Source organism: Pezoporus occidentalis, unplaced genomic scaffold (assembly GCF_034315485.1).
Source record: "Pezoporus occidentalis ecotype Australia unplaced genomic scaffold, CSIRO_AGI_Poc_V1 ctg227, whole genome shotgun sequence".
In the NCBI taxonomy this organism is placed as follows: Eukaryota; Metazoa; Chordata; class Aves; order Psittaciformes; family Psittacidae; genus Pezoporus; species Pezoporus occidentalis.
In genome coordinates this window covers 167,814-239,902 of record NW_026914148.1, presented here as the reverse complement: position 1 = coordinate 239,902, position 72,089 = coordinate 167,814, and the positions used below count along the sequence as shown (strand labels likewise).

Here is a 72,089-nt window from a genome sequence, read left to right as displayed (position 1 = left end):
CCTTAGTGAAGTGGTTTAATTGTTGGAGTGAGATTTTATTGAGCAACATTCAAAGCTGATACAGACATCAAATCAATAAGATTAAATATTTTTAAATTTACATGCTTCATTCCGAGTGAGGTTTTACTGTGAAATGTCAGAATTGCTATTTGACTGAATATACAAGATACCTCATATGGAGATTTCTAAAGGCAGATGATTTTTAAATTCTTCATTCTCAGCAATTCCTCATTACTGCAAGCCCTGTTGAAAAAGTCACTTTTTTTTTTTTTTCCCACAGGATGTAAAAATGTGTCTAGTTTTTCCTCAGAAATGATCTGTGGGATAAGCTGTTCAGCTCTGTGGCTGCACTGGCTTGCCCCAATACTGTTAAATTCTGGGAAGCTGGCAGTTCTGGGGAAGCCAATAATTAGGGTTTTTTTCTGATCCTTTACTTCCATCTTCCACTGAAAGAAATAAGAGAATAACAAATTCCATATTTCTTTAGACTCCAGTGCCTTGGCTGCAGCAGGTATTACCTGAAGGTATTACCTTCTCGCGCTTTAATTTAACAGCTACTCCATTTGATTTACATAATAGTTAAAATGACAACCAGAGCTTTGTATTATTGCCTGCAGCTTTGCAGCTGATGCTGTCCCAAGTCCTGCCCTCCAAGACCAGCCATTCACAAGCGCCTCTGCAGTGACACCCAGGGCTGCAGACCCTGGCTGCTGCTGCCCTGAGCACGTCATCTCCTGCCTGCCAAAGCCACGTGCACTCCAGGCAGGACCCACATGGCACTGCCCTGGTGATGGGGCAAACAAGCTGCCAAGTGACTGGGTGAGGCAAGTACGTGTGGTTCTTTTAGCCTCAGTCTCTCTGTATGAAAATCTCCCTGATTGGCTTTGCTCAGGTGTCACCAGGGGCAGCAGCAGCCCCTGTGAGCGTTCTGCAAACAGCACAGAGAAAGTCCTGGGCTGCTGTGCACGCTGTGTAGATGCACACTGCAGCAGGGAGCCTGTTCTGCAAGAACCCTGCTACCTGCTTCTAGCCATGGCCCCTGACACAAGCAGTGCAGGGACCACTGCAGCTGCTCCCATGTGCAGCTTGCTGTGTCCCCGCTGGTGTGTGTCTGCATGGGAAACTATCATTTGACACTAAAAAGATGTCATCATCTCGTCTACTTAAGGCTGGTATAGGCATACAGCCTAGGTGCAGGTCACAGTGGCAGAAATTAGGAGCACAAATTTGCTGCTTACTCAGAGAAGCAGCAGAGAAGATGAAGGTATACACAGAAAGGCAATTAAGAGCACTTAAACTTGAGGGCTAAAGCCTTGTAACTCCTTACCCCTGGTCTTTTCAGGCCCTGCAGTGTTTATACTGGAGTGCAGGATACTTTAAAAAATAAATGCTGGATTGAAAAGGTGATATTACATTATGGTCTTTTAAGCTTATAATCAGTGTTAGATAGTTGCAGAAGCCTGGACCAAGAGTACACAAATTTGTTTTCTAAGCATCATTACACTTTAAATCTTTTAAGAATATTTTCACCATGCCACTCAATTTTATTTTTAATCAACAACCGTACTCCACTAGGAGAAGTAAATGATGAGGTCCCAAAGCAACATTTAAGCAATTTAGAAATTAATTTTTATTTAAGAATCATGGCATTTAGAATACTATTGAGGGGCTGTTCTCATTTCACACTATTTCAGCATCACAGCTCAGTTAAAAGATCTAGTCAGTTCAGTAGAAATTGGTATAATGATTCCAATATTAAGAAAAAGCAAATGAAGAGCAGGGAATATGATTTAGAGATAGTACATGTAAATTTTAAAATACAGTCTTTTGACTTATGTGCATTCCTGCTGTGTGTGTGTGAGAAAGAGCTGCTTTCATGTATTTCTAGATCAGTTAGAAATAGCTACCAATACAGCTCAAGATAACGAGCCTGGGTCTGCTCTGGCTGCTGTATCACAGGCAGAACATCACTCTGCTCACCATGGATGACTTGCTGGAGAATCCTCAGCTCTCAGGGGATAAAGAGAAAAGCACTCACTGCAAATAGCTTTACCTATAGGACCAGAGCTAAGGCTGTAGTATATTAATGGTTCCCACAGAAAATATGAAACCGATTATTTGCCATGAAATGAGAGGACTGATTCTTCCCACCTGTACACACTTCTGGCAGCGCAAAGAATCTGCCTCTTGCCTTAGCTCTCCGATGACATGAGACAGATCTACCTTATTTCTCTCTCCATCCTCTTCTTCACAACCATGTCCGAGATAGGATATATGATCAAGAAAAAAAGGTACAAGCAGATTTATCCCCGACGGGCCTTGGCCATAGTATCAGATTCAGATAGTAATATGACTGCATGAACAAGAGACTACCGTACTTGCTTCTTCAATTAACAGATCACTTCTAGCACTTGAAATTCCGCCAGTACTGCTGGCAGGTAAACTTTCATCTAGAGCAACTATACAGTTGACACACGACTGTCTAAATCAGTAAGATTTTATAAGAATTACTTGATAATCTGCTCATTTTAGTGGCTGTAATGGGAGATGTTTGGAGTTTCTTGGAACTATCGTCTTGCATCCTACATTAGGAACAAAGGTTTTTTTAAATTCCCTGCAGATTTTCCATAGGATTTGGAATACAGTAACCGAGTCAAAAATGTTGCCATCTGTCTCAAACTTAACACTGCACCACACCATGCCCCATTTGGTATGCTTTTAATGAATATGTCTATCAGTATCTGACATTTGGTCCAGTGTATACAGCACCACTGAGATTCTGACACAGGCTGCAAATTAAAGATGCTACACAAATGCACAAGTAGCTAGCAATGACAACAGACACAAGTGGGAAATATGTGTTACATGCAACTTTTAAAAACTCTAAAACTTCTACCTATTTTCAAAAGCATTGCCTGACCAACCCTATTTCAGCCCTCCTGTCCAAATTGCATGCTAACAAAGGGATTCAGATCACCTGCAGTTTTTAATCAGGAGTTTGGAAGTGTAGAAAGCATAGCAAAAAAACCCTCTACATCCTGCCTTATTACGGGGAATGAGTGCTCCCTACTTAAAGACAACTTTCATTAGGCATAACACTTGGAGTTTATCGGAGACAAGTAATATTAAATAGTTAAACATTAGACTCTGATTGGTTTATTTGTAAATGTTCATAAAGGGCAGAGGAAGAAAAAATGGCAGTTGAATATAATTCTGCCATTGGTTATATGAATGCAAAACTGAAGTAGCTCAAGCAAAGTCAGCAGAGATCTCCAGATATACTGCCATGGCTGACAACAGGATTTGGCTCAGCTGCTTGCAAAGCTCAGCAGCAGCTATCATCCTTACTCAGTCACACCAGCACAGCAAGCAGTACTTTGGGAAGAAGAAGATAACTCCTTAGTGGCACATCTGTTAGGTACAGATGGCATTCACTGGAATAGCTTTGCCAATGGATGATATGCCAAGTCCTTTATACTAAAAGGCTTGTGCTTGATGTTAATCATTCACTCTCTGCCAGTTAACATGTTTATCCTTCTAGGAAATACTTTGATCTATACTGGCACTTGAAATATAGCAACCAATGTTACTAGACTGGAAATGAACAAACAAGATCCTGTGTGAGTTGCCAAATGGCACAGTAAAATGCAGGATGCACGTTACAAAGTGTTGCTTAGCAACTGGAAAAGGCCATGCACTCCATTTGACTATTTTGGTTTGAAATCGAAAATAAATGGCCTTATAGTTACTTGAAATACATGGAGATCTGGAACATAATACTGCTCTGGAGAAATCTATCTGTGAGGAGTGTGTGTCGGGGGAGACAGAGAGACTCTGAACTCAAACTTGATAGGTAAGTGAAGGAGAAACTGCCTTTCAGATATTTTGCCTTAAAGTGTAAATGTAACAGTAGTTTAGTGCATGTGTTCTATTCAACCAGGATTTAAAATAATTGTTTATTTTTACCTTTCATCTTCAAATGTTAAAAGGTTAAGGTTTTTTGCAAACAAGACTATAAGCTCATCCCCCGTTTGCATGCAAGGAAATGGAAGTTTAGAGCAGCTGTTAATTTACCCATGCAAGTTGCCAAGCTGTGAATAGATCACATGCATCCTGAATCTAAGCCATATAAAAAAACCTTCTGCACAACATGGCCTCCTTCTTCCCTCTTCCACAGCCCCTCCTATGCCTGGCAGCTGGTTTTTAATACACAGATATAAATAATTGTCTTGCAATACTCCATATTCATACAGGCAAAATAAAGCTCACTGAAAACTCTCATTAAGTCTCCCATACCTCAAAGAAGTTACTGTCTTTATTTGCAAATATGGGAAACTGAGGCAGGGATTAAAGTGATTCTTTAAAATCACATGGGAAGTCTACTGAAGTTTGAGAGTGGAACAAGGACATCTGGCATTTATTTTAGTGGTACAGCCTTCTCCTCTTCCACAGGTATTCTTACTAGACAAGCATCTAAAGCAGTCTGAGTACACCTCAGCTATCGTTCAGCCAATAAAATTCACTAGGAAACACCACCTCCGTTCTTGCTCTCTCCCGAAGCTATCACAGCACTGAAGCCTGTACTGCAGCCCTCAGTACATGTATAGGATCCCTGCCTAACATGGTGGGAGTTGAGCAAGAATTGCTCAGGCTCCAGTAGGGCTCGGACCTTTGCAGCAGCATGGTACAGCAGGGTGAGCTGAGCACAAAGGGGCAACTGCTGTCAGGAGGTGTCAGGTCCTTAATCTATGTAACATTGTGTAAGCTTCAGCCAACAGCCTTCCACACAATACTGCATGTGTCTGCTGAAAATGGTGTTTCCCATAATTGCATTGTTTGCTTAGAAGGGACCTGAGATCCGGATCAAGTTCAACAAGATCTATGTCATTCTAGTTAGTGCTGTTTTTCAAGCACACCCCTTCAGTGAACAGAAAGCCCTCTGAATCCATGACCAGACTTTCAGGGCCAGATAACTGACTGTTTCGGTTTCTTTCAAGTTGTATCACAGTAGACACACACAGTATCCTGGATACTGGACAGATTTAAAAGTGGGAAGAAAAGGTTCCAGCACACTGGCTTTAAAAGAGAGAACAAAGTAAGTGAGGATCAGAGGGAGGAAGGCGATCGCTATGACACTAAGACAATTAATCACTGCCAGATGTTAAGGGTCACACAGCACTGCATGCTGGGAAGATCAGCAGGGGTTCTTGGACAGGGAATAGAGGGAAAAAATAACCTGTCATGTCAGTGAACTAGTCAGGGGTTTAGGGTTCCTGTCATTTAACTATTAGTGTGCTCTTAATAATAAAATGACAATGCATTGCAGAAGAAGGGGAGGAAGACAGGGTAGTCGTCAGAAAAGAGGGACTGACAGCTTAATAATCCCTGTCTGTCAAAAGCCCTAAAAATACCATCCCAAATTCAATGTCCTTACTTTTGTAATGAACGCACCAGGGTTCCTGTTTGATTAATAGAACAGTTGTTGACTGACAAGGACAAATGTGCACATGGTCTGAACACAGTGCTGTGCATAAATAATTTAAATTGTACTATGGCCAGAGCTCAGCTTGCACCGGGGGTTCTATGATAAACCCCTGTGTTTCAGCAGTTCATAACTTGGCCTGAAAAGAAAAGCTCGGAAGTCTTGAGCCTCAAGTTGGACAGAGAAGTCTAGTTGGTTTCTTTGAAGTATTAAAAAGAAATCAATACCCTTTAGAAATCACAGACCTTTGTAAGGGCAATGGTGGTGGTGTCTCTATTTGCTCTGATTGTACATCTCTTACATTACAGCAAAAAGCAGATGACTTTATGCTGAATAATGCAAACAAATTCCTATTCAAGGTTCTTCCCACTCTTCCCCATTAATGGTAACACTAATGACAGCAATATACACTCACCCCAAAAATGGGAGACTTCCTTTGAACTTCAGAAGTCATTTTCAAAGAGAAGAGTTAACAAAATTTTGTAAATGGACACTTAGTTGAGAATATTTCCTGCATTCCTCTGGGAGATGATTTTAGTTTAGTTAAGCTGTTATCTCTTCAGAATGAATCTTTTCCATAGGAAAAAAACCCAGACTTTTACCTAAAAAGGAACATTTTCCACTGAAGCTAACCCATCTTTTTGTTCTTAAGGCAAAGTCTAAGTGCTCAAATATTTATCACTTAACTATCTGACACCCCTGGGGCCCACACACTAGCCTGATGGAAGGAACAAACAATTAGGACATTTGTTGACATGCTGAGCATCTCAGATAAGACGACCTATCTTCAAAACTTCTGTCAATTCTGTACAGATATGGTAAGTGTGGATTCACTCATACCAGTCAGAATTTACTTTTCCAGATATTTTACCCATCTGTGAACACACAAACACTCGAAACAATGTCTATAGTGCTGTCTGTTTCAGCATATTTTTTTTCTGCTGCATCAGAATACTTCTTTAAGTAATTACCCAGGGAGTAAAATAGCTTGCAAATTTAAACATTTCATCACAATATGGTCAGAATGGAACAATAGCCAAGCTGAATATATCATCAGATTAAATGCTAAACAGAATTTCCCCAAACAGTCTACACACTTTCTCTAAGATCTCCTCTTTCCTTTCAATTTGTTGGATTTTTTAATCTATCATATTATTTTTGGTGGCCTAAATTCCAATCCAGAGAAGTGCTGCTGAGCACAATCAACTTCCTTAGCAGTCACAAAAGCTGAGATCCTTTGGTACCTCTGAGGAGGGCTTGGCTTTTAGTGTAAAGGCTTAAGCAAATAAGCATTAGTTTGTTGAATTTTTCTAAATATTTCTTTTTCAGATTTTTTTTTTTAATTGATAATGTGAATATCTGGATAGCAAATTTACATACATTGCACTTCATCTTATATTAGATAATATTAAGAACTATATAGGTAGTCCTCAAATGTGAGTAACCATTTTCAACTGTATCATGCCTCCTTCAATCACTGTAAGAAGCTCTTGTTTATTCATTTCCTTGATTCACTAATTGGAGTCTCAAATTGTTCTTGCAAATCTCCATAGATTGGGTAATATCTTATACTATTCTTTGCAGTTATATAAGGAAAAGGGATGAACATTAGCTACTTTTGCAATTTATTGAAATAAACACAGTCAAGACTCATCATTCCTCTTCCTAGCATTGCCACTAAATAACTTCAGGCAAGATTTGACATATGCTTCAGCTGACTCCTTTGTAAAAACAGAAGTCTCCCCCAGTGCTGCTGATCACAGATTTGCTAGTGGCCTTCACAGTATTGAGCAGAACTATTATGGAATGTTTCAGGAGAAAGGAGAGATAACAGAGAAATTGTGTGTAAACAGCAGCTAACATCACATGACACCAGCAAACAAATCCCTCCTTATATAAAGCTGCCAAGGTAACACTCTACAGAAGCAGATATTTTTTTACATGTCCATCTTTACAGCAATAACATCTAGGTATCCAACCTCCACTGATGTTAATGTAAAACTTTGAGTGATGCAACACATTAAGAATTAACTTATCAATACTACTTCATAGCATTAGTGTCTCCTTTATATTTATGTAAATATACCAGATAGGGAATGTATCTGCTGCACTTTCTATTTACATAGCACAGAAACAAGTCTGGGGACTCACTGCTTAACTCTCTGTCCCACAGTTTAGTCTCCTCTTACCTTTTCTTGTCACAGTTCACTATGTCAGAAACATAACAGATGGGTGCTGCTGCTTTCTAATGCTTCTGTTTCCAGATGACCGAGGACACTGTGTATCATCATGCTTTAAGGGTGCTTTAAGGTGCACTGAGGTTTGAGGTACTTGAGGCATGAACAAACAGCCTGAAGTACTGATGCACTGTCTGAAAAAAAATAAAGAAACAAAACTGGTTACACAAGTACAAGGCATATCTTTGCAGTATCTTCAACAGGTAGTTTTACTTTGTGGAACTCTTTAATGAAGTTACATTAAAGGCTAGAAAAATAAAACCAAAATAAATGCTGTATGTATGCCAAACACCTTTGGGTATTTAATTTATCCCAAGGATTTCCAGTTTATAAGGAAAGTGAGAATAACTGAAGGCTACTACACACAGAGTATATCACATTGCTACTGCCTTAGGTGGCCCAGTTGTAATGTTCCATCTACTTGGACTGTATGAGCCTCTTCACCACCTTAAGACATCTGGAAAATGACTAATATAAGTTTTTGTATTTATGTACTCATGGCTATAGCAGATTGGACTAGATTAAACATAAAATGTGAGCATTATAGAGATACATGCAATAATTTGCACAATTACCCACAGGCTCTGTTAGCAGGGCATTTTCATACATAAAGCTGCTTCTGCTCCACAGAACTTTCACACATACTTGAGTTTGTTTCATACTTCAGATTGTTCCCCAAAAAGGCACACCATGATATTACAGCTAAACAATCTGCTGGATCAGCCATACAATCACGTTTGTTCCACATGTGCCTATCAAAAATGTCAGAGCTTCCATGTAGCTTTTCATCTTTAAAGCAAATAGCAAGGAAATGACTGTTTTATTCCTCTCCAAAACTTCAGGCCCAGCAGGCAAAAAACAGCCTTAGCGTATGTGAATATTATGGGCAAGAAGAAAGCACAAAACATGCCACTTAAGCTATTAAACAAACAAAACCAGATTGGCTAGCACCCAATTTGAGTTGTAGTTAAATAAATTTCTATTACATTTATTCGCTTTGGACAATACAAAGTAATTGATCAAAAGCAAAAAGCTCCCAGAAATAATTTTAAAGTTGCATCTTATATTTGGAAATACGTTAACAATCATATGCCAATGTGGGCAGAAAAAGTCATGATTTTAATTTGTGATGATAAATAAAGTGAGCCTGTATTAATTTAAAAACCTTGCTGCTTGTTACTAAAGGAAAAGTCACTTGTAATATGACACATTGCATATAAAATGTAAGCTTCTTTCCAGTGGTTGGAAAAGTTTAAAAATTGCTGTTATCAAAACACTACTTTTCTTTCAAACGCATTAAAGAGTATTTTTTAATTATGTAAATCAGCAGATATAATTTTACCTACAATTATTGTCAACTCTGCTCACTTATTTGCAGGCTATATTCTCAAAACAATATCATTATGTTGATTAGTCAGCTAGTAAATACACCAGTGAGCTGTTATTTTTAAGAACATTTCATTAACCTAATGTCTCAAACTGAATGAAATGGCTTAGTTTTTCTTGTGCGTTGTAGTAGTATATGAACTTAAAATATCAGCAGAATTTAACCTCCAGTTTCCACTAGAGTAATGCTTTTGACGGGATCAGTGCTAACTTTTAAGCCTAGCCAGATAAACTGTTTTCTGACAGAGTTTCAACTGAAAAAGTCACATGTAGACAATTAGCCCTGTTTTAGAAGTTGGCCAAACCCAGAGAAGAGCTGAAAACATGTTCCTTAGTGTTCCTCATTAGATTGACTCACTGAAAGGATTTGATGGAAGAATGGCTAGTTCATGCCTGGCCTTTCATCTCAGAGACCTGTGCATAATGTGCCCCAGGTTCTGCAAGCACAAGCTAGGTGGTGTAAGCACAGTCTTAATGGGAAGTTGATTCTCCTGGTGCATAAACAGCACATAACTCATGGGACAGTACAGCGGGCGGCCTGTGTGTTGGTGTTGAGCAAGGGCAGGCTCAGCAGGGGCTGGCGGCAAGAGCACAGGCACTGGTGCTGCTCTTCCACACAGCTTTGCCCACTGTTTCCCATACAGCTCCTGTGGTGCTGCTTTGCCCCTTCTGCACACTTTCCATACAAATGAGGTTACAGCGCTTGGGAATCTGAGTCAGACTTATTGGGCCAACTTCTAAACTGCCTGAAAATAAATGTAGATTTGCTCTCCTCACAAATTAAAAAGCATCTGATCTCCAGCCCAGTCTGATAACACTGCTTTAATTCACTACAATTCTGTTGATTTTCGTACCTTAACATCCTCAAGTACAGCTATACCTGCATGTTAGTGAACGCAAATGTCATCCTCAGTATTGGGAGGGATTTGCATTTGAATTTACTTCAGCAGTTTGCATGGAATTAATTGATATCCTGCTATTTTTCAAAATGCTCTAACAAGAGTTCAATATGTGGTACTCTCTGCATGCTCTTGAACATCAGTGAGGTAATCAGATAAAACCCAGCCATATTGAAAAGATAGTCCAAATGGAAGCATTGAAAGCATAAATACAGTGTGTCTACCTTGATCTGATATGTTGCTTTCCTTATACTTTTCACATACTGTCTTGAATTTTGCTATTAAGCCAGGATTTCTCACAGTCAAGGAAGCAAACCCAGTTCTAATATCCAACTTCCCTACAGTTCTTCTAAACCACAAACTAGCACAATATATTGAGGAGAATATATACTATGGCATATTTTCTCCAATGGATTATTTGCTGGAGAATACATCACTCTAATGACATCTTTTTTTAAGCTCTATGCTTTAAACATTTCACTGCAAGTATGTTTATTCACATGCATTAGCAGAATCTGCATTAGTCATTGCAAGACCAGGAACATGTGGCTTCGTACAGATAAAACACCTCAGATCTCACATAAAGAGCATGCAAAGTTTGAATCTACTTTATATATATGCAAATTATTCTAGAGACAATTTTCTGCTTCCTGCAGTAAAATTCGGCCTCTAAAAGATGCATTCTGTAAATGCTCCCTTAAAGCATCTCTGTACATGGTGTTGAAGAAGAAAACAAGTGAGATGATACTTATTTTCCTTTTACTCTTGTTTAATCTGATGACCCTCCTGTAGCTGGTCGCAGAGGAACCCCAAACTATCTTTCATTACTCTCCATGGCCACATTTTATTTCTCAAATATTTATCTTCTCAGCTGCACCTACTTGCCTTCCATGTTGCCTCTTGGAGGAATGATTATCAGCCTCTTCAGCTCGCTCTTCCCAATGCTGTTACATGAGTGACATAGTTTACAACCCTCCCAGTACTTATCTTCTTAGAGTTACAACATCTGGAGCCAATTAAAAACATAAGAATCACAAAAGAAGGAAAGTTTCTAGCCTTTGTGGTTTCTGAGAACAGTCACTATAATATACCCTACAAGCCCATAAAACAGAAAATAAAGTTCTTTTATTTATTTAAAGCATCATTAATTTTAAGTACTTAGGCATGACAATACTGAACAGCTGATCCTTCACTCAGTGCAACCCTGGTGCATGGAATCACATAGTGGACAGACAGTGGGGTGCTTGGGAGGAGCATTTCCCTGTGCTAGGGAGGATGCTCAGGGATGGGATGGTCATCTCTGATAAGCTTGTGGCCTGCAACAGCATGGCTTTGCTGCTGCTCTCCTTGCGTGTGCTGCAGTGTGTCAACCTCTTGAGCTCAAACAGTGCCATGCTGGAGCAGGAAAGAGCAAGGCAACACTGCACACAAGCAAATATGACTTGAAAAGTTTGTATTTCTCTATTTCCCTCTGTGCTATGCCTGCAGTTCCTACTCTCTAAGGCACTCATCAAAACATTACATATATAAGAGTAACAAATAAATATCCATCCAAGATACCTGATGTGGTAGTACATAAACATTCATTCTGCTCTTCAAGATTCACATGGTTTTGGAGTTTACTCAAAACCAAATCAATTACTAGTTTACAGCACATGGAAAGTTCCAAGTAGTACACAGCTATTTATTCATGAAACAATTTATCAATTTTATACTGTAAAGTTACACATTTACACTTTGGAGTTAAATATTTCTAGAAAGATATGTTACAGAAAACTTTCCAGAGACTACAAGCCATTTGATTTATGTGTGGGAATGTAACTGGTAGAAGAGGAGCTGCTGGAAAGCTTCAGAAACCTTTAATGTGTATCCCTTCATTATTTTTCCCATTTTTGAAATCTTACTTACTAGAGTAAAATAGCGGCCAATTGTTTCCATCAATCTGACAGGCTGTAACTTTCTGAGCCTGCCTTGGTCACAGAGGGTTAGGAAAAACTGCCTTACATTGTCCTTCCCTTCTTGTTCCTCTGTTTCTCTCTTTTTTTATCTTTCTTTTGAATTTAGATAGCTTCACAATTCTAAACTCTCAAGCTTTCAAAGCATTTCACATGAGTTTAGCACATCTTGTTAGCTTAATATCTCACAGAGAAAACTTTCTTTTGGAAATATTCTAGGTCAGCCTTACCACTACTACAAGAAGTAATTTTTCTAAGGTCTTGGTTCATTTAAGCACCAAGTATCCTCAAATACTGATATCAGAATGAGGTCCTTTGTGGTTTCCCACTGGAAGCTGATAAAAAGAAAAAAAAAAAAAAGAATTTTGGTCCATTCCCATCAACAGGAATGCTGCCAGAAGCTTCCCCTGTGTCCAATGGAGCCAACGCCAGGGGGCTTCAAGGAGGAGCTCAGAGGAGGCTGTGACCTTTCTCCTGTGGGAAGCCTGCACTGGAGCAGGCTCCTGGCAGGACCGGTGACCCCATGGAGAGAAGAGCCCACGCTGCAGCAGGTTTGCTATAGGACTTGTGACCCCACCAGGGACTCACACTGAAGCAGTCTGCTCCTGAAGGATTGCACCCTGTGGAAGGGACCCACGTTGGAGCAGTTTGTGAAGAACTGCAGCCTGTGGGAAGGACTCGCATTGGAGAGGTTCATTGAGGGCTGTCTCCCCTGGGAAGGGACACCACACTGGAGCAGGGGAAGAGTGTGGGGAATCCTCCTCCTGAGGAGGAAGGAGCAGCAGAGACAACGTGTGATGAGCTGACCACAACCCTTGTTCCCCATGTTTTGTATTATTTTTACACTTACACATTACGAAGACAGAACAACTCACTAAAACCAGCTGGGGAGAAAACCAGAAATTGCAAACATGAAGCAATCTGAAGATGTTCAGAATAGAATGTCAAAATAAACAAAAAAAAAGCAGGTTTTCCAAAAGAATGCTTCCTCTCCCCTTCCCTGTCCCCCAATTCCTCTGTCTCCTACAGAGCCAGCAGCAGATGTTTCAGAAACCACACACTGGGGAGATACGCAGTATTATCTGTCCCTTCTTCCATAAAGGTCTCATCCAAAGGGAACAATCTAGTTCAAAGAGCACTCTGGTAGCAGCAAGTAGCAAACCTTCTATTCTAAATAGGTCTTACCTTTGAAAATAATTTTTCATGGATTAGTTTGAAAATTTCAAATCCAGAAAATTGTATCACAACAGTAGAAGAAGCTAAAGAATATTCTTGTCATAAGAACATTCATCTTAAACCATTCACAAGCATGTAACCTGTGAACATGATTAATTTAGGTAAAATATTATTTCTTCATTAAGATCACAACAAAATGACCACAGAATAAAATCCTTGTGGAGAAGTAATATTTTTATAAATTTAAGAAACAAGTGAAATATTTCACTCCAAAAGATAAGTGTTTCACTCCAATCCAGGAAACATATGTTTTTCCAGTATGCAAATGCTTTCCAAAAATGCAAATTTCATTTCCTCAAATACCTGTACTGATAAACACTTAATGGTAAATAGAATTTTTTAAGAAAAAAAAAAATTATGCATGATTAACAGTAACACTCAAGAGAATGGATTCAGACATTGAAATCAGTATGAATAATTACATATGGGTTTGTTTCAAAATAAAATTATAGGTGAAAGAGGTCCTTCCTTCTATGTGTAAATGTAACAGGCAATACTTTTGTCTCTGAGTTTGGCTGCTTTTTTGTTTCTAAAAGCAGTAACGTTAAAGATGGAGTTCGGATTCCTGGTGACAAGTGATCGGGTCACAAGCTAGGCTGGGGAGAAGAAGAGAGCAATGCCCCAGATAGATAGCACTGAAGCAGGGCTGGGATAACAATCTGGGTTAGCAACCCCTACCTTGTCATTATAACTGCAGAGTTTAAAACACCTCTTAGGTTGCTTTAAAGTACGCAGACAGACAGCTCTGCCCCTGGCTGGCCCAGGATCAAAGGACTGGAAAGGTGGCTCAGTGCCACTGCTCTCTCTGGCTCTGCTCAGCCTCACGAAGGCCAAATTCAGCACAGCTGAGAATCCATCCCAGCACGTTAATCATACAGCTTGGGTGGAATTGCTGTCATACTGGAGTTTTCATTTCCTCCATCTCTTGGAGCCTGACTTTTTTGAAAGGACACAAGGGATGCTTTCTCAATTAGCAGACAACTTAATTTTGAAATGAAGCATTTTGGATTGGAAACGTCCTGTTGCCTGTAATTCTAGAAAGCAACTGAAGCTTGTGGAAGTTGAAGCATGTATTACATACAGAATATTCATGAGAGGAAGAAGAGATCATGAACTTGTTTCAGATATCACATGACAGTGATGTGAACACACCACTGGGAAAGAGAGTCCTAACCAAGCTGCTAAAAGTGTATTCATATCAAGAAAAATATACTGCAGTTAATATAGATTAGATCTGCCAAAAGTGCAAGAAGCTCATTTAAGCACTCACTGTGGCTGGTGCCAGAGGGGCTTCTACCAGTACACCCTGGCACCAAGGCCAGGTGGGTTTCTCTGTCTTTTCTTTCCTTCACACAAAGGGAGACAAAGGAGAAAAAAAAATTACAGCCATTTCAGTGTGATGAAATAAAGTCACAAGATGACTTGTACATTCACAATGAACAAGTGTAGACATGATACTGGCAAAATTTCTTAGCAGAACCAAACACATTTCACCATAGCAGAGAGATAATTCAAATCTTTACTGTAGTCCAGCTGCAGTGTTGAGTTCAAGATAATTAGGTGTTCTTTATTATACTTATTTTTTAAAGGACTAAAGAACAGAGACATACCACAGCTCTGTTGCTCCACAGCTCCATTTATTCTGGAAAATGCGACTCAATATTTAGCTGGAAACTGCTGTATAGCATTTATAATTAATATCAACATAATGTTATTTAATTCCAGAAGTTGGTCATGGGAGTTACTACAGACAGGGGCTACTGTCTTCCAGCCATGGGGTGGATTACAGTTACTGTGTACACCATATTGTGAGGGGACCAAAGCCATATCTGAGGTCACAGAGATCAAGGAGACAAAAGAAAACTCCCTGTAAAATGATAAAATATTTCAAGCTAGAAAAAGTTAGCTGGATTATGGAAATACAATCTTTCTGAATACTTTTTTTCCCCCTCAAATCCTAGCCATCTTTAAAAGCAAGGTGACAGCTCTCACAAGAGAAATTTTTCTTCTTCTCTGCTGTGAATTGATTTAGCTCTCCTTTCCAGTGACAGAGAGACTGCCAGATTGTGTAAAGCCCAGAGATCTTTTCAGCAGGCAGTCCACTAATGACTCAAAAGTTTGCATAAGATACAGAGAGAGGCATATACAGAGAGAAAAGGGGAGAGAGAGAGAATAGAGGAAGAGAGCATTAAGCGTACGCTTCATTCACCCATCATACAGGGCTCCCAAACCCAGAGGCCTGAGCCTGCTGACACGGCAGGCAGCAGCATTACTCCAGCTGGGCTTCAGGTCTCCCCAGCTGGTCATCTATCCATATGTCCCACTGCCACTCCATTGATAAGCCAGTACAAACCACATCTATTCAAAAAGTACAACATATGGAAACTAGGAGTGTTTTCAGTGATTTGTTTGAATGGCTTATAGTTTTGGTCTGCAAAGTTTGAAAACTTTTTCTTTTAATAGAATGTGTCTCTTTTTCTTTTTTCTTTTCAGTATCAGTTGTAAAACTACCTAAAGTCATAGTCACGTGTCAAAATCCTGACACCTACATTTAATGATTTCCATTTCCATGCCCACAGTCTCATCCACTTAACTTCCTTACTGCTGGGGTACTACTGCTCCAGCTTTCACATGTCTACATTTTATCAGTATTCCATGGCTTTCAGTGGAATAACTGCATGGTCATACACATACTCTCATGCAACTGCCATCTTCATTATACTAAATGGACTTCACTCCTTTGGCAGCATTAGAAGCAAAGAAGCAGTTAAGTAATTGCATATAAAATTATACTCAAGAAAAAAAAGGATAAGCAAAAACAGAATTAAGAGAAATTGTTTCTTAGAGTTTTTTATAAGTTTTAAAATACAGACTATGGAGCAAGAAAATGAGATAATGACAGTCATAAAAGCAAATAATTGTCAGGACAGCAGAAAGAAATTATTTTCTTGTGAAAAGAAAGAAATTTTCTTGTGAAAATATACCTAAAACAACCTTACTCTATGGAAACAGAGTGCTGTAACCATACTCCACTAGGAAAATGAATCCTCACACCATTAAGATAAAGAGATTTACATACCATACTTTGACATACTTAGAAATATGGCCCCAGGAATCAGAAATGTAGAACAGGTGGGTACAGAGCAGAGCCAGGGGAAGAATCAAATTAAGTCTGCACATAAATCTCTTGATTTCACAAGTTCAGAAATATTTTAACACAAAAAATGTGAGCGTTCACAAGATTATGAAACTATGGAAGGTTGTAGAAGTCTTAATTAGCTTGGGCTCGTCTCATAGGTCACCCAAAGAGACAAAACTAATGCAAAAAATCAGCCACAGCAAAGAGCCTGAAGTCTTTGTCTCCACTTGAAAGTTCCCATCGCAAGGGTACAGTGAAACATGTCTTATCTCATAAAGTATCTCAAAGAGGCCACAGGTAGGAAAACATGGAACAACCTAAAAAGCAAGGAGGAGACACAAATGAAACCAGCTGAAGAGAGAAGAAAGGAGAGATTAAATTCTCTATATACTTTTGTGGGTCTGCAAAAAGGCATTTCTTCACAGCAAGAGTTTTAAAGAATTCTTTCAAAAATTCCACATAGTCCTAAGGAGGGTGCTCCCTTTAAAGCTCTCAAAGGTTGGCTATTTTTCATTTTCCTTCAGCTATTTCCATTTTTATCATTCTGCCTTCTGGCTAGAAACATGTACTTGGAAGGATTTGTCAGTTCTTACAGTGAACATGGGGACCACCTTGTCCTCTACTATGGACACATTCACCAAGGGCTACTGAACATTCACCAGCAGAGGATGGTATGAGATATAAAATGAAACCTCAAGTTAAGTACTAATTCAAGCTAACTACAAACTACTACCATGTATACCACCAGTTAAGGAAGTATTGTTGTCATATATCCCCCAGTGTCCAGTGATAACAAAGGATGTGTAAGAGACTTGCATATAAATGTTATGATACCTTTACAACTTTCTCTTTTCTGCCCTAGGGAGACATAATCCTGAAGGCTAAAGGAAGACAGGAGGGAAAACACTGAGGCATAGACTCCTAACTGGAAGGTCCCTGCCAGGTTATGTTCCCTTTGTTTGATTCCATGACATCATTCTGGCCACGGAATTCAACCAAGGAAACCCAAAAACAAAAAAAAAAGGAAAGAAAAAATAAAGGATTAGCCATCTTTTCCTTCTGTTCAAATATTCTACGTGCCACAAAAAGCTGTTACTACTTTTATAGTTGTTTTAAACGGCTAACTTTTCCACTTCCTTAATCTGGCTTCTTTTACTCTTCAGCCGTTGTATTAATGTTTAACCCTTTTTTCATCAGATCCTACAGCCATCAGACCCTGGTTAAAGACAAAAAAAATTCCTTCTCGTATTTGATCTACCCTTTGAGAAGAGGAAAGATTATAGCAAGGGGTTTGTGCAGTACAATTAAAAAAAAAAATTAAAAAAAGACAAAAAAGTAAGTTTGGTTTATTAGCACATTTATTAAAAGCACACTTTTATATTTATCTCAACATCTGAGGAAAAGTCTCTTCCATCCATTTGGACTCTTCCCATTGCTCTCAAGATGAAAGCTATCATGCTACAGAGCAATAAGGTACCACCATATCTCCTTAACTGAGAACTGAAGAAAGATTTCAATGCTAACAGGATCTCCTATAGGCCCTGTCTGAAGCACCTGTCCATTGCATTAGGGAACTGTGCTGTAAACTTCGTACGTATCTACAGTATAAATGACATTAAGAAGTTCATGTTTAAGAAGGAAATTAATAACATAATTCTCATGTTTAAAAATGCTCTAAATTAAAAATGCCTTTTACTTTTTTCCATTACTTTTCTTGGGAGTTCACAGCTTTAAAATACCATTCAACAGTACTTTTCATTTCTTTGTATTAAAGTTCTTTTTGTAACTATATGATAACCACTGATCTTTTCTAATAATGAAATAACAAATGTTGAAACACTCCTGGGAAAGAAAAAGGGTGGGAAAATAATTCCTGGATTATAAGATATCCCTTAGAAACTTTCAGCTGTCTGTAAAAGGAGAGGAAAAAAAAGAAGAGTGGTGCCTTGTTTAAAAAACAATGGCTTTCCATCCAGAATTATGAGGATAAGAGCTAATAAACTGCCTGACAAGCAAATGTAGGTAAAAGCTTGAGTTTGTATAGCATTCTGAAAAGTCCTACTACAGTTTAAGTTTACACTTGGTAACTGCTCATTTTCCCTTGAAGTGTAGTACAGTCAGATTCAGATTAATATAAAACATGATCCATTTTAGAGAAATTATCGTATCTGATGTACAGAACAAAAAGGACCATATTGTTACTTCTCAGACACAGTCAATAATCTTTTTCTTTTTTTTTGTCTGAGGCTGACATAAAGTCACCAGATGGGTCATAATGGAAACAGTATCTTCCACCTCTTTGTATCTGAGTAAATTACTTCCTTTCAAGATGAATTCTCCAGAAAGAAAATTGAATTACCTGAGTGCTGATCCACTTCAAAGGATGTCCTTTATAGGAAGCATAATCAGATTCTGATGCTTTGATCAAGGGAATCTATGAACCTGCTTACTTGATCACAAACTCTACTATTTGCTGTGAAGAGATAACTAATCAATTACAGAACATACACCTGCTCTGAGTAACATTATTGATGACTTGTGAGAAGGAATGCATAATTCAAAGAGCAAACGTCTTTGGAGAGCTGGCAGTGGCTGTAGACTGAAGAATTCAAATGAGACAGAGGGTGGCCAGCCTAGAAGTAAGTTGCTAATAATTAAATGCGAGTATCTGCTGCGCCTTCATTTGAAATGGAGCTTAACAGCAAAAGTAAGGGACTCTTGCTCAAATCTGGTTAGTAGTATGGTCTGCCAGCACAAACCCTGCCACCCTTCCCTGTCCTAGAGCAAGCCTGGTCAGCTTCACAGCAGAACCTGATCATTTCTGCCATATCAGAGTAAGGACTCACTGGTCCAGGGAAGCTTATACAAGGGCAGAGCTCATTTGCCCATCTTGTATGCCATGCACCAGCCTGTGTTTCCGTGCACCATCTTTTCTCAAAGGGCCAGGATCTTCTAGACTTTTCTCAAACATGTATGTGGATGCCTTGCTCCTTCATGACTCCAGGGCTTCCATAACTAGTATTTTAACATTTCAGTGAGAAGCAAATTTCATTCCTTCCAAAAACATCCTATGTTTCTTACATTGAAGACATTGTAAATAAGAAATTAAAACTAGCCTGAATATTTCAAAATCCAACATAATAGTTCACAAGACCTATAGTACTGGACTGTAATCACAACAAAATTAACTGTAATAATTACATCTATGTGCTGAAGAGTCTTCTGTATTGCACTACATGAACATCTTGGAGTATCTTTACAATTCAGACTCATAGGAATCCTGTGTCATTAACTATATCTGAGTAATTAAAACTTCCTTATTGAGTGCCTTCCAACTCTTGATTATGTCCAGACCCACAGGTGCCCTCCTTTTAAGCCCAAAACAAACAAAAAACCTCTGCAAAACACATACAACCTACAAGTGCTTTTCTTCAACTTTTAAAATAGGCTTGAGGTTAAAGTAGGAAAGAATCTAAGTAGAAGTTTTGAGCGCTTAAGAGTACTGAAAAAAGAGACTGCAAAGTCATCTTTGTAACCTTATCTACTCTAAAAAATCCAAAGATCAAAATGTTTGTCTATTCAAAACATTGTATTTTCCTATATCCATTTTTAAAAAAGCACCTTTTTCTTTTTTTCATTAAACTCAGTTGAATTGGGTTAGGCTTTAAGATTATATTTCATTACATGGTCTTTGCTTAATGCTTCAATGGTTAGTCATGAGCTGACTTTATCCATTGCAAGCAAGACAAGAGCTGACCATGGAGAGCTGAAGGTAGCCCTTAGAATACAGTCTTCTGCCATTTTGGCCTTGAACTGTAAGCATACACAGAAGATAGAAAAATAAAGTGTCTGAGGTCTGGACAAAATTTTGCTGAATCACTCAGGTGAGGACCTCAGCCAAACCTAAGACTCTCCTGCTGTGAAATACTGCAAAGCTTTTGAGGATGGGAACTCTCAAAAAGCCATGTTACAGCAGCTAAAATTCAGTGGCAGCAGTAACTGGCCACAGGTTTCTAAACAATCCAGTGAAGCATGTGCATCCCTTAGTCCTTCTCGCGTTTTGAATTTATGTGAAGATGTTTATTTTATTGCCTTTTATTTCCAAGATGAAGGAAATCTATAGTCCACGACCAGAATTAATAACATTAAAAGAAAGAGAGGAAAAAAAGGCATGAGTCATTGGAATTCAGTTTTTATGTAGCATGCCAAAATAGGCTGAAGTTAAAAGTGAACGCAGTGCACTGAAAGAATTGTAAGGTTTGTTTTTATCTTTCTTATTGAACAGATTCCTGCAGTTTACTTTTTTGAGCATCTTACGGCATCTTTGGATTAGGTAACAAAGAAATTCCTTTTTGACACAGCATGTGGTCAAATGAAGATTCTGTTCAAAGTGACATGAAATCAAAAATATTGGCTATATAACAGGTATTGTCTTTTTCTATACCTCTGTTCTTCATTGTCAGTAGCAGCCATAACTGAAGAGACACACTCACAAAGAAGTAAGAAATGTTCAAAGTGGGCAACAGATGCTTTATTAGAAGGCAAACCTTTCTCTTTTCTCTATTCATTTTATCCTAACACCAGCAGGTTTCCAAGGGGGAGCAAAAGCAGCTTTGAAGCTTTTTTTTTCTTCCAACTGCTGTACTTTTTTAAAGAGGTCCTAATTTCAAATGCTTTACTGAAGTCTGACTTAGTACTCTTATGCTACAGAATATTTAATGCTTTAAAAGTAGGATCACTACCAGTTCCCCTTTATATTTGCAATTTTTTTCTGGTTATTAATGGGACAGACAAGTCCCAGTTATTGGTACTTGCAGAATTCTCCACCTCCAGGACGAAAATAATACTCATCTTGGGTGGCAGGGAGCTACGGGGGACCTTTGACCTGAGTAGTCTGGGAACAGTTCATGGGTTTGTTCCAGTGTCCTATATGAAAACAGGTTTTACCTCCACATGTATAAGAAACTTCTGATGTTACTTACAACAACTAGTGCATACTCAGGCTAACTTCTTAATTGAAGTCAGTTGGAGTTTTGCTCAATCACTGAACACTGAATTGGACTGAAAACAGCAGCAGATACTAAGCTAGGGTAAACCAACCTTGTTCCACAGAAACCCATCTGTATCCCACCTCAGAGTTCCAAATGCCAATGTCACATGTTCAACAAAAAGTCATCCCTGGAGCCCTATTTCACACACAAGTTTCATTACACTGTGTTGAAACTCGGAGTTGTTCAGTCTAATTATAACATGCAAAAAAAGTAGGACCAGCACATTCTTATATTCTATGCTGTCGTGGTTTAAACCCAGCCAGACAGATCGTTCACTCACTCCCAGTGAGTGGTGCCAGGCTGGAAGCAGTAGAGGCCCGCGTCCCTCCCCTCCCTGGGGGCTCTCCCCTTCCCTGCTGCCGGAGGGATGGGGAGGAGAATCGAAAGAATGCAAATCCCACGGGTTGAGACAAGAACAGTCCAGCACAACACAACACAAATCACCACCGCTACCACCACCAACAACAATGATAAGAGAAAATAACAAGGGAAGAGAATACAATACCACCCACCGAAAAACGAGTCCAACCCAGAAGATCCCGTGTCCTTCCGTGTAACTCTCAGTTACCCCCTCGGGCATGGCGTGCTGTGGTATGGAATACCTCTTTGGCTAGCTTGGGTCAGGTGTCCTGTCTCGGCTTCCTCCTGGCTTCCTCTCCTCCCTGGCAGAGCATGAGCCTCACAAAGTCCTTGGTCAGGGTAAACATCACTTAGCAACAACTGAAAACATTGGTGTTATCAGCACTGTTCCCAGGCTGAAAGTCAAAACACAGCACTGCTTCAGCTACCAAGAAGGAGAAAAATTGACTGCTACTGCTAAACCCAGGACACATGCCAATGAACAGGGATGAACAGACATAAATAGGGCTTAATGCCTATTTATGGGACTATGTAGGAGCCATGGGGACTGGATATATATATCAGCATTGTGTATATTCTCTCCATGGAAGCACACAAATGGCTATTCAGTGCAAAAGGTTTGTTTATACCAGCAAAAGTATCAAAGTAACAGTTCACTAACCAGGCCCCAGAGACATGAAAACAGATATGTTAATAAAAGACTGCAGTCACTAGAGGTACTGGAATATAATGATGTGTATCACATTCCATTTCATCTCACTTCAAAACTGCCTTGTGAATTAGTATTTTAATTAATACCTGGTCAGGTTATACATTCTGTTCAATAGCTGACCAACAGATCAGCCTCAGACATTGCTCTCCGTGTGACTACCTTAACGTGGTCTAGAACATCAGAACAACAACAGAAGCAGATCAGCTTTGGTTCTAAGGTTACTTAACTCCTACAGGGAGCCAGAAGCAATGAGAAACCAGTCTGACAAATAAGTGATCTGTTTCAAGGCAATTCACTGATTCTGACTTCTGCCTTCTCCATGAGCGCCTAACCTTTACCTCAAAAGGTAATCACCTGTTCAAAATCTCTTGGGCATCTCTTTTTTTCATTCCTGGTTCTCCATTTTCAGGGAATTGGACAAAGCAATCTTTGGTGTTTTTTTTAATGCATCTCAGGTAACAGCACAATTATCAGAGATCAGCTTTTGCTACATTGTACTTACCATTCCCTCACCTAGCAAAAATATAACCAGGCAGAAGTTTTAGCTAGAAACTTCTACCTGGAGAAGAATTAACGTGGTAACTTAGAAATCTGTATGACAAAAAGGCTCAGTAAGTCTGTGATTCCTTTTAAAATAAACACCTGATAAACTTTCAGACTATCTATCTGCACTGTTCTCAGTCTTCTAAATCCAAGTAGAAGGCATACTGTAATACAATAGCATCTGTCTTATACAGAGCTGTTCCGTTATCCAAAAGCTGAATTTCTTTTTGGCAAACAAGCTGTAAGAGTGACAATTTAAAAATTACAATATATAAAATATAGAAGTAATGCTTTCACCTGACCATGGTCATTATTATATTTTTCCAAGGGTATATTCATAACACCTAAGAATCCATCTCAGAGGAGCAGAATTAATTTTATGCTATTTTTTTATGCTCATAAGAAATAAAGATGTTCAGTGTTTATTGCAGATTATTTATATTTTTTGTGTTAAGCTTTGTAAAAATGTATCTGAAGCAACAGAATGACAAAATGACTTTAAGAAGTAGCATGAAAGAAAGCAGACTGTTTACAGAATGGGACCATACATTTAACTATTGAAAATATATATGTATTGAAAGGCATCTTTCTGAAGAAAGTGAATGAACTTACAAAAGTAAAATCAAGAAAGCAGGATTACATGAGGAAAACAAAAAAGGGGAGAAGGCCAGGAAAGATCAAAAGAGTACATGGGTAGATGAGCTGGATTAAATGAACCTGCAACATCAAGGTTCATACAAAATAGACAGTTAAAAAGTCATAATTTAAGAAGGCTTGAAGTGACCCAAATGTGAAGAAATTGCAGACATTACCTTATAAAGTAAGATATTGAAGCTCATATCTAAATAGGTAAACAGAGTCCAAGGTTCTACTAAACACTAAGCTCTGACTCTGTTTGCATGACTTAGGAGGGAACACAAGGCAGTTGTCAGAGGAGGTGGCTGCTGCAGATCCCAGTTCCTGTCTTTCTGAAAATTAAGTTCTGTTGCCTTTCTAGTCTCTGTCTCCACATTTCTAGTGATGCAAGATTTATTTAGAAAAGGTTTTCAATAGAGCAGATGATGATTCCCTGGCGGTATCCCATCCAAGTACTAACCGAGCCAGATGGTGATAACTGAAGAAAAGAGACTACATTTTTACTCACCTGTCACAGGTAGGTTCAGAAACCACCTGTTCTTATCCCAGTATTCAAAACAAGCTTGACAAACTACAGTAGTAGCTGTTGTCCAATCAGCAGGGGTAGTTTCTGATGCTACTACCCCAGAGAATACCACAAACAAAAAACTTGGCAAGTACTGATAAAAGAAGTGGGAGCTGGGCGGTAAGGAGGACAATATGTCATAAGGCAGCCATTATTCAATACACTGTGAAACATGGTGAACTTACTGAGCTGCTCCTAACAGCCTAATAATTTGTCCTGCTAAAGAAGAAATAACATAGAATAAATTTTGGAAAGCAAGTCTTGAGTGACAACAAAGAGAGAAATGATCAAGCTGCAAGACAAGTATGCAGCAAGCAGAGAAAATAATTTAGCTGGAATTTGGAAAAAAAATATCTATTAAGGCCAATAAATTAAATCCTAGACCTAGTAAATGGAATGGTTTGGGGAGTGTTGGTTTTAGGTTTTTGTTTGCTTGGTTTGGTTGTTTGTTTTGTTGTCTGTGTTGCTTTAGGTTTTGTTGGTTTCAGGGTTATTTTGCAGGGGGGCTGTTTTTATTTTAATCAGCTTCAGGAAGGCCAGCATTTGACTAGTCTATTATTTATTCACAGAAAAGAAGCCAAAAAGTCTCTAATATATGGAAGAAGAATCTGCTTCTTGAATTGCTTCATTTTAGTATCGAGTGGGTTTCCAAAAGCATGCACAGGGCAAGAATTTACTCAGATAACGGGATGCTCACTTCAGAATTTGTCTTTCCCTAGAAGCTTCTCAATTAAAGAATATTTCTGTTCTCATCTCTAAATCCACGGGCAAAAGCTACTTGCATATACATATATATATATATATCTGAGAGAGAAGGGGCACAGACTACTATAGATATCACGACTGATGAAGTTCAGCCCCCAGGCAACTACTTCATAATAGAAGATGTCCTCGTAGGATTGCCCAGGGTACTATACAACCTCTTATAGTTTTATCTGAAGGCTAGCATTTGGAGGCACCCAAGTAGTAAAGCATTAGCCCTGAAATGCTAAAACTTCCAGGGAAATAGCATTTGAAGGAGGACGTGGTACTGTCATCTCCTATCCACTGCTGAGAGCAAGCTTTTAGCTCAGTGCTGAGGTCTAAGATCCTGAGAAAGATAGGCCCTTGCACTTACATGACCATCACCTATATCAAATAACTCAAACAAAAAAAGAACATCTCTCATGTAAATCTCTTGAGAAAATGAATAGAAAGACCTGAAAAGGTTAAAGGCTACAGCTTTTAGAGCTTTTATTGATACCAAGGAAGAAAAGGAGACAGTGTTCAAAAGTTTTATTCTTAGGCCATTTTCAACAATTCCCTTTTAAAAATCCTACTTCTATGAGAACACTCTTACCTTATTAAGAAAGTTCACAAAGAGTTTCTTTTTCTTTACCTGTATATGAGTGTGTGTGTCTAAGAATGACAGTGAAAGTATAAATCTTTTCCTTGTTCATTATGTACTCCCCTACAGCACATACCATCTGAAGAGCCAGGGGGTCTACATAAGGTCTGTTATGTTTCAAACTTAAAACCTTCTCAGACATCCCCTCTCAATTAGATTGTTGCTTCAAGTATTAGAATAATTGTTACAAGACCTTTAGATACCTCTGGCAACTATATATGTATTTTTAAACATAACACAAACACACACAATATCACACATGCATATATATCTCTCTGATGAAAATACATATAAACACCTAACCAAATAGTCCAGACACCTCTTCTGTACCTGAAGATGTTTACATACCTACACTAAGCCACATTTTCAGTTGTATCCTCAATCTTCTTCAGTGAAGTGCTGCTCTGAGAATATATATTTCAGCAGAGCTTTTTTAAAAAAAGTAATCTAGATAACTCGAGAGGAATGAAAAAGGCACCTTCCAAGAACACCCACCAAGAAGTTGCTCATTTTTGGAGATTCCCCTTTTTCTGATATTATTGGCACTTTAGAATCCTTGCCACTACCAGGGCCCTTTGATCCCTACAACCTGGCGCCACAATATTTTGCACCCTGTGTGTTGTGAGAACTTAAAAAGGATTATTTAAGGGGGGCAGCTTGTGTAATCGCACATTAGCAAATGATTACCGCTTTCTTGACATCAGAATGATGGTTTATTAGCAGTATTTTAGGTTTTTAGGTGAGGGAGAATGCAATTACTCTCTGAATGGAAACAACAGTTGAATCTATAGTGAAGATGAGGAAAAGGTGGGTTCACTACAGCATTACTTCAGTCAGAGATTGTTCCTTATGGGATTTACGCCGTGGTTAAATACTCATTCCCTCCTTTTCTATCCGACACCTTCTTTTGTTATTGCACCAATACAGACACTGAGTCTTTCCCACACTGAGAATTCAGTGACAGGAAAATTTAGAAATTACAACACAAATACCATCTAAGAAATAATAATAATCCTGCTATTATGACAAAGCCTGCTATGTTCATTAAAACAAACAAACAAAAAAAAACAAACAAAGAAAACAAAAAAAAAAAACAAAAAACCTTCCAAATCAGTAATTCTCAAAAATTATATTAACTAATGCTAATATGCATAACAAAGAAAGTATTTGTGACAAATAACGTGTCTACTGGACCTCTATGGAGAAGAGGGAATTTCTCTTTTGGAGTTAAAAGATCAATAGCTCCCTAAATTCCTATCACATCATAGACTTGAGGGGCTATAACAAGAGTCCTGCCCATCGTGTATGGTGGCTGTCTGAAGGTACAGCTCATCTAGCTTTCTTTTACTGCCTGCTGAGTGCTCATATAATCCTTGGTTTTACCTTTTATCGTTTTCTCCACCATTACAGATATCAATCTTGCTTATTCTTTTCCTCTTTGTTAATATTCTGATCCTTCTACTAAAGCTGTAACTTCATGGGAAATGTAAAATTGGAAGGAAGATCTTTTTTTCTTACTTTCCTTTAAATTTTGGTACCTAGCAAGCTTTCTGCAAAGTATTTTCAAAAATCCCACAATAGCATGGACTTTTAAAATGACACATATAAAATACTGTGGTGCCTGAAAGCCAAAATACTTTTAGGTATTTTGTCCAGAGTATCTTGGACAACCTATCCACATGGATAATACATGCTGTGTCACCCTAGCAGAATACAACTACTGCTGACAATGTTTCAAATGCTACCTGGCCAGTCTTTGCACACAGAGATGAACAAAATCAATCAAATTATGCACAACTTCAGTCTGTTGGCTACTTCACACAGACAATTTCAGTCTGCCATGTTTTCAAAACAGAAAAAAAAGAAAAGTTTAAATTTCTTTGCAGTAAGGTAGTAAATTATTTTTCTCACTCCAGACCTGGGTATTCTTCAGTAATTAATTTCCATAACAATTGAACTGGAAAGAATCAGAACTCAGATATCAGTTGACTGAAGAGGTTTTCCCTATTCCCTTGAACATAACTTAAAGAGGAACATTTGATCACTACCAAATTTCTAAAGGGAATACCATTTCAATATTAAGACTAATGAGACTAGTTTAATCTCATCCCTATAAACAAATCAGCTTAAGCCTAATGAAATCTTATTTTTGTAAATTAATGCACAAAGGAAACAGTTCAGTGTAAACAGACTTGTAGTATACATTGTTTAGGGACTATTGACTTTCGAATTAGTCTGCTTTTCAAACATTACACGTCAAAAACATAGTCAAAATGCAAATGTAGCATAAACGGCTCTATAATAAATGCTCATTCAACATTTATTCTTTCTCAAATCATCTTTTAAAGCTCTTTCATGCTAATGTGTAGATGTGACATTAGAAAAATTGCTTTGACATGCTAAGGGGCTCTAAGATTAACAGAAAGAGAAAGAGCAAGATAAAGCCTTCAAAAGACTTATTTCAGAGGAATTATTACTTCCTTTGAAAGTCTTCCAAGGTTGCAGTGCATTTAAGCTTGTTGGCATACATGTAAATGAAGAACTACAAAAGTATTCAACTAAATACAACTTGAATTAAACCTTCAGGCTAATGTTAAGGAATGAGGATAAAGGCCAGACCCTAGGCTGGCAACAACTCATTTAAAATGAGTTCTTTATTTGAGGACATAAGTAAAGAATTATTATTATTTAAAAAAAAAAAAATCAATACAAGAGCAAATGTAATTAATGTAATTCACATACAAAATGGCTTGAACTGATGGAATTTTCTGATTGATAAACTAGCACACTAAAGGGGTATATTAATGTACCATGAGTTGTGCTCTAGAGCACAAATAGTCTCAACATCTAACTTACTCTCCTTTCTCAAAACTTCCTCCACTACAAAGTCTTGATTCTATAGTAACTACAAGACAATAGGGATGTGGTTCTCATGAAAACAATGATTTTGACTTGTAAGCCTTAAGCTGTGATTTAGCCTTCTTGTCCTTTGACATCAAAGGGAAAGTTATATGCAGTTACAACTTACTCTTCAGTGTTCATTGGGAAAACATGACAGAACAAAGTCCACTCAGCTGCAGAGGCGACCCACTTGCACAAGTGGTAATGTTGTGTGCTTCTGTTCTCTTTGCCTTGACTTGCATTCTCTCACATGTCCATATTAATTCACTGATTTCCATTAAAGCTATAATTTCCCAGAATATAAAAACACATGTCCTGAAAGCAGACTAGGGCAGATCAAAGAAAGGCCAGGCAAGGAAGAATAGGTCTGGTACTCTCTGGGGTTCCTCACCAAAATCTGTCCTGTAGTGAAGAAAAAGACACAGATTAGACCAGCTTTACTGTGAAAACACAGACAGGTGTCTGGTCCTATACAGATAGTACAAATACTACTTAATACCTCCGTTAAATGGCATACTACATTAACAGGTGCTTTTGCACCTACGTTTTCTCTTAGACTGAAGTTCGTGCTATCATAATTTTTATGGCAGATGAAGTAGTATTGCCTCAAAAGAACCACATCATAGCAATAGCTGTTTTAAGAGATCATGTGTGAGACATCCTTCTCATAAGGATCACAGCTCTGTTTAAGCAGGCTGCTTTGGAAAAATAGCTTATTAACATTCTAACTTTATATGAATGTTGGTAAGAATTTTAGGTCAACAACATATGGCAGAATTTTTAGTGATGTATTTCCAGGAAAATATGATTTAAGAGAAACAAGAAGTAGAGAACACCATCCTTATACATTTTCTTTTTCTGAAGTGTCTCCAAAGTATATGCCATTTTCATAATGCCAATCAGCTGCAAAATCTCTCCAGTCAGCACATATAGTTTCTACAGCTGCGCAGTCATAACCTTATTATATACCTGCTGGTGTGAAATTTGAGTTTGGGCGGAGTTTTTCAGGAAGCTCACTATTCACAAAAGAGGATTCATTACTAACTTAATTTGTTACTACAATGAGTACTAGATGAACTTCAGATCATGCAAATTCCTATCACTAAAGTCAGAAATAGCAGTATGCATGCAGAAACCCAAGCAGGCATGAAATCGGTGATCAGCTAGGTTGCCACATGCCTTAAGCTGCTACGAGATCTCAGTGCACATATGCAATTAAGTGCCTAATTTTAAAAATAAATAAATAAAGAAGAAAATCTATCTCAAGTATTGTAATTGAAATTTTGACATATTGATCATTGAAAATGTTATTGTAGCTTAAAAATGGAGTAATTCTTGCATACAAAATGATGTGTTAATATTGCCTGGCAGACACCTTAAAACAGGCACAAGAGAACAGAAAGAAAATCTGCCTCATTTTAACCTTACAGTTTTTAATTCCCCCCAGAAATATCACTTGATATAATTAGGGAATTTTAGATGCAACTCTATAGATTCCTTTTTCTTAGCTCACTGCCTCCCAAAGGGAGGGAGGAAAGGTGCCTCAGATGAATGTAAGGCTGACAGCATTTGCTTTGGTTGCACTCATATTCCACCTGAACACTGAACCTTAAAAAAAAAGGCATCTCTTTGATGCAGTCTTCCATTCATCTGCCTGTAACACAAAATGTATGGAGCAAAACATCTTCTAAGCAGCTAGTTTCCTATACTGGTAGTTCACTTGAGACTTTGCTGAGCAGGGAATTAAAAGAGATCTTCTCCACAAAAAATCTGCTTTGGATAGTGGCTTTGATGGGCTCAATGAATTTTGTAATAGCAATTTTTATTAAAGAGTGGCCTCCTTATTCCTGAGATTTCATGCATAGTGATAAAATTACAAGGGAGCACTTTAGAATACATTACATTATGCTATTCACTCACTGCACAGATGCAGAAACAACTTTCATAGAACCATAGAATAGCTAGGGTTGGAAAGTACCTTAAGATCATCTAGTTCCAACTGCCCCCCCCCCCCCCCTCCATGGGCAGGGACACCTCACCCTAAACCATGTCGTCCAAGGCTCTGTCCAACCTGGCCTTGAACACTGCCAGGGATGGAGCATTCACAGCTTCCCTGGATAACCCATTCCAGTGCCTCACCACCCTAACAGGAAAGAATTTCCTCCTTATATCCAATCTAAACTTCCCCTGTTTAAGTTTTAACCCGTTACCCCTTGGCCTATCATTACAGTCCCTAATGAAGAGTCCCTCCAAACATCCCTATAGGCCCCCTTCAGATACTGGAAGGCTGCTATGAGGTCTCCCCACAGCCTTCTCTTCTAAAGGCTGAACAGCCCCAACTTTCTCAGCCTGTCTTTATATGGGAGGTGCTCCATTCCTCTGATCATCCTTTGCTGATATAAATAATTATATATTATTATGATATAAATAAGAGGGCCTGACTGATGCACAATATGCTGAGTGGACATGGGAGTGGTCCTGGAAGAGGTAACCAAATGCAGTGCAACTAAAATGTTCAGTAATTTACCAGCTGTATGACAAGGTTTCTGACAGCTACTGCTGTTCAGGGGTAAGCCCCCACAGAGTATAAATGATGCCAAAAAAATGCTCTCTGTATTGCATAATCTCTTCCCACACTGCATTCACCAGGCTGGTATTCCAGAACATCCCAGTAAAACAGCAGTCCTTTTTCACTTGCTTAATCTGGCTCTTATATTTTTACACTGACTCTACACATCTTTAGGAGCAATCCTGTCACTTCGTCATGCAGCTGTATCTGCCCTACATCCCATTAGCTCTGTATGGTACACTCAGAGTTTGTCTGAGGCTTGGTAAACTGCAGCTTTGCATTTTGCTTTGTTTCCCCTTACACTTTTCCAAAAGGCCTTAGCCCTGCACTAAATATTTTAGCCCAAGAAGAAAATACAAGGACAGGAACTCAGCCTTACTATCAAACTGGAGTTTGCAGTTGGATGCAAAGATATGCACAGTTCAAACAGAATTTATGAACTGCATATACTTAGAAACTAGAAGTTAGCAAAGTCTAAATTAATTCTGGCCATGACTCCTGCTGCATACTTTCAATCTAGAGCATCCTTTCTGCAACTACCATTAAAAAAAAAAAGCAATGCAACACACGTTTTTATATGCCACCAGCACACATAGTTAACACCATTGTCACTACTCATTGTATTCACAACTGCAGCACATTATGCTTCTCTTCTCCTGTGCCACAAACTCTCGCCTGCACTCTGGGGACCCAGGTGTTGCATTTCCACATGACAACACATTCTTGTGGCTATTACAGGTCATCAGAAGACACTTCTTCCACACACATAGCTGTGTTATTCTTTCCCAAATCAAACAGTCCCCCAGAGATCTGGTATGGTCAGCTACTCTTTACATGCCACAAAGAAATGTCTTGGGGATCAGAGCATTAGAAAAGTGCCCAAACCACTACCCTTGCAGCAATAAAATGCCCCTGAAATCTACTTATGTCGAGCCAAATTAAAAGGACAGCAAATACAACTAATTATTTACAAACATCAGAACAATTGACAATGCAGTCACATCACTGCTAAAAACCTAGACAAACGTGCTGACAGAAAGAAAGAAAAACCATGCTTAACTAGAAGGAAAGAAAACTCCTTGCCCCCTCTGCATCCAGCTGACAAATCAGAGGCGCTTACCTGCCCCGCCATCACTGTTCTGCACTCATTTTTTGGTCAAGCTTTGTTTTAGGAGTGTGAAGGTCTTTTTAATTTGTACTTTTTACAAACTGCCTTTCTCTCTGTTCCAATTTAGCAAGAGTTGATGTGTCTGTTAACTTTAACAGGTATCCTCAAATAATGATTGTAATTGTCCAACACATTATGATACCATGAATTGGATATCATTTGACTGTAAAATAAGTTTGCATTTGTGAGTGTTAAGATAAAAATACCCCACAAAATGGTTGGGGATATCAATCTTTTAAATGGAAATTAATCAATTAAAATCTGCAAATAAATATACTCTGCATTATGATTAGAGAAATTATCCTTTCACACTTCTGAATTCTGTTTCCTAGATACACGAACAAGATTGTGAGGGACAAACATCTAGATGCTTAGTATGAAGTATGTTACAATTGTGTCTTTCTTTCTAAGACTGACGGATATGGTGCTTTCATCTGTGGGCACTATCTATTTTTCCTAATTAGCAGTTTGAAAGAGAATGCCAGAGTTTTGTAATGTAGAGGGAACACTTTCTTCTCATCTCAGTCATTCCAAATGTCCTGTTGACTAGCAGGAATCTTTGAAGTCAGTCTGTGACTCTATCCCCTGAATCACAATTGTGTATAAATGTTGTTACCCATTCTTACATTTGGCTTGTGTTTTCCCTGCTTCCCGAAGTAGGCAGATACTTGCCCATTATAAAATATTGTTTGTCCATCCTTCACAATAATCACAAAAAATTGAAACCTGAGCACTTCTTATTTAACTATAAAATATAATTAGGCTGTATGCAGTATAAAACCTCCTTATATCTATAAAGAAGCAATATCATCTTAAGCAAAGCGTCTAAGAGAATGGCACCCTTCTGATTCAGTAGCACAAGTACACTAGTCAGTGCAATAGACCTCCTCCTGCAGGACAGTGCAGTTCCCCATCTCCCAGCATTTGTGCACATATCTTGCATTTACCTGTCCCTTGTTTACAGAATCAGCAAACAGCCCAGGTCAGAAAGGACCCTGAAAGGTCACCTGCTCCAACATTTATCTGCATAGCTGCAATTTCTTCTCAATAGACAGCACTTTCTTGCTGGTACAAGCAAGTATGGTCTAGACCAGGGAAAGATGACATTAATTAGAAGCAGCAAAGTGTTACTAAATGCAGAGATTCCCCTTCCATTAGCCAGTGATCAGGCTTCACTTGGTGGCTGCTCATGTAGAGCAGAAGTTGCAATGCCTGTTGAAAGTCTGGAAGGATTAGCACCTCGGACTTGGCTGACAGTCTGTTCAAAACAAAGTGAATCCCTCAGTTACCCATTTCAGTGGACAGGTGTATCTGTCAACTGTACAACTCTTCCAAACATCTTAGAGAAGATACTAACAAGTAGTTTCATTAGTTAGAGAACTTTTAAATTCACCTTTCCTCTTGGAGTCCCAGATGAAGAATGGCAAAAATTCACCCTGCTGCACTATGCACTAGAATTTCCAGCCCATATGCTCAGTCTGGCAGGTATCACAGATTCTAGTAAACGCTTTCAGTGGCCCACCTAGAGACACTGTTTAAGCAGACTTCCCATGTTATACCTTCCGACAACTGGTGCAGAATTCTCATTTTCTAGTAAAATTTAAATATGGCTTTTGCCTACCTCAGATATTTTTCTGACTAAAGCTTCTTCCTCAGGCAACTGTAATATTTTAGTCCTAACTAAAAATATGGTAGACCCTTAGGAACTGAAAACTGTTATACTGTTTAAGGCTTGGAACTGATAACTCTACTGCCCACAACAGTTCAACTCTACACAGTTTATAGCCCTGGCTAGAGTTGTTTATACTATTTTGTGACTAAGACAAAATGAACTGGGCAGAAAAGCATAAACTACTTCAGTTTTAGAGTAGGCAGTTATGCACTGGTGTCTTGTTTGCATGAAATCATTATTCTGTCTTTTTACAATCCACACAGTATTATAAATCACAAGCAACACAATATGCTAGCTCTGAGAAAGCTGTGCCCAACTTCCCTCACTAGACTAATAGCTTTATTTTAAAGCATTACTGGAATCAGGTTTATCTAGTTTGCACACGAGGAAGAACTAATAAACAAATGAATACAGAAATGTATGTGCTATGAAAAAAATATATGTGGACCACTTTTTCTAACAGTTTTTAAAAGAAAAATTGGGATGGTATGAGCTCAGCAAGAAAAAAAAAATAGAGAAAACTGCAGTTTCCATTGGTACATATTAAATAGACTTGTCATTACTGTAATACCTGTAAGTCTTTAAAATCCTGAATCAAATGTCAGTGTCAGAGGGAAATCTTGAGCACTTTGTAATTAGAAATATTATATTAGAATAGCAGTACTTTTTGTTCCCCACCCTGCAATGCCCACCCCACATTCTGTTGAAGTGAAAGATCATGTATTGCACATAACTCTTCCTGGAAGAAGAGGAACTCCATTTATTGAGAACCACTCAGACTTGTCACAAAGCACTACCATGTACCCTTCAGTCTTCTAAATAAACATTTTCCCTTCATTCTGCAACCACTTATGGTATAATTAAACAGCCCTTTTCTCTTGTCCAAACATCCATTGAAAGACTTCAAACAGCAATAGGGTAAGTTGACTATATGAGAGTGACAAGGTGCAATAACAGAAGAAGAAAATCTTCTTTCTTGTTCCTGACAGCACAGGAGTTCCTAGAGAATTGTCATTCTGCTCCTTTAGTCCTAGATAACAGCTAATCTTCCAGTTTGATGAACCATGTCTTGCAACAGTGAAGAAAAAAAAAAACAAACCAACTTTTTTTTTCCCCCAGCAATGTTCTTATTGTAGTGGGAAAGCACCTGTGGGCCTAACAGCAATTACAGAAAAGCAGTCTTTTGAATCCTGGTGTTCTGATGCCATTGCTAGTTCCTCAACTTTGCATTACCATTTTGTCATGCGAGTGAAGCCCCAAAATGTTGCTCCAGAAACTGCAAAAAATCTGTTAAATCCCATCTTCAAACACATCCTATGTTGTAGATGCATCTCTGCAAAGTCAGACTAAGTGCCAAGCTAAACCAGTTCCATTGTTTAACTCCAGCTGCATGCACACTATGTTGTTCATGCTCTGCAGCAGATTCCACATGCTAAAAAAGGTTGACGATCTATAGCAGGTTCCAACTGCTCCAAAACACAGAGAATTGCGTGATGTTAAATGGAATCATAAATGTTTCTTAATGTCATGGTTTAAGCCCAGTCAGCAACTAAGTACCATGCAACCACTTGTTCACTTCCCTCTGGCTGGTGGAAAGGGGAAGAGAGTCAGAAAAATGGTAAAATCCATAGACTGAGATAAGAACAGTTTAATAATTGACATAAAGTAAAATATAGTAACAATGTAATATATAATAACAATAAAAGCAAACATAAGAGACAGAGGAAGTAGCCCCAAGAAAGACAACTGATGCACAATACAGTTGCTCAACACACATCGACCAATGTCCAGCCTGTCCCTGAGCAGTGATCAGACACACCCAGCCAACTCCCCCCTGTTGCTATATGGAGCATAATGCTCTGTGATATGGAATATTTCTTTGCCCAGTTTGTGTCAGGTGTCCTGTCTCTGCTCCCTCTTGGCTTCTTGTGCCTCTCCTCACTGGCAGAGCAGGAGAGACTGAAAAGCCCTTGACTTAGAGTACTACTTAGCAACAACAAAAACATCAGTGTATTATTAATATTGTTATTAGACTAAAGCCAAAATACAGCACTGCACCAGCTACTAGGAAAAATCAAATCTATCCCAGCCAGGACCAGGACAGTTAAGCTGGACCATACTTCTCAAGTAGCATTGACATCCCACAATGTACAGCAGTAGAAATTCCCGTATCTGTAGTGGAGGACAAGAGCACCAGGTACAAGCACATTTATCTGGAACATTTCATAGCTAATTTAAACAACTGCAGTGCTGTCCGAAAAGCCTAGACACCTGAGTAACCTTGGCAAAGCAGCATCAATACGCTTTCTATCATATGCTGCTGAGCAAAACATAAAGCAAACTAATCTGATGGAGCATCCCTACCTAGACAAATGCTTGCATGTACATAGCGGAGGCATTCAGTGCTCCTAAACCAGCATAGGTGGAAAAAAAAGGAAAGAGTAAATCCATGGCCCTCAACAGTGCTAATCTTTTGTCAAATAAGCGACATTCAGAAATTAAGTTCTAAGCATTACTTTTTCTGCCTTTTCTACACTGAAAAAAAAGTAAGGCAAGCAAAAGTTGCTCTATGAGCATCTAAGAATTCTTGAAGTGGCTTGACCTTATGATGTGTCTGATACTTACAACATTCTACTTAAATGAGATTATTTATTACTCATTTATTATACTGAGATAATCTGTGTAATATTTATAGATTTAGTCAACAAAGATTCCAAGTAGAGCACAGACCATTTATGGATCACTTGTTTAGACTAAGACGAAAATATGCTTGGGTCCTTTACCCAATCACTTTTATCTTGCAAAGCATAAATACCTCTCAAACATGGCCATCGATGACTGGAACACTAGAATTCTTTCACAAGCCAATTTTTCATGTGACAAAGGAAGAATGTGGTCTCTGGCCCTATCATTATTACATAAATTTTATTGGTGTCTTTTTCTGGCACAAAAGAAATTACTCTTTTAATTTGCAAAAGCTTGACAAAAGGAAAATATCAGTAGAAATTCAAAGAATTCATCTGAAATATATTATCCAAACAGACACTGCAGCAATAGGTCATGTCAAAATCTTACTGAGATGGACTTCTTGTGATGGCAGAGAAATCAGGGATATTTCTTCATTGTCCCTAAGTAAAAGTACTCTGCATAATTTCCTTAATTTGTAAATGCAATGATACAGTACAATTACAAATTTGTTTCTTATAAAATGTGGTCTGGGGGCAGTTTGTCTTCTTGCAAAAAACAAGCAAACAAACAAAACCAACCAAACAAACAAAACCCCCGAAACAAATAAATGAACGAACGAAAATCAAACGCAAACAAAAACCAACCCACTTTTCTTACCTTTTTTTAGGACAGTGGTCATTGTAGTCACTCATTTTTCATTTTAACATCAGTTGTTGGTGCATTCCATAAAATACTTCAACCATAACAAACTCGTGGTCCAGTTATGCCCTACTGATCTTTCATCCATGTTGATAAGGATTTAATCATGGGAGTAATCCCCCTGGTTTATTTGAATGACTTTCATTAACTGGATCTTAAATGTGTAAATATGAGCATCTAAATCTCTTAAGTTTTCAGTATGATGGCATAATTTGACTTATTCTCTGAATTTTCTTTTGAATTATGAATTCATTTCCAGTATGGTATTACTTTTCCCTCATTTTTGCTATGCCAGACTAAGAGAAAGCCTTAAAAGAGCAAAAAAGATGGTAAGCAAAGGGAAACAAAAACTTGCTCACACCAGGTGATACACTGGAGAGTTCAAAAATGCATGCACAAAACAAAGAAGGAAGGAAGCAACATATAGTACTTTAAAACTGAAAAATTAAGTAAGCTAGAAGAAATTTTAACATGAGAAAAAAATAAAGGCATTGTACTGTAAAGCTTAGCAAAAATAGAATTTTGTATAATGGGTTTGTGAACAGCTAAGGGTTGGGAGCCGTTGCTTTTTGTTGTGCATGTTTTGCTGGCACCTGCCAATTTTGAGAAAATATAACACTAAGAAGAGAATTTAAGAATTCAGACACTGCATGGTCAAATGCACTATGCTCATTTGGACGGTTTGATGTACAAAGTGGCTCATGATTTAAATATCACTGTTAGTGATATTTAGTAGGTACTTCATATGACATGTTAATCGGATTGGTGTCCAAATGACCATTTTTGTAAACAGGATTGAATGAAAGCCAGACTACATGGAATGACAACTAGAATCAAGTTAGTTAATGGAGTGTCTAAGCCAAAGATTTTGATGTAATTCTGTTATGTAAATGTTAATATATGAGAAGCGTTAGCTAATGACATTTATGGCAGAGTGGTATTTCTATTCATACTACAAGATTATTCACAATACTGCAAATAGCAGCTGAAAAAGCTCATTTAGTACAAGCTATTCAAGAGCTGTACTTTTGTATCCTAAAGCTCCAGCCACATGCCACTGCAAAGAGACAAAGTACTTTTCCTTAGAACATTATAGTAATCAACAGCTATTCTTATGTCAGTATGGAATTATGTTTATCTTATGTTTGGGCACTGTACAGAAAAATAACTCATTTCCATGAGAATAAAATAGTACTAAACATATCATATCTATATCAGCAGCCGTTGATCTGAATCTCTTTAACTGTCATACCAATTTAAGCCGCAAAATACAGCTCTCCTTTAACTACAGTAATTCTGTGAAGCAAATGGAGAATCTTAGTCACAAAAAATGATGAAGTGATGATTATCTTTTTCACTCAAGAAAATAAGTTTAATAACTTCCCAGTCCTTGCCTTTTGTGAATAAAAATAACAATCATCACTAGCTATGAGTAAAATATCCTAATTCCCTACCATTCCTACCTATAAGCAAAGGGATAAAATAATGAGAAAGCAAAGCAGACATTTTTGTGGTAGGAAGATATAAGACAATTTGCAATCCCATACAGTAACACTGCTGATAAATTACTATCATACTGTAGTCCTTTGAGTAATTTTCTTTAGGATGACAAGTACTGCTGCTGAATTCACAAAAGGGTAGTTTGTCCACTGAATGCAGATATACCATTTAAAATGACAGAATAAGCTACACATAAAGGTCTGTAAATACTATTTGAGGGAGAGTTTTGTGGAGATTTGAATTTCTAGTTTCAGCAAATGAAGTGATTGCAAATAATAGCATCTTTTCTAGTGCAGTGCATGTGCTTGGGTCTTTGAATTAATTGCTTTGCCTTTGTGAATGCTAGGGCACAGTAAGTGGTATGACCAAGACAAACAATTGTTCCATAAGGGAGGAAGAAAGCAGTCAGAAATTACTAACCAGAAATCACTCTTATACCATGCAGGAATAGACAGTGGGATGTTAAGTTAAAAGGTGATGAGCAAAGCAGATAAGGTAAGAAAAGCAGTGCGGTATTCAGGAAAAAACACTGCAAACAGAAAGTACATAAGCAGGCATCTCCTTTGTCAGCTGAAGGCTGAGCTTACATAATTATATAGCCCTCTCCCTGTTCACACTCTATATTCATTTCCTACCTAATATTGCTGAGAGGAGAGGTATACAAGAAGCTCAAGATTTCTAATAATACAGAGCCCTCAGCTGCTTGTTTAATTTCATCTGAGTTTTGTGTCAGTCACTGTATGCACTTACCCTAAATCAAATGCTCCTGCTGTGCACAGTGCCAGCACTTACAAGATCAAAGCCTTACAATAGATGATGTGAGTTAGTAAACTTCTAAAAGATTAAAATTGAAATGGGACACATTTTTAGCGACCTCAGAATCTCAAAAGTAAGCTTTCTGAGTACCATCTACATCCATAAAACCCCTGCATTCATGCATAATGATGTTCCAGGTCTTCCATTACATTATGTCAGTGTTACTCTGGCTAAAATCTGATGGTAAAACACTGTAAATCCACTGTTCCAGGGATTACTGTTTTATCCATCCTACCAAAATGAAAGAGTTCTTACACACATTGCCAAATGTATTTCAGGGTATATTTCCAGGATAGCCACAACACTGTGTGCTTCCGTCACTGAACGTGAGTGTGACAGCTCAGCCAATACACTATTTCTGCTTGGATTATTTTATGCTTTGCCTTTACTTTTGCTTTGGTGTATCATGCTACAAGATAGGCTTATATAAATATGTAATTAATTCGGAGTTGAACTCGATGATCCTTGTGGGTCCCCTACAAATCAGAATATCCTGTGATTCTAATCTCCAAATATGCTGTAACGGCAAAGTGTTTATGAACAGGCAGCAGCTCCTAGGACTGTAGCATGCAGGTACATACACAAAGAAGGAAGAGATGACTTTTGGCAGCCTTCTCTCAAAACACCTGTGGGGAAAAAGGCTTTTCTAGTGTACAATAGTGTACAGATATGTATATTAAACAAGTTGGCTGTGTTGCACCACAATGTAAAAGTTTCTCATTTTATTCTTTCTTTTTTTTAAGTCTGTGAAACATACCTGAGTTTTCTATTGAAAGATTTGAACAGCCTTTGATTAAAGTGTGAAAATCAATTGTAGGCATAGAGAAACACCCTTCCCAGGAAGGTGAAACTAGATGTTTGGTCAGTAGCTTGATTTAATAAAACAGCAGCAAAATAGTGGAACCAAGAGGAACTGACATAACTAATCTTTTAATCCTGTCTTCTTCTTCTGTGCATTTGTGTATAGAACAAAGGAGGCGAACAATAAGCCATAAAAATGTATATGTTGCCCAGCAGGGCTTCCATTTGGGCCAGTCTTATATGCTATGGCATTGAGTTTTTCTCATTTTACAATCTGCAAGTAGTAGAGCTGTTCGATTTATTTCATATGAGCTGTAGTTCTCTCCATCATAGCTCACTGTTGGTGTATGAACAAAAGGCAAAGAAATTGAGAGCCTAAAAGGAACAGGTGGAAAGAAAGAATACAGAAGCATCTCAAACACCAACCCAAACACAAACGAGGGTGCATTGGCACCTGTATCAAAGATTGCCAAAGTTACCTGGATAAATCTGAACTATTTTAAAATACAAGTAAAATTTTTATAGACTTGATAATAGTAAAAATTTAGGTCAGTTAATCCTTGACTATTATGAAGAATACTCTATAAATACCTATCCATAGATACTTTACAGAAATAGCCTTGTTGACTCAGTTAAAAACTATACAAGACAGTCTTCATAAAATTCAGGAGCCTGATTCTCTTACTGATTTTATCTCTAAATCATTACTATTATCTCCATTACAGCATCACTGTACTAACTGGGGGTTATTTTTCATTAGCTACCAAGTTTATGCTCTCTTTACTTTTTTTTTTTTTTTTCTAAACAGATTGCTCTATGGAATAATTTTGCTCAGGTGATCACCTTTGATGACACACATTTGCTATTGCTTGAATCCTAAAAACCGGTACATACACATAAGCAAAGTAATTGCAGCATTGACCTTATCTTCAGTTCTGCAAACAGTTAGGCAGGTGGTTCACAGAACTAATATATAATTAGTCAATCTGTTTTTACCATTTGTCATTTTTCATGTGGTTGTAGATGAAGTAAGTAAGCAACTGTCTTGATGATGTTTCTTGTCTCAATATTTGCAGACAGAACTGTGCTCATCTTCAAGGAATTCTGCTCTAAACATGTAGATCCAGTTCCCAAGAAAGCTCTTTCCCTTGAAATTCTCATTTTTTTTCCCCTCTCTCAGAAGTAGCAGCTGCTTTTGGTGACAATTTTATATCTGTGAAATTACTGATGAAACAACGAGCAGCTTTCCCCAGTAAAACAGGAAATTTTTTAATAACAGATCTGTATTTGCTGTTATAAACTCTGGGTGTTGTCAGCAGAGCAGAAGTAGTTTCAGTAGTATTAAATCTGATTTCAGTTTGCTAAAAGAGGAGATAGCTCTGATCTGGAAAAAAATGGTATAAATATAAAGAAGGCACCTTCTTACTCAAAAAAAAAAAAAAAAAAAAAAAAAAAAAAAAAAAAAAAAAGCTATCCTGCCACAGAGATTACAAGGATCTTTAGCTACTTTGGCTACTTTATCTAATTCCAAGAACTCATTTCTGCTGCACTTGAGCCTGCAGAACCGTGTGGCTAACACTATGTAAACAGGACTCTGTTTCTTTTTATACATTAAGCAAACAGAATTGCTACTGATTTTTTTTCCTTGCAATAGTACCCAATACAATGACTTTGCACAACTGCTTCTATAAGCACAATATTGAGACAATGAGTTTGTATAGGTGTGCATGAAATCAAATGATGAGGAGATATTATTAAAACTGTGCAGATGTCAGGAAGATTCCCAGTAACAACAGAAAGGTGTTTTATAATGTGACCGCTTCATATCATTAGGTGAGGTAAAATGGGATAGCTGAAATTAGTGGAGGATCTTGTCCACGGGAGGATGTCAATATTTAGTTTGCAATCAAGACAAATCTTTTTATATAGCAATTTCCAGATACTTCTAGTTATGTTACAGATATGAGTAACTGCCAGTATTTTCTAAAGACAGCTTATCATAATTTACCATTATATTACACCAACACTTCTGGTTCATTATTATGCTGTAGAAACATAATAAAAGTAGTAATAAAAGTTATTATTATACATAATTTCCTAGTTTACTTTCCAGAAATACTTCAATTTCTTTTCCAGATCCACACAGATCATCACCACAAACATGACAAAAACGTAAACTAAAAATTAAAAAGACTGGTTCAGATCCTCAGCCAATGTAAGACAGCATAGCTTGATTCAGTTAAAACAGACTACAATTAAGTTAAAGTAATTTATATCATCTATATAGATTTGCCTCAGAAGGATACACAGCTCATGGGATATTTTATTGCTCTGCAAACATCTGTTTCATTTCCATTTCAGCTCCCCCTAATAAGTTGTTCTTCTGTTCATTAATTTATTCTCCATTCAAGGGCTGTGGAAGTCACCAATGATTTGGGGCAGTCCAACACCAAACATTTTAAAAGACACTCTAAAAGACACTCATTCAGTGGGAGTTAGATATGTAATGCCTATCAACACAACAATCTCATCCTGATGCTACAGACCACTTTTGAGTGGCTCTGGAAGATTTATCACTGTCTGATTTAACTGCTGTTTGCAGTAATATCTTAAGGAAAGGATTATATTTATGCTACAGTTCAAGGCAAGCATATATATTCAGAGCTCCCAAAGATTATCCAGAAACCATGTACTAGACAATTCAAGTTTTAAATCCACATGTACCAATTACTAATTAACCCAATCTCATTTTCATCTTATTATTGTTACTTGGGGTGAGGAAAACAGCTACACATTTGTAGAACCCAGGTTCAAAAGCAGAAGTCCATGGATGGGCTTTCAATTACACATACAGGGCTCTTGCTTCCTCTTTAAAAGCCTTCAAATGTATAAACAATCAGCAAAAAGAAAAAGAATTCTTTGATACAGCAGCACAGAGGAAATGTATTCAGAAGAAAGAAGAGAAAGGCAAGTCACTAAGAACAGAAGAAACAATTTCAAAAGGATTGTAAAAAAAGCTCTTGGATTTAAGCTTTGAAATATGTTATCATTTTGTGAGACTTAGAAGGCTGATAACATGAGGCTAAAATTAAAAGGTTTTCCCCAAATAAAACATTTTAAAATTGTTTAAAAGTGGCAATACAAAGTTTCAAAATCTAGAAATTGAAAAATACATCAGCTAAACTCATGTTTCATGATTATAATGTTCAATACAGCTGCTCACTTACAAAAACTTACCAGAAAAAGATCAAGTTTATGAATATCATTATCCAGCTCTAACACTGTATATAACACTCCCTTCCTCTTATTAAATCAAGTTAATTGTGTTTTGTCTGTTCATTTGTATGTTTGCATATATGCCCATACATACACATTTATAAATACATATAAAGAGATTAAGCATTAAAAAGCCTTACATTAAGTTGAAAACTTAAAATGGGGACTATCAAACACAGGTTTGTGTGTACAACCATAATTCCAACAGCTAACGAATACGTACATATTTTTTTCCTAACTCTCCCATCTGCATCCCAGGCTATTACTCTTGCAACGTGCTGCTTCCGGCCGAGGTCAGGTATGGGGAGAAGAGATGTATTATTTCAAGTGCAAGAAAAATATCCTCCCTTGCTCCTGCTGTCTGGGTACAAGCATTCAGACACCAACACTGCCTGGCCCTCAGCACTCCAGAACTGAAATTACAAAGGAAGTGCAAATCCAGGTAATATTAAATGGAAGCCCCTGCCTGGCTCCGCAAAATAAGCAGGTTTCACACATGCATCTACACTTGCCAGATCTTAGTGACTGTCCACAGTGATAAATAAAGAGCAGGTCACTAAAACAAAACCTTATTCTCCCCTTCAAATTTCTCATCCTGGATAAGCATCTTGGACTCAGACAATTTTTTAAGGTCAGGATTATGTTTTCTCACTACTTGCAAAGATCACTCTCTTGCCCCTTGTTCCCAAAGCAGCACACCCTCTTTGGCTGATAAAACTGGATATCTGACGGGAAGTTTTCAAACCAAGCTATTGAATTTTGTGAAAGTTGTCAGCAGCAGTTAAGTATTTTCTAATTTCAAACAAGCTTCACTACAAGTAGTACTATTAGCATTGCCTAAAGAAGACGTGTTTGCAAAATATTACTGCAAATGCCACATCTTACTGTCTATAGTGTTAAAATGCAAACTGGGCTGAAGACTTTGGAGAGCAGCTGATGACAGATTTCATCCAAACTTAAAGAGTATTTATTTAACATATGACACCATACTTCCCACCTTTATAAATATACTGGAAATTGTCCTGCATGAATCTAAGACAATAGGTTGCAGTCAGAAAGGTCAGTAGTCAACTAGCAAACAGAAGTGGAGAACCCACAGGTTCATAGTGCAGCATCCGAGGCACATAGCCAGGGACCAGCGGAACTAACTCCCCTTCTGACGCTTTTTTCCTACATCCTCCTACATGAAGGCACTTCAAGATTGCAGCTTAGGTCTGAAGTATAAAATGAAATTGAAATGAAGACAAATATAACAACCTCATTGCTATATGCACAGCCCCTTGACAGGATGCTTCCTAGAACACTTTCCTGAAAAAAAAAAAACAAACCAAACACAGCTTCAAAATTCACCCAAGATGGACTTATTGGCTCTAAATCTTATTCAGGAGAACAATACCACTCACACCTGAATAGGAAACAATTCTTGTGGCTGGTGGTTAGCTGCTTGGGATAGAAAATTTCACATCTCCCAACTAAATAACAACTGCTTTTAAATGTTGCTATTTAAAGCTGATAAACTTTGTTAAAACACATGTGTTTCACAGGCTGCCAGGACTGGAATTTTAGTTCCCACATTACTACCCCAATCCATATTTTATTGTGCATATCTTATGTTTTTCTGTGTGGTGTCATTAATCTGCTCCCTGGCTGTGCAGAATAATACCCCACAAGAGTAGGCTGCTTTTTGAATATTTTATTATCTCTCATTGTATTTCCAAACTAATATATATTTACAAATTCAACCTCCTACAGGCAGAACTATATTGTTTTCCCCCTGTGTTTGAGAACCAAGGTGTAGATACTGAATTTAAATAGCAAAAATCTATCTACAGTCATTTGTGTTGAAAGAGAGAACCAATCACATATCAAGCTGTGCAAGAAAGGGGAAAAAAAGAAAAAAAAAAAAAAAAGAAAATATTTGCATACTGCAAGAGAAGACAGAGGGGGAGGGAGGCACACAAACAGGCTATGTTCTTGATGAAAGACATCTTTCAGTGCTGCTGAAGGACAACTCATTTAATCAGAGCTTTTCCCCTGGTGTCTTTATTGACACAGATAATTTCTTTCCTTTTACCTGTAGCATTTTGGCAGTAAGAAGAGCAAGAATACCTTCCCTTGCTCCCCTCTTTACTGCTACACTAGTAGCCAATGTTGGCCCTAAAACACCAAATTACCAATGGTTCCTCTACTGCAGGAAACTCCTCTTAGGCCACAGACCAAAGATTAATCTTTCCTAGTTTCTGAACAAGGCAAAGCTAAGCTTGAAGTTGACACTGTACAGGAATATACACTGAAATATCCACTTGGTCCCCACCACCTGATGTTGGAAGAGTGAAAATCCTCTTACAAATGGAAGGGGAGACATTCTTTTATGGGTTTTGCCCATTTGAAATAAAAAAATTGCTCATTATGATGAAGGCCCAAAATTTGGTTTTCTAGACAAGAATTTTAGCCTTATTTTTTAAAACACTTTAAATATGAAATATAAAAATACTATATACACTATCCACAGCATTTGCAAATCCGTTTCCTTTTTAAAGAGCTTTGTTGCCATTCTTAAGTTGAACCAGAACCATCCAACTGTGTATGAGTATCCCAAGACTCTTCTCTAAACTATGGAAGTAAAGCATGCCATAAATAGGTAATCTGATATTTAGAGACATTTATATCCCTGTATGTGAAATTATCATGTATATACCAGACTTTCTGCTTTTTTGATCCAAAAAAAGATTTGAATCTGGTTTTAACCAGCTATTGGTTTCCACTATAAGTACCACCCATTTGAATACTGCTTTAAACATCACTGTTATTACTCAAAATGAAAATGTGAGGACACATGATTAAACATACATGGTCAAAACTAACAAGCCCAAAACTTGATGCATCCTACACCACAGCAATTATGCTTATTTTATTTTCTATTTTAAAAAAGCATTATATGTTATCTTTTTCCTCATTCAAGTTTACTAACGTGACAGCTACTCAGGAACCTGCAATTACATGCAATTACTAGAGGTAGCAATTTTTCAGAATAATAGGGGAAGGGTACACAGTCGTACAAACAGTAATACTCAATGAGCAGTTCCCTTTCTTACAAAAAATAATTCACAATATCCTTTTACATAATTATTAGTTATCCTGTGAGATTCTGCCTGTCTGCAACATTATTTAAAATGAACAAGTATGTTCCCTTTGTTTACCTTGTTTATCTATTTTCTTTTTAATTCTATTAATTCTATGCAAGGACAGATTATTTGACTCAGTTTCGTTTGTACTTTGTAGTCAATGATCCTGATCTAGGAGACTTTGAGACCACTGGAAAGTTCTTTTTTGAATCCAGATAGATTTTGGATCACCTTAACACCATCATTATCTCAGGAATACTATTATAAGAAACACAGGGTTACTGGAACAACCTCAACGTTCTAAAAAGAATTGTCTGTCATCACACCTTTTGTAGTTCCATGATTGAAATCTAATACAGTTAAGAACGCCTAATTGACTGATCTTTACTTTTTTTTTCTCCCCGGAAGTGCAATCACTTTTAGCACTTTATTCATATTTATTTTGAGCATTTTCGTCAATAACATTTTATCTGTGGAGTTTCTAGCACTGAGTTACTAACTGCACCTAGTTGACAGGAACAACAGTCTCCTCATGACTTTTCTATTACTTTTTAAACAAGCTACCTACCCTGACTTCTTCTCCTATTCTACTTGCTGTATTGTATATTTGAAGGGATACATTTTCAGAAAAGGGCTATAAGTTACTACAGATAACCTGCACAATCCCACATTGCCAAGTTTACATACAACTAATATTTATATATACAAATAGTGACAGATACTTGCCTACTTTCTTGGAAAATTTGGATACTTTTCTTGGAAAATTACTTTTGTTTTACAGCATAATCTACCGCCTAGTTTATACTACTTTGTTAAGTTCAAATCAAAACAAAAGTATGAAATTATATTTAGTAAATTCTGCAGAATATAGTAATTAAAGTCCTTACTGACTTTATTTATAAGGCACACCAGTAGTACATTGAAGGAATCTGAAGTAATCTGAACTCCTGTAGAACTTTTTTTAAAGTAAAAAAAGGATGCAGAAAGAAGTGTATCTGTTCAGTTTGAATATCATTACAGACAGGTAGAAAAATATAAATATGTGGTGAATAAGACTAAGTTAAAAAAAGAACAAAAAAAAAGTGTTTCCTAAATTTGAAATGAAAGAAAACGAAAATGAATAATAGCATGCAATATTTAAAGAAAACTAGCATTAGTGTGTTACAGAATGGTAGGCAGAATCTACTATTCTACAAGGACTTTAGTAGGCAAAGATCCTAATTAAAAGTACATTTTAAGAATTTCCTATCTCATGACTGTAGATACTTTCCTTAAAATTTTAGGTTTTAGAATCATCTTATGATCAACCAGACTTCCACTTTCTTTTCTAACAAATTTCTAGGCTCTGTGCTTGGAAAGCATGGTTTAAAAATATGAAACTTTCAGGTGAAAAACAAGGTTGCCCCCTTAAATTTCTCCTTAAACTTACTTCTTTCATGACACATCCAGCAAACATCATTCCTTGGAGACTGTCTTTAACCTGTTTTTCAAAGTCAGGGAACCAATACATTAAAGCAAGTGACTTGCCAAAGATCACCCAAAAGCACTGTAAGAGAGCTAAGAACTAATTCTCTGAATCACAAAACTCTTCACCATATGACCAGCAATTCTATTAGAATTAAGACAGATATTGCATGCTTAATTATGTGGATTAGCAAAGGTCAAGGAACAATGTCATTTGTAATTGAAATTAATATTGTGATCCCTTGGTTTCCTCACCAGGAAAACATACCTGAAAGTCATGCAGTGGCATCTTTCCAGATACAGTTTCAGACATGAGGAGATCACATTCTTCTCAGTAACCAAAGATGAGAGAGGCTCTGGACATTTTCTGGAAATCAGAAGCATGCAGATTGATAAGGAGGGAGGACATGTAAGCTCTGACATTTCTTATAAGCATTTCTTTCAGCTCTACAGGGTGAAGTACAGGAAAGGTCACAAATCAAGTCCAAAAAGTAAAAGACAGTTGTTGCAGCTCAGAAAGCAAAGGATAGTGTTTGGATCGAAGTACCTAGGTCAGCATTCAAATGAAGCTGTTCTGCTAGATTTAATAACAACAGATGCCTTATTTCTCTTTCTTTTCAGATAAATGAACCACTCTAAATTGATGTCAAGTTCACCAAAAGGTATGTGACTGAAAAAGCAGAATAACTAACTTACTTTCCTTATGGAAAAATGAAATCTACTAGTCCAAGGAACTTAAAGGACCTGGGAACTAGAAGCAATCAGGTCAATTCAACACCCACCAACAGTATTTTCTTTTTGTAATAAATTGGTCTCAATTGCAAAAGATCTTGACAAACTTACTTTTTCTAACACTTCCCCATTACACATGCTAATGCTCTTATGTAATCAATAAAACTCCCTTTAATTCTGCTTTCTACCAAAATAGTATTTGACAAAATAATGAATATATGCTTCTATTTAGTTAAGAAGTTTCATTCCCTTTACACTAATGTAACTAAATACAAAGTCTAAGTATACATTTATCTATATAAGCATTTAATTATACATGCAACAACACAGTACCAATCAACCACTCTTTATTTCATGAAACAGATAAAAACATAGAGAATAACATTGTAATCAATTATTTCAATCATTTTTTTCTTTTTGCAGAATTAATAGTTTAGTTCTTACATGTTTATTTAAAAGTAATGCACCCACTTTTATGAGAAATGAAAAATGGGCACTTTGTAGGCAACATAAACCTTCAATTTAATTATCTCTGCACCAAAACTTATGAGAGGGGTTTAATAAGGAGCAGTATGCATAACACTAGTGACACTGAATAAGAATTAAACAAGAAATGCTTATCCAGAGTGCAAGAATAAAATCCTATACACTCATGCCTACACATTCATGCTTTGTCCAGAGTCTATTCTTGCTCACGTACTGAACACATACAGTATTTTAAATGGTCTGTTCATCCAGTGCAAAATGAGTATGATTAATGGCTAATTGCTCTTTCTTGTTTGCTATCCTTCTCATGCTATGATATCAGAGTTCCACAAGGGCAACTGTAGTGGGCTGGCCAAAAAGCCTGGAGGGGAAAATTAAATCCTCTTCTTAAGTAGCAGACTAGCAGTCTCCTCCAACAAAGGCTTTCCTTCCCTTGGTGGTAATGTGATTCATTTTCCTATAAAGAAGAAGGCTGGTATTTCAATGCGTAAAGACAGCCATTACTGTGACATTTAACAAGCCTGAAACCTCTGGCTTTCTTGCTAACCTAGATCTGCCTTAAGGCTATCAGAGACAAAAGAGGCCTTCTCCTCCAGCAAGCATCAAAGACCTAATAAAAAGCCAAGAACGACTAGGCAGTCAGCTTCCCTGTCAGAAATGCAAAATAAAAATATAATATATGCAAATTTGAGGCATGCAAAAAAAATAATCATGGAATATTGCTTGTGTGTACAGTTGTACTCATAAAACCTGTAATGCACTTTTTGAATTATTCAGCAAGAAGAGGCTGAAAAGCAGCAAAGAAGCTTATTATGTTTGCTTTGCTTCATAGACTATTAGGTGGACAAAAAGAAAAAGGAATTTAGTTACGCTTGCTTATCTCCTAACCTTATAAACTTGGGATTAACAGATCAAAGAAGGATTTGGTTCAGTTGATAGAAAATGGAGCTCTTTTATAGCTGTTTGGTCTCCCTGTCCCTTGTGATCAAATAAGCTTTAGCAATTGATAAAATAAATGGGGGTTTGAATTCATGTGTTTTAGTATATACATTTAATATTTGTTGTATCACATTGTACATATGTATGCAGAATTAAGTAACAAGTCAAAGAAGATTGAACAGTGCACATCAGATGTTTTTTGTATTTTGCACATACCCTAATACTGGAGTCCAAAGTACAAACACAGGGTACTGTACTGATATAATTTAAGTCGCTTCATGATTTTGTGAGGTATGTGGGGCATCCCACATACTACATGCATACAGTATTTCTGATGCTTCATTCTCTGTTCTTGCCATCAGTCTGAAAATTAACCCACAATTTACCTCCACCTCGTGGCGCTGTACAACACTGGGACGCAGAGATGGATACACCTTGCATCACTGTGGTGTGGGTGCATGATGCTGGCAGGGCATGATGCTCGCAGGGCATAATGCTACATGTTTTCTCTCCAGCATTTCAAATTACAATTGCAATACACCAACAAGTGACTTTATTATGACAAAGATGACATGCTTCTTTTATTCCTTCATCAACAGCTCTGTTATTTTGCACAGGTCTGGAGATGGCTGTATTTCTGTGCCAAGATCTGGATAACTTCAAAAGAGTCCCACCTTTTAAAGAACCGTATATGTTCATTGTGAATCAAAATTAAATTACACATTCTTTTGAAAGCTGAGGTCAGCCCATTTAGCTATGAATTACCAAAAGATGAAGATATGTATCATTTATTTAAAGAAGATACCATACCATCCACATGTAAAATTGTTTTTCCATATCAACTAGGCCACACGATTTCCATTTACAAATTACCACCTATAAAAATGAATTAAACGACATGGCTTACTTCTTTTTCTGTAAGGTTTTGACTGTAACTTTTGCACAAAGTTTATCTCCATTACTACAAACTGCCATCTAATAGGATATTTGGATGCAAATTGCATGAACTAATCCCCAGTACATTTAGTTAATGTAATACCTCATGGGACTTCCTAGTTGCAAACTGAGGATTGTTAATAAAACAGCAATAAAATATGGAATACCAGTGTCTTATTTATCTCTTCAACATCAACTATCATTTCTCTGTTTCTACTGTAATAACACTTCTGTTCAGAGAAGCCAGAACCATTTGAAAACTAGCACAGGAAGAACCTCCAAGAGATTTTCTAAGATTAAATTTGTTCTGGCATTAAGTTTCTTAAATAAAGATTTACCAAAGTCATTTAATAACACGTAGGGGAAAGAAGGCAGATGAAGCTCTTTACATGGTGGGAAATGAACTAAGTATCAAGAACAGATAAAGCAGAAATTCTGTGACTGACCCTTCCATGGTTAGCTCTTCATAATTAATGGAGATGCTCTCATCATAGATGAGTTAGTGGCTGACTTAGATTGAGATTCATTCCAAGTAACAGCTAAACCAGTCACTGAGGAGAGAATAGCCACCATGTCCTAAGAAGGCCAGAGACCAACAAGTGGAAGGAGAGTGGTGGAAAACTACTGAGTTGACAGATACATGTAACAGCTCAGACACCGAGATTGGAATGAAAACCTTCCCAGGTCCTTTGTATATATGTACATTTGGAACATCTTCACCTTCCCACAGCTTAGTTCAACACTCACAAAAATCAAAGGAAAAAATGAAAACTTCTGTAATACAAACCTGCCAGAGGTAGCAGATTCAAAATCTGTGGATCTGATGACATCTAGATCAGATTTATTTTCCGTGTATGGCTTTTGATTGGCATATATTGCAGTTTGTTTATGTAACATAATTTTGCACTGCATGTTTGCTGGCATCATTTGCTCAGCATCTCAAGAGAAAAGGAGAAGAAAGGAGAAGGATACTAGATGATCTTAAGGTCCTTTCCAACCCTAACTATCCTATGATTCTATGATTCTATAAAAGGAGAAAAGGAGTGGGGGAACAAAAGGAGAAAGCTTAGCAATGCATAAAAAAAGGCAGTATCTATTATGCTAGAGTACGAGAAAGCCAAGAATGTTTTTCCTATGTTACAGGAAAAAAGGTTACATCCTAAACCATAATATTTTTTTAGAAATTGCATATTCCTTTTCCATACAGGTCTTACATTAGGAAGAACAAATAAACAATATGAGTCAGCTAGTGATTGTGTCATTTCATTCAAATGACAGAATATGATTTGGTTTTGTTGGAAATATAACAAATGACAGCCAAGCAATACAATATTCTCTGGCTACAACATAGATCTATGTACAGTTTTGCTAAATAAATTAAACAGACACTGGGGGGATAGAACACTATCTTTGTATTGTATTACAAAGGTAAATCTTAACACTTCCAAATTTGTTTGGCTCAAGAAGATATGCAAAATGTATTGCAAAAATATCTTCAGGATAACTGGTCTCAAAAGTTACTCTACAAAACCTTGGTGGTTGTGATCTAAGACAGAAAACAGAAATAATTTTATTTTAGCAACAATATTGGGTAACACCTAAACATATCAAAGACCAGCAAAGGACTAGATTTCACTTTCTGAATGGTTTAAAAGAAATACAGAAGGTAAGTATATAGTTAGCTTCTGTATCATCTCACAGTGTCTCTAAACTCAAGAAGTTCTTATTTACCATTACAGGAACTTTTTTAAGTTCTTTATTTCAATTTACTACTATTTAATTCATGTTAAAACCCAAGCAATCTATAAGAAACAAATGCTGAAGGAGTTGAAGCAATATAGACCCATGACTGCACAGTACCTTATCTGTCATATCACAATTCTATGATGCAGTTGCAATGTTACTGTAGCTGTGCTGTTCAAAAATACTAGTGAGGCAAAATTAATGAGGAGAGGTAATGCATGTTACTAAAGTGATACAGGTGAAGGGGAAGTTCTACGGAGAGAAATATTTCTCCTCAGGTTTTTGTTGATGCATTAATGAAAGCAAATGATAATCTGCCACCTGACAGGAAGGTCACCTTAAAACAAATACATGGTATGGATTAGTTTATGTAAAGCATACCTAAATGGGTAAGAAAGACAATTACCTGATAGCTTGTACTGCTGAAACAGAGTTCATATTGATCTAAATAAAAAAATAAAAAGAAAAATACCAAAAACCAGTCACAGATTTCTAGCAATCTCCTTCAAAAATATCAGTCCTTTTGAATAATTTAAACTTTGATTGGAACTCTTATTGTTCTCTGGATATCCTTCACTATATTCTGCACAGGCTCTGACGTGCAGCACCTCTGTTGCTTGGGGATTTTTTTGGTTTACAGGAAAAAATAAATTTAAAAGAAAAATCAGTAAAATTGTTTCTTGCCTTTTCTTGGTGAACCTTGGTGCATATAGCATCACAATTAAGGCATTCATATAACATCATGATATGATCCTTTTACTACTCTGTCTTTCAACTGGTGTTGCTTCCAAATCATTTAACACATGCCATTGCTATCATTTAGCCTTCCCAGGTAAAGGTTGGGAGCACCTAATGCAGAACAGCCCTGCCATTGCCCTTGTATCTGTATCTTTCTCCATCACAGTGCCTGCTGCTTCACCTTGTCTTTAAATACTGTGTGAGACTTTTTGTTATCTAGAAGTTTCAGGTAGAAAGCTTTGGGAGGTCCTATTGTTATAATCAAACACTGGTGTGGTATAGAGTCCTATTATTACTTGTGGTGTAGGGTCTTAAATTGAAAATTTGTGCACTGAGAAAGTTTTGGCAACTTTTGCTATATAATTACAGTGTAATTCTGTAGGTACATAAAAAACTGCTGGTACTAGTTTACCTTCAAATCCAAAAGGTCTAATTACAGTTTCAGAAAACCTCCATTTCCCTCTGCTGGTGGACCTTCATATAATATTGGGTTGGGTTCTTGTGCATTTCCCTTTGCTACTTAGGTTTATGGCAGGTTGAGATTTAAGACCTCAGGTGTGGAATAAATGTATGCTTGGAAGGTATTATCATTGCCATTTTACAGACCAGTAAGCTGATTTAGAGGAACCATATGATGAATCCATGGACAACAAAAATATATGACTGAAGTACAAACACCATCTTATTCACACAGGTATCCTTTTATTGTGTTATACACAAAGTTCGTCCAACACAGACTCTTATAAAGTTACTACATAAACATTTCCTGAAGTAGTGCTTATTTGGTTGTTACAGCAAACATGACAGTTCAGTAGATGGAAGCATACAGTATCAATATGTAACAATCTAAAACTTTATAAGAAGTTTCAACTGGACTTTGGTACTCTTTGAATGGTTACACAACAGCTAATTGCTTTATAACAGAATATATAGAATTTTACTGTAATGAAAGAACTGCAAACCTTGGGTGAAAAAACACATACATAGCATAAATGATATCTATTTTCTTAATATCTCATTTTCACTCTAAAATTATTGCCAAGAACAGACACACACCACACACTCTATATCCTACAGTTAAAGTTCTTAGAAGTATTATTAGTTGCTTTCTTTGGCAATGCAACAAAATATACCTCCAATGTTCAGGTAAATGGATATGACATTAGTCAAACCAATTTGCTGAACACAGGCTTTTGTGCTCCAAATATGCTACAAAACTCCACTGCATCACTAATAAATACTATAGCTAAAAGCCATCACAGAAAGAAAGGGAGAGTCTGCATACGTGGGAGTAAGTAAAAGAGGAAGTCTGGTTTTATTTTTAAATTCTCCATGTGCAGAAAGATCTTCACATTCAAGGATTTCAATCAAAAAATTATGGTTTAATCACAAAAAAAAAATGTTACTCAACTAAAGACTTACAAACACCCCTCTGTGAATGCCTTCATGAAAGACTGAATATCATTCTCTTGTGAATAGTTTCACTCACATACAAAGTAAGGCAGGAAACAATAACTAGAAGGAAGGAAAATTGAGCAAAACCACTTTACTGCTTGTTATCAGAATGTAGTGTAAAAGGACTGCAAGAGTAAGGGGATCTTGAGAATTAAGTTATTTGAATGAGTTCCCATAAAATTCCATGGCAAAAAGGTCACTTGTGCAGGTGGAGCCTGTTTGTTCTCTTCCTCTGCGGAATTCAGTCCTTGCCAGGTCCCCACCAGGTCTTCTCTCACTGATTTCATCTACTTTTGCTTCAGATGTTCAGTTCCCTCACTGCAGACTGGAGAAATACTCTGCCTCAGAGTGATTTTCTCTCACTTCCTTTGGACAAATGCAGTCTTTCCTTTAAATATCCACTATCTTCTAAATTAATTTTTCACCGAAATTACCCATTAATAATGGGTCAGAATGATCTGTTTTCTACCCTCCAAAGAACAATAACTAAGTAACAAGTTGTATAGGTACAAGGTCACCCCAACAGTGCAATTGCTATTTCCTGTTAGGGATAAGAAAAGTTATTAGGAGCATACAAATGGGGTTGCAGAAGACACTGACACTAACAGAGGAGTTTCTTCTTTGACAACTAAGATGGTGGCAGCAGTATCATCAGAAAAAATCTATTACTGCAGCAGTGTTCAAAGAATCAAACAGAAGTACTTAGGGCAGTGTTTGCAACTGAAGGACTGTACTGCTGATTATTTACCTGTAACAGCTTTGCCTATGACCAGATTCAGGTCCCTCCTACTGACTCTGCATCTTTTGAACTCAGTGGTATTTATTCACAGCAAAGTTGAGGGCTACAGCTACACGGCTGAACCAACACTAAATGAAAGGAATAGAGCTGCAGACAAGATCTGATGTAGGAATACTATGACCAAAAGCTATTTACCATCAACAGCTTGTCAATCCAAAGTATACCCTGAAGTCTAGCTTCTACTTTAACTATTTTCAATGTACTTGCAAGATAGGAGGAAAAAAAAAAAGGCATGGAAACAAAAATTACAGAAAATGCCAAGCCACTGTATCAAGCACTTTGGAAACAAGAGTTAGAATCTAAACTGGTAAAGTGAAAGTCTAAAATCAACAACCTGAAATTCAGCAGAGCTGTCATCAATATACATAAGGAAAAGAACTACTAGATAGATAGAAAATAGGTACAAGGCAACACAGGAGAGTAACCAAGTAGGAGTGCATCACTAAATCACTTCAGCAGTAAATATTCTGTATCTCATCACCAAGGGGTCTTTAATAGCTACAGTTACCTCAGCAACTCAGTCCTCCTCCATCGTTAAGTTTCAGAGCTTTATGATTATTTATTACCATTAGCAACTAGGAGAATGAGGGCAGAGGAATGTTACTCCTAATTGAATTGATAAAGCCTACAGATAAGCAACTGAAGTCACTCTGCATCTGAAGTTTTACAGTCCACTAGCTACTAAGAAGCTGGAGAGGCAAATGGATATGAAATACATACATATATAGACATACAGAAAAAAAATAATTCCCGTAAAGCATCCCAAACCCAAGTATTTAGGACTTGAGGCAACTCTCTTCTCAGAGATGAAGAGCCATATTGAATGCAAGAAGAAATGAGGAATAATTCTTAGTCAAGAAAGAATCCTAGCATTTGGGTCCTAGCATTGAGTGTGAAAAAGCTGCATACCGGAGTTCAGCACTTATACACATAAATGACGGTTCAGAACTTAATTTTTTTTCTGAGCATTAGACTTGCTGCTCCGGTGAACGATGCACCTGAGAGTTCCAATGAAAACTTACCACCTACTAAGCATCCACTTCAGAAAGCACACATATTTTAATAAGACCAATTAGGAAAGCATCTATGTTAAAGGTCTTTTCCAACTTAATTGATTCTATGATTCTAACTGCTGTCATTTATAGGATTTTCTGTGTATCTGAAGTTCAGCTATAGACCTAGGTTAGCAAAGTCTCAAAATATTAATTATTTGTGCTATTTATTTACATTTTTAAAACATAGTTCATACAATTAAGATGTTGATATCATTATTACCAGCAAAAAGAAAGCTCCTCCATTACTGTTAGCATATTACAAATCTCAGGGGTGTTTTAACAGAAAACAAAGATGCTTTTGCTTAAGAGCTGGCCATGAAAGATGCTTTTCCCAGGCAATTCTGGGACACGAGAGACAAACTATGCTAGAAAGTGTAACGTTCATTCGAGATTCAATCAGACATTTTCTGTGATTGTATTCAAAAGACAGATTGTAATATTACCTAATCAATGGGAAACAGCCTTACAGCTAAATGAAACAGCACAGAATATACCAAAATTAAACATTGATACTTACTTCGGGACATAAGGTCTCAAAACCATTCAGTTGATAAACTTGGTTTATGCAAAAATTATGGAGACAAGATTTCAGTTCCTCTGTAAGACCCCAGTGATTTCCAAAGAGAAGAATCAGAAGCTCTGTTTAAGACATTAGTTTCGGTTCCCTTCAGGAAAGAAAATAAAAAAATAAAAGAAAAAGCTGGAGTTTGTCAAAAGTTGGTTTTCCTGAAAACAGCTCCCGATGAACAAGCTTATGTAATACCAATTGATTTTATCTACCAGAAAAACATTTTGATATATAATATCTAATTTTAAGGTGCATCCCTTCAGCACACACATTAAGTGTTCTCACAAAAAGCAACAAAGAAAAATAAATCTATCTTGAACACAAGAATTATTTCTGCACTCCATCCTGCTTTTTATCCCCAAATTATCTATACAGTGCTTAGCTATTAATAACAGTTTTAAAGGATGCACAGCTAATACCATTCATATATCACATTCTAGCAAGCTGTACTAGAAAACAGGGAGCACTGTTCAATTTTTTTAACCTACACTCTCCTATCCCCTCTTTATACAATATTTGATAACTTTCTGCTAAGCAAACTCCTACTACTGAAGGAAGCAAATCTAAACTAGATATAAATATATTAATATAGATGGGATTTTTGATGTTTTCAGAGTCTTAGCCAAAACCATAATTGTGTGCATTTCTCTCACACAGCAATACATTAAAATATTGTATCTAGTATTTACATTTGAGAAAAAAATCATCCCAGTAATAAAAGTTCTAAAGAACTGAAATCAGTAAGAGAGCATAAATATGTATGATTTTATGATTTACAAAGAGCAAAGTTAATCAATACACATCTATTGGCAGGTGTACACAACTACTTAACAAGCTGTATTTACAAAGGAAAACCTGCAAGTAGGATATGAAAGAAGAATTTTTACTATCATCATATATTCTTGCTGTGAAAAATACTCATTGAGTGACAATTTTTTCAAATTTGTATAAGTTTGGTTGAAAGTCATCCCAAAAGTAACTTTTGAAAAGGGAACATGTAAATTCACTTTTTAAAGTCTTAATTGAAAAAAAAAAAAATGTTACTTCCATTACTGTTGTTATTAGCAGTATGGTCAGAGATGTTGAAAGTGAAACATTTCTTCATAGAGACTCACTCAGTGATTCATTCACTATGATTTTTTTCTTCTAATTTTTTCCACAATCTCTGGCCAGTCTGAAAGTAAAATAAAATCTGTAAATGATTATATGTTCTAATAAGACCAAATCATACATCTAAGGTGTACATCTGGCAACTGCTTTCATGTACATATTACTGAAGATGGTAAGTCAATAGCTGAACATAACAGTAGCCCTTTTCAAAGCATACTGAGCTTCTAAGTAGATTTCCATCAGATTTTCATAAGTACCCAATCAAACTCTTTCTAGCTTACATTAGTTTCAACGTATTTCCACATGAATTATGTAGCTAACCACCCAGACTACTTGGTCTGGTCCTTGGTCTTCTATTTATAACCTTAAATACCACCTTTGAAAATGTAGTCCTTACTGCCTTTAGAAATAGAGGCTTTGCCTGTTCAATATCTTCTATATAAGTGAAATAGTAAGCGATCCCAAAGCTCAGGTAAATATTCAGACAAAGATTATTTAATGCCGCATTAAGTATGCGGCATCAGCCTCATACCTAACATTAACTTCATTGACTTTCAGTAACTTTCAGATATAAAAAACAGATTCTCCATAAATTAGCCGCTCCAGCAACTCTTCATTTTTCTGCTCTCAACCTGTTCTATACCAGACGGATGCAGGACTGGCCTGCCTACCATTGCTGTGAGGATTCACTCTCACGGCTGAAAATAACGGCTGGGTCATTGAAAATAATCTAAAGAACTTGAAGACTGCCTAAGGCAGTTTTCATTTTAGTGGGATTTAAGCACTTCAGTCCTCTGAGTTTCTGTGAAATGTCTGTTCACTGATGCTCCCAATGAAGAAAACTGCATCCTGATTGAATAGGTGAATCTGTATCATAACCACTTCGTCTAAGAATCCAGCTTGGTACACTTCTGAGGGAGTTTGTTATCTCATATCAACTCAAAATCAGTAATAAACAGTCACATTAATTACGACACATTTATTTAGTAATTATATCATCCTTATGCTGAAATCTTACAGGGAATTACTGCAAAAACAACCAGTTGCAAAAAAAATTATCATAAAGGATCAAGACAATAATAAGTAAAGCAAGCAAGTAAGCTTGGAACACAGACATTGTCAGGACAAACAAGTTATACATGCGATAATAATAACTAGGCCCTTTTGCTAATATAATAGTAAACAAATGTTTGGGGATGGGGGTTGTGTCTCCCCCTTTCTTTTTACTTGTTTGCACAATTCATTCATTGTTCAATGAACAGACTTACAAGTAAATGATAACACAGAGCAAAGGCACTATAAATGGAAACGTACTTAAGATTTGAACTGGTTAACTGCATCAAGACAATGCAGAGCTTCAGTCCTGTTGTGGTATAAACAGGGGTTCACTACACAAGTTCATTTTACATCATTCCACCCTCAAATGTATACGTAGTGCACTCATTGAAGCCAGAAACTGGAAGAACAAAATGAAATCCTTTAATAAAATTCCTGTATATCAAAATATATTAGAATCTAGGCTGAGAAGAAAATGAAAACAAACCACATAAAGAAATATGGTGGCATTTTTTTTAAATCAGCGGCTTAGAAAGTTTTGGAGACCACCGACAAACATGTCACTTATAAAACAAAAATGACTGCTACAACCTAGTTATAAAGATATTCCAAATCATCACATCTGGATACATGCATGCTCATAAAAAACAACAGCTATGGCCCATGGCCAGTGAGTTGACATCCTGAAATTTTCTAAACCTTTTGTCAGTCAGAGGTCTCTGCCCCACACTTTTAGTAGTCCCACTTTAATTGCTGCAAATGGAAATGTTATTGTTTTCCAGTACACAGGATTATTCTGCTTGTTCTGAAAGACTGTCAAAGATTTATATAAAAAAACACTCAAAGCAAATAGTAAATTAGTCTGTGATTTATGCTTAACATCATGAAATGATCAAAGTCAGAAACACATTCTGAAATGTGCAGGGGACCAGAAAATGTACCAGACCCTGCTAATATATGGAATTATCAAAGACCTCCCAAATGACTTAAGTTAATTCAAGCTCCTTGTTCACAATTAGACTGTTATCATGAAATCTGCCATTTGGTTTCATACTATCAAATCTATGCAGAGAAAGTAGCACATGCTGGAGAAGAGGCAGATTACTAAACCCCTACATCTTCGTTTCCCTGTAAAAAAAAAAAAAAAAAAAATCTGTTTAAAGAAATGTATTTTCTTTCATGTGAACTTGATGCTGTCTAATTTAATTCTTGATGTTTCTTCCATTGTACAGCAAGGTATCCTTTGAGGAAGGAAAAACAGCTTGTGTTTTGATAACAAACACCCAAAAAAATAGTTGCATCTCTGCTTTCAAAGAGACAAGCTGCTTTTATTCCTCGGCAGAAACTCATTACAATATGATGGACAAAATGTCATAAATAAATAAATAAGAACAAAAGGTGATTTTTTTTTATTATTTTTGACAGCAATATCAACTATTGGAAATAGTGCTGGTTTTATGCAGGCCTCTCATCTCCTCTCTACCTAGATTCTCGGACACTTGACTTGAATTTGTTATGAAATAAATTAGAAGCAAAAGAAAACTAAGGGGAGAAAGTAACATACCATATGAAAATACCATTAACATTTTCTTAGTGAAAGGTAAGTTAAGAGAGCTTGCTGTTAGACACAGTTGTATGTTCACATGCATACACATAGAAAATCAAACTGCACTTCACAGGAGAAGCAGAGCTCTCTGTGAAGCTCAAAAGCCTTCGGACTTTTCTCATTTCATATTGAAGGAGGTCGTGCTTTCCCCCACCCCAAGGTCAGTGTTGTAAACATCAGTCCATCAAGATAAGAAACTTAAGTCAGACGATATTAATTACCTATCCTTTCATGTCATCCCTGTCTCACATCTGGTTTCCTCTTTGTAACATTCATTTAGGCCAATAAAAGGGGGGGGGGGGGGGGGGGGGGAAGGCGGGGTGAGAACAAAAAACCACTTCAGCAGCTTTCTTCTTTCCCGGGCTGAAAATGGCACACGAGTGCTTCATTTACTGCATACACACACTCACTCACACATGGGCACACACGTACACACATATGGTACATTTAGTAATCTTCAGTGCAAAACAGTTAGCTGGTATCCTGCAAACTAAAGTCTATCTTAAAATTGTGAGGTTAGCTCAAGCCATACCAAGATACAGGCAGAAATTTATTCTATGTATTTTACTACTTTTCATATAAACTGTAGGCAGCAACTGGACTTTTCAGGTATATTGTAGATGTTTTTCCCAAAGCCTGATATTGGGGCTCTTAAATAGGTCAAATATTAGTGCTTTAGTAATTCAACAGTATTAATAGACCCCACAGTTCAGACATCTTCTTTTGCTTGTGTTTTATTTTTATAAATAATCTGTCACGAAGAACAAATGGCCATTCTTTTTTCCTCATATAACTACCTGTAATAAAATAGTCATTTAGCTAAACTGTACAAGCTTATTTTCACCTTTTTTCCAAGTGATATAGTCATTTTTGCTGCTATTGAAACTAAGCCTTTATCATACTAGTTTTGAACAGGAATACTGCTGGTTCAAATTTTAGGCCTTGTTGCTTCTAATAAACATCAAGGAAAATTAAGAATTTTAGGGTAATCCACAAGATAGATAAATACTACTTCATATTACTTTTTAATGGAATGTATTTTCAAATTTTCCAAAGTTCTCTGACAATCTCAACCATTCTGAAGTATATTTTAAAGAGCAGGCAGAAAAACAAAAAAAACAAAAAATATTTACTACACAGATGATAGGCTCTCACTAGTGCAGCCAGTCGATATTAGTTTCAGTTCATAATTTGAAGTGAAAAGCACAATACCTAATCTCTATTCCTTAATCTATCCTGTCTATACATTTCTATTTGCTTTCGAAGTCTCAAAGTGTTATCTTCTGTAACTTGTTTCCTCTTATTTTTGCAACCACAAAGCTATTTTAACGTATGTCATACAATTGAATCTAAGGGTCCATTATCTACAGCACATGTACTTGTAAATCTAATGCTGAAGAGCTGCATCTCTATACTAAAGGAAAAGATATATACACAAGCTTTTATTTACTAAATGAAAGGATCTGCAATTCCTCTGAACTCCTTTCATTTTGGTGCCAAGGACAGACCAGATAAATACTGTAGTGAGATCTGTTTATTGATTAATTTAATTATAGTTATTATCTACAAAGAACACTATATGATAGTAATTCCAAGTCAGATACACAGACATGCAAACAACGTTAACTTCAGCATTGTTTCAATTCAGTTACTTTATGCATATCAATTTCCATGCTGTACTTAATTACATGCTCACTATTATGCTTTTTCCACAAGACTACTGCCTAATTTACTGGACATTATTTTGTTAAAACCTGGTTTACACTGTGGCTTTGTGTTTGACAAGCTTATTTCCTGTGTAATTCCTGAACTGATATGTTTCTTTCAAGTGTTCATTAAAGAACAATTAAAAAAAAAAACAAAACAAAACCCTTAGCTTTCACAGAACATTCCATGTTATTGGGAAAATAGTGGTGTCCTTCGCACCTGCACCAGCTAATGAATCCCAGCAATAAAAGGTATCCTTTCATCCCTGTTAGTGCAATGATACAGCAATAAAGCATATGAGGTTATATAGGACATTAATTTGGAGCAACACAGCCCACAGTAACTGAACATCAGACACGCATACACAGTATTTACATGAAACAGTGCAATGCTATTAGCTCCAGAGCAGCTAGAGCAGATTTAACATTCTGTCTCATCCTAATCGGTTGTGGGGCCTGAGTTGTCCCATTTAGAGCATGCACAGGTATCACCACACACATGGCAAACAGCACAGCAGACACGCCCTTTGATCCATGTCTGCCACAAATTTCTGATGCAGCCTTTAGCAAGACAGTGCTGCTGTTCTTTTCCTGTCAGTAAACCTGTGATAATAATATTTGTCTCCCTCTGGCACCTAAGAATGTGATGCAGAAACTAATCAGTTTGCAAAATATTTTGAACATGGAAGCATGTAAAAAACAGATCTAGGCTATTATATAAAAAAAGCAACTGCAATTACATTTGTGCATCCCTGATCTAGACTAGTTAAGAGATTGAAATATTCAGGCCACAGTTCATGAATGTTCCAAAGATTCTGATTTAACACTGAAATAACTATGAGCCACAACCAAACCAACCGGCAGTGTGACTGCAGGTTATGCCTGTTCTTATCTCTTAGGACTTCATGTGATAATTAAGCTAACATCCTTAGGAAGTAACACAATAAAATACCAGTCATGCAATTCTGAGCTTTTGCTTAGCTTCAAAAAGATTCAGTACACAGTAAAAGCTCGATCTGATTATTCAGTTCTATAGCTCAGGTGGTAACAGGTATTACAGCAATGGTACACCATCCCTAAACAATACTCCTAGGATTGCTCTACCATACACACAGATGGTGCCTGCTGGTGCTTAACCACTTAAGAGTATGCAACAGTTTCCTTACTCTTATCTGACAGTATGCAAAAATTATGACTTAGAATTTAATTCTCTAATCATAAAAACCCATCACGTAATCCTTATGCATTGTATTTCAGCCAAAGATCTCTCAAAATAGCATCCTTGCTCATCACATCTTTCAGAATTTTAAAGGTCTGACTACATAGTCCACCAAGTTGTACACTAGTTGTAGCCTGAGGAAGCACTTCCCAAGTTCACTGCCTTTGGTTGTGCCACAACAGTCCAAGTTTCCTACACACTGGTGTGCAAGAAAAACTAATTCCTGAAACTTTTTCTTCAGTGATAAGTATGTGAGATATCCTGTTACTGTAATCTAAGTTCGCCCATTGATTCAGTAAATTATATTAACAAGTTTGGATTATAATTATCAGGCCTTAAATCAATTAAATATTTACAGCATAAAATGAAGATAGCACAATCTTACACAGGTGAACAGCAGGTGTGCCTCTACCATGGCAATGAACATTGATTTATGTGTTTTGTCTCTATAAACCAGCATATATATCCATTTGAACAGTTTATGTACGTTGGTAGATAAAACTTTCATTTTTATTTTGACTCAATCCTGGCTTTGAATTACCTGATTTGACTTCAGCATATTTGTGGAGTAAGTATTTTGAGGATTATTCTGAGGAATTATTAGGGTAAAATCAAAACATAAAATAAGCAATTTTAGGTTTTGACAATGTTTTAAAAAAAAAACAACAGAGGAATTTAGCTGATGTCAAGCCCTACTTTTATGAAAGAATAAGAAGGCATGAAAGTTAAAGCAATGGATTACATTTAAGGAATGTTTCTCTCCAGGACACTGCTCACACACGCTGGATTTCTTGTGTTTATAATGAAAGATGCAGGTTAGCCCTTTATCTACAGCAAATCACCCAATGAAGAATGACTTTGCATCTGTAGCATGCCTTCAAATGTCTAGCTAGCAAATGTCAGAACTATTTGATCTGGTTTCATAAAATGAACTTTCAAGACTTTGAAAGATAGTTTACGCTTTGAAAAAGATTAAAAACTTCTGTCTTGATCTCAAATAACAGAAAAAGAATACTCACATGCTTGAGGGAAAAGGAGGTGCACTGCAGTACAAACATATAAAACCAAGCAAGCGGTCTAATGTTTTCTGGGTATGCTTTCCAGCACAAATTTAAGACAGACCTGGGCAACATAAATCCTGCTTAGTATCTCTTGCTTAGCAACACAGAATGTTTGATAACACATGGGATATTTAACACTAAGAGCCATGCACCCAGACTGGCACAGAAATGAAGAAGGAATAAAAACACTGTCTCTGTTTCCTCTTAGAAAGAGACAGCATTATCAGCTTGCTTATATGATTAAAGTTCGTGAGCACCATTTAAAATTAATTTAGGCTGAGCTTTCAGCATAGCTTCAGAACTTATGTGCACAAACCTTCTGCAAAATCACTTATATCTATTCACCAAATAAAGCAGTTCTGTCTTAGTCCAGTGTACCAAAATCCTTGCTGAAAGATGATTCTTGTATGAATTGTACCGCAGTAGCTACCAGTGCACAATCACTCACAGCAGGCACTACTGTCTTTGAGAGCAGTAGTAATAGGATGCCAGCAGTAGGAACTAACACTAGCAGCAAGCTTGGATTTATAAGCATTCAGTGAAAGAAATAATGTAGAAATTGACATTTATATTTCAGATGAGTAGTTTCTACCTAGATAAGATGCCAAAGTATGTGCAACTTTCAACCTTGCCAAATTATTGCATCTCTACCGCAAGCAGCAGTACAATTCCTGGCTTTCCAGTGCACTACCACCAGCAATTTACTCTGAGAAACAACTTCAAGCTTAATAACAAAAGGTGAAAGAGTAGAGACAGCCTGCAACCACTCTTCTATATCTATTCTGCATTTACCTAAAGAAATCATCTGGGCCTACAACTACAAGGTGATTCATGTATCTAAGGATTTTAAACCTGTACATCTTGTACCTATTGTGTACAGTAGGTACAGACAGGTACACTGTGTCTGCACTAGCAAGACACTGGGACTTACAGAGGATGAATTTAAAAAATCATGTAGCATACTGCTTGAATATTAAATGAACAAAATAGCTCCATAATACACAATAGCCAAGAAGGAAAGAAACAGATAATGAAACAAAATGTTTCCATTTGAATTAGCTGAGATTTACAAAATGAGCAGCCAAGGCCAGACACCTACATGACGCCACTTAATAGCTTTCCTACCTATGCTGGTTAAGCATGTAAAGACCTAATGCTTCTCTACATAAATATAGATAAATATCTGTACATATTTTCCAAGTAGCTACTGAAAGGACATCAGATTAATATTAGCACATTCATTAAGAAAAAGTTTAGTTATCAGTTAAAGTTATTATCCCAACAAAATTACGTTCAGACTGAAGGGCTATGTGAATTTATTCCACACTTGACATAAATGTCTGTTTATTACTATATAGACTAAGAGATAACACCATATTTAGTCAATTGATGTATTCTACTCCCATTGAAAAGCAAATATGGATAGCTGAAGACTCTATACACTTCCTATTGTTAACGTTCTCCAAAATAAAGATATGCTGTTAACAGCTTAGAAATTCCTAGAAATTTTTTCAATCCAGTAATTCCTGGAAGACAGAAAGATTCCTGGAAAGTGCTTTAAAAATCCTCAAAGTTCACAAAAATATCCCACCTCACAGTAAAAGCACCGACTTTCAGGAATTCCTAGAAAGCATGGAAAAATGCCTAAAAAGACTCTCAATCCAGGAATTCCCAGAAAGCCCTCAGGTTTCTAGAAATAACTCAGAAATTCCTAGAATGCTTCTATATCCAGAAATTTCTATCATGCACTGAAAATTCCTGTGAACTAGGAATTCCTATGTCATGTCACAGGGTACACCAAAAGCTGGGAACATTCTTGCAAGTCTCCATGTGGCAGAAAAGTACATGCCACAGAAGATGCACAAGAAACCTTGAGAGTCAGTATCCACCACTTCAAATAGGACAACCAATAGGGCTCTTTGGTTTGGTTACTTCTTGTGAAGCTTGATGAGCTTTCATAAATAGCCACATTTGGGGAGCACAAATTAATTGGAAAATGCTGTACCTAATACTTTGCTTCCCATGAAAACCAAATTCTGTATTAATTTGTCTAATTGGGAGTATATTAAGAAAAAATCCTTTCATACCTGGAGTTTATATTGTCTTTGCAATGAAGTGATGCAATTGTACAACCACAAGAAAATACACCTTCAAAGAAACACAAATTAATTAAAAATACAAAACAAAAAATAACAGAAGCCACTTATGCATGTTTGTATGTGCGTGTGTGTGTTAAAGCACTATAAAAGAAGTATAAGGCTCTAATAGATACAGGTGCACAGTGTACCCTGACACCATCAAGCTATCAAAGGTTGGAACCCATTTGTCTTTCTGGAGTGACAGGAGGATCCCAAGAGTTGATAGTACTGGAGGCTGAAATCAGCCTGACTGGGAGGAAATGGCAAAAGCACCCCATTGTGCCTGGTCCAGAGGCTCCATGCGTCCTTGGCATAGACTACCTCAGGAGAGGGTACTTCAAAGACCCAAAAGGGTACCGATGGGCTTTTGGTATTACTGCTTTGAAGACAGAGGAAATTGAGCAGCTGTCCACCTTGCCTGGTCTCTCAGAGGATCTTTCTGTTGTGGGGTTGCTGAAGGCTGAAGAACAACAAGTGCCAATTGTGACCACAACAGTGCACCGGCGGCAATGTCGCACCAACCGAGGCTCCCTGATTCCCATTCATAAGCTGCTCCGTAGACTGGAGATCCAAGGAGTGATCAGCAGGACCCGCTCACCCTTTAATAGCCCCATATGGCCAGTGCGAAAGTCTAATGGAGAATGGAGACTAACAGCAGACTATCATGGCCTGAACGAAGTCACACCACCATTGAGTGCTGCCGTACCGGACATGCTAGAACTTCAATATGAACTGGAGTCAAAGGCAGCCAAGTGGTATGCCATAATTGATACTGCCAATGCATTTTTCTCAATTCCTTTGGCAGCAGAGTGCAGGCCACACTTTGCTTTTACTCGGGGGGGGCGTTCAGTTCACTTGGAGCCGACTGCCCCAGGGCTGGAAGCAACCACTGGATGGCTGAAGTACAAATATAGGAGGACCAGGAAATTTTCCCCAAGGCTGGACAGTCATGAGTAGCAGGGTGTGTGGGATAGTATGGGCAAGTACCTAGGCCAGTAGGCCCCTCCAGTGCTTTGGAACTTCACCACTGAGCAAGTACAAAATCCATAAAAATTAGTAAAACACTTACACGAGGTGTGCTGTAGTCTTGGTCATACCAGAGAGGGACAAATCATGGCAACACGCTGGGGCTTGGCCTATCCTTGCAGAGCCCTGTTCAACACTATCCAGCACCTTCAAAGGGAAAAAAATGTTTCTCTGAGGGCAAAGCAACAGACAGTGCAGCTATGCCAGCTCCAAGCACACCAGCTACACCAGCCTCAGCAACAAGTACAGCAGCTACACAAACTCCGACCACAACAGATAGTGCACCTACTCCAGCTCCAAGCACAGCAGCTACACAACCACAGCAACAAGTACAGTAGCTCCCCAAACTTCATGGGCAATAGACAGTACAGCTAATCCAACTCCAAGTATAGCAGCTTCACCAGAGTACCAGTTCACATCAAAATCAATTGCCGCTGTACGCAATAGGAAAAGCAAACAGGCAAGAAAGACGAAGCAAGATGAAGAAATAATATGCTCACCATCAAGGACAGCGTCTGACCAGGAGTTATTAGTATGTGAATCAGAGGAAGAAGAGGAAGAAGAGATGACTTCTCAAGCCTGACCTCAACCAAGCTACAGAATATCTGAAAAGATTATACCCATCATCCAGGGGAGCACATCATCACCTGGTTGCTCCAGTGCTGGGACAACGGGGACAACAGTCACGAACTAGAAGGTAGGGAGGCCAAGCAGCTGGGATCACTTGCTAGGGAAGGGGGAATTGACAAAGTAATTGCAAAAGAGAAAAAGTCCCTCAGCCTTTGGAAGCAGCTCTTGGCAGCTGTGAAAGAAAGGTTTCCATACAAGGACAATGTTATGAGTCATTCAGCCAAGTGGACTACTCTAGAGAAAGTTTCCAGTCTCTGAGGGAATCAGCCATTGTAGAGATGATCTATCACATCAAGCTGAATAACGCAGATGTACCCACAGATCACCGCTTGGTCAGGCTGGGTATCGGTCAGCAAGTGGTGAGCGGTTGTAATCTCTTCCTTTGCTATTTCCCTTATCATCATTATTATTGGTGGTAGCAGTAGTGGTTTTGTGTTACACCTTAGTTACTGGACTGTTCCAATCTCAGCCTGTGGGAGTTATATTCTTTCAATTCTCCTCCCCATCCCTCCGGGAGCTGGGAGGAGAAAGGGGAGGAGTGAGAGACTGCATGGCAGACTAAGTTTAAACCACGACAGCATGCTTGTATGTGTGTGTGTGTGTTAAAGCACTATAAATTAAATTTAATTGGTAAAATCCAACAAATAGACTGTCATAACTGCACCCATAAATTTCTGTGTGTTTATCATATATATCATACATAGAAAAGAAAGACACCATCTTCATCCCTATAACAGGGTACACCTTTAAAAGGTTGTGGGTTTTTTATTCTTTTTGAAGCAATATTTATTCTATGGATATTGTTAACATAATGCTGTGACTAGATCATCAGCATACAACACAAAGTTTAGGGTCCAGTTCCAAGCTTTATCCCACACTTTTTGTGTACTGGTAAAAGCACTCAATGCCTATGTTTCGATTTCTTTTTCAGAAGTATGCACTGTATTTCACTGTCACCATAGCACTGGTCAGTTCATTCTTGAGCCCAGTCTCTTTTTTCCCCACCCAGGTCTGTGGGATGAGCCAAACTTAATAGGAGTAACACAGGACAAGGACTTTTGCAACCACATCCATCTATTATTAACTCCTAATTTAAGGTGCACTGGTACTGTAATGTCAGCCATTAGAACCCAGACATAGAAAACACATGATGTAGAAAAAAATGATGTCTAAGCTAAACTGAAAAAACATTTAGGTCTCATTCCAACTGCAAAGAAGGCACTTACCAACCCTAAATATTCTTTGTTAGGAGGGCCATTGAACAAAAAAGGAAAAGGAGCTGTTACAGTATGTTACATGGTGCAAATGAGAGCACTGATAAGAGGATACAGCAATGCTAATGACTACCAATAATTAATATTTAGCATTTCTAAAGCCTTTTCATCTGTAGGCCTAAAAATCTCTTCTTAAAAGCATGCAACTGCTCCTCTCTATCTAACAGATGAAGGCAAAGAGTCTCTTCAATTTATTTGTATTAAAAAAGTGTACACTGATAGTGCCTAGAGACCTGCCAAGTACAAGTCCTGTTCTTCCAGATTCTGTGCCAAGATCTTGTAATAAAATAGCTGCTGTCTCTAACAGTTTACAGCTGAAATAGGCAGGACAATGAAAAGACAGGGAGGAAGGTTTAACATGAACATGGCATAAACATACAGCCCTTTTGGTAAGGGTTATTTTTGGGGGGAGAAGGAAGACAGGTGGATTGAAAGAGATGCTAAAAGAAACATAAGCAAAAAGGGACACTGAAGGAAGAAAATGCTGGGCTAGATATTGTTTAAAAGAATTATAAGGAGAAATGTTGAATGTTTGCAAGATTAATAGAGGGGGAAAAAAAGCTGGTAAATCATAAGGCAGACTAAGTTCACCAAAATGGACAACTCTTTGCTGTTATTACATGAACAGAAGCTCCATATTTGATGTCTCCTAGCCAAATAAATGAAATAATTTTGCTGGCTCATCTCTGCAGATACTTACCCCAAAGCTGCATGATAACAAATACCCTAGCAACTCTATAAGACTGGTCTAGCAATTATGATGGCTATCTCCACTCAGTGTTCCAGGGAAATATTTCCTAAACTATACATTCAGCTAGGGAAACTAATTTGCTGGAGCAATTAGGAAGTGAATTAGACTAGACATAGAGAAATATTTCCGTTTCTTTGTATATGCATTTGTGTGCATGACTGCCCTCAAGTACAGGGGCCCTTTGATTCTCCACACTAGCGGATGTTGCACTAACCTGACAGCTTAAGAAGGCCTACTCAACTGGAAGAGGACAGTTTGATTAGACAAAGCCAATTTCTGAAGAGCTGTGGCACAGTCAAATGCCAGTTTGGAAAATGCACAAATATCCAGGATGTTAACAAAATCCCTAAAAATTATTATTCACATTACAGCAGTTTTTAAGACACCCCATACCACTTGGCACTTTACAGGTACATGTTGTAAAAAGTCTTGCCTCATACAGTGTCATCTAAACAGATATGAAAAATGGGGAAGAATGAAAAATAGAGCAACCCAGCAACTTGCTCAAGTCACCTAGAAAGCTGATGCCCAAGAGACAGAAAATAAAACCTTTAAAGTGATGGTATATTAGCTAGACAACCGGAAACAATGAAGTAGAAAAGTTTAAGAAGCTAATGTTTGCTACTGAGACATAAGTTTTAGGCCATGCAATGTATTTCTGTCCAAACTGAGCCAACTTAAACTACAACTGCAACTGAGAAAGTGAAACTACAACTTAGTTGCGAGATGAAGTCAAAACACCTCTAGAAATCCAAACTGGCACTAATGGTCAAATACTGTGAATGTGACACAAT

The 72,089-nt window shown here is 37.4% G+C and overlaps 1 long non-coding RNA gene across 1 annotated transcript; it reads right to left on the bottom strand.

The window, feature by feature from the left end:
* Window positions 1-17,667: 17,667 nt before the first annotated feature.
* On the bottom strand, window positions 17,668-58,049 carry LOC134164887 (uncharacterized). Its single transcript, XR_009965300.1, has 3 exons — window positions 57,668-58,049; window positions 48,536-48,634; window positions 17,668-17,932 (listed from the first exon to the last, which is right to left on the bottom strand). It is a non-coding gene; the product is annotated as an uncharacterized LOC134164887 (long non-coding RNA).
* Window positions 58,050-72,089: the final 14,040 nt, after the last annotated feature.